The 72,089-nt window shown below is 37.9% G+C and overlaps 1 long non-coding RNA gene across 1 annotated transcript; it reads left to right on the forward strand.

The window, feature by feature from the left end:
* Window positions 1-19,082: 19,082 nt before the first annotated feature.
* Window positions 19,083-53,136, forward strand: LOC115290190. The gene is made up of 5 exons (XR_003908008.1): window positions 19,083-19,173; window positions 24,667-24,755; window positions 32,807-32,904; window positions 42,111-42,192; window positions 53,019-53,136. It is a non-coding gene; the product is annotated as an uncharacterized LOC115290190 (long non-coding RNA).
* Window positions 53,137-72,089: the final 18,953 nt, after the last annotated feature.

The raw sequence follows: 72,089 nt of genomic DNA on the forward strand, positions 1-72,089 counted from the left end.
TAAGTAGGTGAGAGAGAACAGATTACAAGAATAGTATGTCAGTAGATTATGAGATGGCAACATAGGAGGCCCCTGAGCTTTCTTCTTACACACACACACACACACACACACACACACACACACACCACGAACAGATACACACGGTGCAATTCCCTGTGATAGAGATCTGGAAACTAGCTGAACAGCTCCTACACATCCAACAAATGAGAATATACCCACATCTAAATGAGTAGGAAAGGGGCGCCTGGGTGACTCAGTCGGTTAAGCGTCCGGCTTCAGCTCAGGTCATGATCTCCTGGTTTATGGGTTCGAGCCCCGCGTTGGGCTCTGTGCTGACAACTAGCTCAGAGCCTGGAGCCTGCTTCAGATTCCCTATCTGCCTCTCTCTCTCTGACCCTCCGCTGCTCACGCTGTCTCTCTCTGTCTCTCAAAAATAAATAAAAAACATAAAAAAAATTAAAAAAAAAATAAATGAGTAGGAAAGGCCAAGACACATTCTTTCTATAAACCCCACCCCAACAGAGTGCCATATAATTGGGAGATGGAACCCCACATCTAGCACCCCACCTTTTGATATTCCCACTAGAAAAACAGACTCGTAAAACCCCTATGTCTGAAAGCAACAAAACTTGTGTCCACAAGACTCCAAAACTATAGCAAATAAAGAAGCATTTTTTTAATATTCTATAATTTATTTTCTTGTAATTTGCATCCAAGTTAGTTAGCACATGGTGCAACAATGATTTCAGGAAAAGATTCCTTAAACTTCTTACCTATTTAGCTCATCCTCCCCTCGCCCCAACCCTCCAGGAACCCTGTGTTCTCTATATTTACACCTCTTATGTTTTGTTCCCCTCCCTGTTCTTATATTATTTTTGCTTCACTTCCCCTATGTTCATCTGTTTTGTATGTTAACCCATAATATGAGTGAAGTCATATGATATTTGTCTTTCTCTGACTAATTTCTCTTAGTGTAATACCCTCTAGTTCCATCTACGTAGTTGCAATGGCAAGATTTTATTCTTTTTGATTGCTGTGTAATACTCCACATCTTTAAAATTTTTTTTTTTTGGTTTATTTTTGGGACAGAGAGCCAGAGCATGAGTGGGTGAGGGGCAGAAGAGAGGGAGACATGGAATCCAAAACAGGCTTCAGGCTCTGGGCTGTCAGCACAGAACCTGATGTGGGGCTCGAACCCATGAACCACGAGATCATGACCTGAGCCAAAGTTGGACACTTAACTGACTGAGCCATCCAGGCACCCCTATACCACATCTTCTTTATCCATTCATCCATTCATGGACATTTGGGCTCTTTCCATACTTTGGCTATCGTCGATAGTGTTGCTATGAACATTGGGGTGCATGTGCCCCTTTGAAACAGCACATCTGTTTTATTATCATCATCCCTTGGATAAATACCTAGTAGTGCAATTGCTGGGTCATAGGGTAGTTGTTTTTTAATTTTTTTTGAGGAACTCCATACTGTTTTCCAGAGTGGTTGCACCAGTTTGCATTCCCACCAGCAGTGCAAAAGAGATCCTCTTTCTCTGCATCTTCGCCAACATCTGTTGTTTCTTGAGTTGTTAATGTTAGCCATGTGACAGGTATGAGGTGGTATCCCAGTGTGATTTTGATCTGTATTTCCTAGATGATGAGTGACATTGAGCATTTTTTCATGTGTTGGTTGCCCATCTGGATGTCTTCTGTTCATGTTTTTTGCCCCTTTCTTCACTGGATTATTTGTTTTTTGGGGGTTGAGTTTGATAAATTCTTTTTAGCTTTTGGATAGTAACCCTTTATCTGATATGTCATTTGCAAATATCTTCTCCCATTCTGTCAGTTGTCTTTTAGTTTTGCAGATTGTTTACTTCACTTTGCAGAAGCTTTCTATTTTGATGAGGTTCATTTTTACTTTGTTTTCCCTTGCCTCCAGAGACGTGTTAAGTAAGATGTTGCTGTGGCCGAGGTCAAAAAGGTTTTCACCTGCTTTCTTCTCTAGGATTTTGATGGCTTCCTGTCTTATATTTAAGTCTTTCATCCATGTTGAGTTTATTTTTGTGTATGGTGTAAGAAAGTGGTCCTGGTTCATTTTTTTCCTGCATGTTGCTGTCCAGTTTTCCCAGCAACATTTGCTGAAGAGATCATCTTTATTCCATTGGATATTCTTTCCTGTTTTGTCAAAGATTAGTTGGCCATACGTTTCTGGGTTTATTTTTGGGTTCTCTATTCTGTTCTCTTGATCTGAGTGTCTGTTTTTATGCCATACCATACTATCTTGATGACTACAGCTTTGTAATACATCCTGAAGTCCAGCATTGTGATGCCTCCAGCTTTGATTTTCTCTTCCAAGATTGCTTTGGCTATTCAGGGTCTTTTCTGGTCCCATACAAATTTTAGGATTGTTTGTTCTAGCTCTGTGAAGAATGTTGGTGTTATTTTGATAGGTATTGCCCTGAATATGTAGATTGATTTGGGTAATATTGACATTTTAACAATATTTGTTCTTCCAATCCAGGCGCATGGAATATTTGTCCATTTTTGTGTGTGTGTCTTCTTCAATTTCTTTCATAAGCTTTCTATAGTTTTCAATGTATAGATTTTTCACCTCTTTGGTTTGATTTATTCCTAGATATTTTATGGTATTTGGTGCAATTGCAAATGGGGTCTATTCCTTGATTTCTCTTTCTGTTGCTTCATTATTGGTGTATAGGAATGCAACTGATTTCTGTGCATTGGTTTTATATCCTGTGACTTTGCTGAATTCATGGATCACTTCTAGCAGTTTTTTGGTGGCATCTTTTGGGTTTTCCATATAGAAAATTATGTCACCTGCAAAGAGTGAAAGTTTGATTGGATGCCTTTTATTACTTTGTGTTGTTTGATTGTTGAGGCTAACACTTCCAGTACTACGATGAATAACAGTGGCAAGAGTGGACATCCCTATCTTGTTCCTGACCGTAGGGGGAAATGTCTTCATTTTTCCCCATTGAGGATGATATTAGCAGTGGGTCTTTCATATATGGCTTTTATGATTTTGAGGTATGATCCTGCTATCCGGGCTTTGTTGAGGGTTTTTATTAAGAAAGGATGCTGTATTTTGTCAAATGCTTTCTCTGCATCTATTGAGAGGATCATACGGTTCTTGTCCTTTCTTTTATTGATGTGATATATCACATCAGTTGTTTTGTGGATATTGAACCAACTCTGCATCTAAGGTATAAATCCCACTTGGTTGTGGTGAATAATTTTTAAAAAATGTATTGTTGGATCTGGTTGGCTGGTATCTTGTTGAGGAAGATTTTTCAGATTATGAGACTGATGCGCTGCCCACTCTGCTCTGATGCGCCAAGAGGGCCACTGAGGAAGATTTTTGCGTTTATGTTCATCATAGAAATTGGTCTATAGTTCTCCTTTTTAGTGGGGTCTTTGGTTTTGGAATCAAGGTAATGCTGGCTTCATAAAAAGAGTTTGGAAGTTTTACTTCTATTTTTATTTTTTGGAACAGCTTCAAAAGAATAGGTGTTAACTTTTTCTTAAATGTTTGGTAGAATTCCCCTGGGAAGCCATCCGGCCCTGGACTCTTGTTTTTTTTTTGAAGACTTTTGATGACTAATTCGATGTCTTTACTGATTTTGGGTCTGTTCATTTCTTCCTGTTTCAGTTTTGGTAGTTTATATGTTTCTAGGAATTTGTCCATTTCTTCCAGATTGTCCAATTTGTTGACATATAATCCTCATAATATTCTATTATTATTGTTTGTATTCCTGTTGTGTTGGCTGTGATCTCTTCTCTTTCATTCATGATTTTATTTATTTGGGTCCTTTCCTTTTTCTTTCTCATCAAACTGGCTAGGGGTTTATCAATTTTTTTTAATTCTTTCAAAGAACCAGCTCTTAGTTTCATTGATCTGTTCTTTTGTTTTTTGGTTTCGATAGCATTGATTTCTGCTCCAATATTTATTATGTCTCTTTTTCAGCTGGTTTTGGGTTTTATTTACTGTTCTTTCTCCAGCTCTTTAAGGTGTAAGGTTAGGTTGTGTATCTGTGACTTTCTTCCTTCTTTAGGAAGGCCTGGATTGCTATATACTTTCTTCTTATGACCATCTTTGCTGCGTCCCAGAGGTTTTGGGCTGTGGTGTTATCGTTTTCATTGGCTTTCATGTACTTTTTAATTTCCTCTCTAACTTCTTGGTTAGTCCATTCATTCTTTAGTAGGATGCTCTTTAGTCTCCAAGTATTTATTATTTTTTCACATTTTTTTCTTGTGGTTGATTTTGAGTTTCATAGCGGTGTGGTGTGAATATATGCACGGTATGATCTTGGTCATTTTGTACTTGTTGAGGGCTGACTTGTGTCCCAGTATGTGGGTCCCTTTTGTGGCTGAGCCACTTTTGCCTCCAGTCCAGCCATCTGCAATGGTTCTCTTTGCTGTTGTGGGCAGGGTTTGGTTCCTATGTTGTTAATGGGCCATTCTGGGATAGCTGGGGCTTGAGTTGAGTCAGACAAGGCATTTCCTAGAGATGTGGTAGCACTGAATACTGGGAGCTTTCCCTGTGTTGTCCCTTGAGAAGATTTCATTGGATGGGGCCTGCAGTCAGACCAGATGTCTGTCTCCAGTGCACTGCTGGAGCTGCAGTCTGACTGGTGTGTGTGGTTATCTTTCCCTCTCCCAGGGGTATGAGTCACTTTGGGGTGATGCTACTTCCACCCTGCCAGGCTTGTGACATCTCTTTGAATGTACTCTGGCCAAGGCATTTTGGAGGGTGCAGGTTCATAGGAGAATATGGGGACAGAGTGTGCGGTGTTAACAATGTTTGCAGGTCACCCGTGGTGAGGAACCTGGAGCTGAGGCATGGCTTGAGGAGGTGTGTGCGCATGAGAATCTGGGGGCGGATCATGCTGTTAGCAAGTTAGGTAGTTAGTGTTGAGGTTGAGCTGATTCCCTCAGGTGTCTGTGTCTAGGCTGGGGGTTCTGGGAGGGAAATAGTACCAGCCAGTTCTTTAATTCCTGGAGAAGCCCCCCATTGATTTCTATTCCTCTAGTATAGGCTCTGAGATTAGTAAGCAAATCCCCCTGTGTTTTTCAACAAGCTGCTTCTATGCTGTGTCTCATGTGGGGCTTTTTGTTGTTTTGTCTCTTTAGGGTAGGAATTTAGTTTCCTCTGGCCCTTTACTCTCCCAGAGCCAAGCTACTGATTTTCAAAAGTCGCAGGTATTAAGCCCTGCTGACTGTAAAAATCTTGCAAAATTATGCCCCTCTGGTTTTCATTCATGTTTCCCTGTGCCTGAGGTGCGTGGTGTGGGAGTCTGGCCCTCTCCTTTTTCCATGCCTAGTGTCCCTCCTTCTCTCAGACAGTTCCACAAATCCTTTTAGTTCCAGAGTGTGTCTCTGCCCTTCCTAGTCTCTTTAGTGTGGGCTCTTTCCTACATTGACCTGTGGAGAGTCTGTTCTGTCAGTCTTTGGGTTTTCTGTGTTATTATGAGCTTAGTGTTCTTTTACGCCACCATCTTCCCCTGCTTATAATCTTATTGAGAATCCCTTTGTATTGTGACAAGTTTCTTCTCTCTTCCTGCTGTTAAGAATCTCTTTGTCTTTGCTCTTTGAAAACTTGATTATAATATGTCTCAGAATAGGTCTTTTCAAGTTTATCTTAATTGGAGTTTGTTGAGCATCTTAGATGTAGATATTCATGTCTTTCATCAAATGTGCCATATTTTTCAGCCTGTATTTTTTCAAATATTCTCTCTGTCTCTTTTTTCTTTTTCTCTGTAACTCCCAGGATGCATATGTTATTCTGCATGTCCCCCAGGTCCTTTAGGCTTTTAAAATTTTTCCTTAAATTCTTCTTTCTCTTCGACAGACTCAAAAATTTCCATTGTCCTATCTTCAAGTTCATGGATTATTTTTTTCTGGTCTGCTCAAATCTGTCTTTTAATTCCTCTAGTAAATCGTTGGATTCATTTGTATTCTATAGTTTCAGAACTGTCTTGGGTTCTTTTTAGGTTTTCTATCTCTTTGTTTGTTGGTGTTTCCATTTTGTTCATAAATTGCTTTCTTGACTTCTTCCACATTTTCATTTAGTTTTTTTTTTTTTCATTGAAGAAGAGAGTTCCACTGCAGAACTCTACACATTTCAGAAGAAATCCAAAATGCTAACTTTCAAGGTACAGGCAAAAGGCAAAATTACCCTTTAAAATTTTTTTAAGTAGTATTATGCCAGCCTATCATTTTAATTATGGCCTCATCTCAAGTAATACAAATACAAAAGTCACAATATCCAAATATAAATACAAGTTAATTTTTAGGGAATTTTTCTCCAATGAGTTTTATATGAATATATCATTACTTACCATTTTCTTCCTTGTGAACCAAGGTTACTAACATTGCTTCCTTTTACAAATAAAAAACCCAAGATGAGAGGAAGAGGACAGAGATGGAAAGTAATATTTACAGAGCATTCAAAATGTGGCTGATACATTTCTGATTTCTTTGCATTATGTTAATCTTTATAATACCCCTGAGAAATACATATTCTTGTTTAGATTAGGAAAGTTCAGAAACCAATTGATTGAAGAGATCTAGGTGATTGAAGAACTTCTTTAACCAGGACTTCTAATTATGAGTAAATCTGTGTGTTAACTAAGTTTCTCTCCTTTTCTCTGTCTCTCTTACACACACACACACACACACACACACACACACACACACACACACACACACACTGAAAGACCAAAGCACAGTCAGTTAAAATGAGGACTGCAACAAAACATTGAGTGTTAAAAGAGCAACACAAAATGTTTTCTGGAATGCAGAAGTATAAGTATACATCATGGAAATATTGCATCATTTCATGGAAATCCATCTCAGAAACTGCCAAATGAGACATCTTGAAGGTTATCTTAAAATTTTTTTTAAATGTTTTTATTTATTTTGAGACAGAGAGAGACAGAGCATGAGCAGGGGAGGGGCAGAGAGAGAGAGGGAGACCCAGAATCGGAAGCAGGCTCCAGGCTCTGAGCTGTCAGCACAGAGCCCAAAGCGGGGCTCGAACCCACGAATGTGAGATCATGACCTGAGCCGAAGTTGGAGCCACCCTGGCGCTCCGAAGGTTATCTTTAGATAGATCAATGAAAATGTACCATTTGTAGATGCTAAGTGAGATGGGACCCTACAGGTAGGTTTTTGTTTGTTTAATGCACAGATTCATTTTTTTCTTCAAAATGTCTACTGTAGATTTTACAATGTTTAATTATGTAACAGACTATCCTAGAAGGTTTTAAAAAAATGTTTATCTATTTTTGAGAGAGAGAGGGAGAGAGAGAGAGAGAGAGAGAGAGAGAGAGAGGGAATGACTGTGTGTCTGTGTGTGTGTGTGAGTGTAGGAGGATCAGAGAGAGAGAGAGTGAGACATAGTCTCCAGGCTCTGAGCTGTCAGCACAGAGCCTGATATGGGGCTCAAACTCACAAACAGTGAGAGCAGACCTGAGCCAAAGTCAGACACTTAATCGACGGAGCTGCTCAGGTGCTCCAACTCTCCTAGAAGTTTTAAACATATATTTCACAACCAACCCTCCTCCCTAAAAACAAACAAACAAACAAAAAAACCCCCCACTTGCATATTGATGCAAAGTTGTGCATTTGTGTATTTTTGTGAGGTGATATTTTATAACTTTCTCCAGATTTTAAAAATGATATACAACTGTCTTTGAGCATCTTTAAGGCATTTGTTTGGAGTGTTTTTCTACTAGATCTGTCATCAGGCCTTCTTCAGGAATGGTTGCTATTGATTGATTTTCTTTGAATGGGACCCATTTTTCTATTTCTTTATATACTTTGTGATTTTGTTGTCAAAACTAGACATTTGAATCTAATAATGCGGCAACTTTGGAAATCAGATTCTTCCCCTTCCCTAGAGTTTGCTAATTTTTTGGTATTGTTTTAGAGCTTTTAAATTGTAGGTTGTCCTTATGTGAAAGATCAGCCTGAGATGTAAACTTACAGTCTTCTCAGATCTTTTATGAGTCTGCGCCTTTCTTTGGTCATACATAGTGACTTTCTAATTTTCACTGTATATGCAGTTGTTTATGAATGCCCTAGACTTTAATGTCTTTCTCTGAAAAGGGTAAAGAGAGAAAAATGAAAGGAGGGGGAGAAAAGAGCACAGGCCCTTTATATCTCCTGGAAATTACTTTAGCCAGAAGATGAAGGCCTTGCAACAATGGAGGGAGGTGCAACAAAAATGGCTACCTGTCTCTTTCTACATCTGTGATCAGCAGAAATCAGAGCGTACATCTGACATTTGGAGGACAGGTTTCTTTTCTCTGGCCTGGCTATCGACAAGCTGTGTGTATGCTTCTCCAGGAAGACATGCATGTTTGCCTGCCATATGGCTGGAGATGGATGATGGGTAGCTAATACTGTATAAAATATCTGAAACTGACCAAAATTAACCACAGCTTACCACCTAAGCCTTCCCTTTGAAGTTGCATGCCTTCAACAATTCCAGAGTTTTAAAATAGTTACAGCAGATAAATTCTTCCAGTGAATCTCTTGTGTAATGGGGAAAGATAGATTCCTGCTGCTTCCCACTTTGCTTCCAATACCACACTTTCTTAATTATTATATCTTTTTACTAATCCTTGAAATCAGGTTGTGCTAGCCTCCCAACTTTGTTCTATTTTTCTTAAAATTGCTTTGGCTATTCTTTGTCCTTTGTATTTCTACTTGAATTTTGGTATCAATTTGTCAATTTCTACAAAATTTCCTCTTGGGGATTTGGGAAGATTTTACCTCTTAATAATATTCAGTTGTCAAACCCAGAAACTGTATGTCTCCATTTGTTTGGGTCTTCTTTAGTTTCTCTCAGCTATGTTCTTCCTTTTTTTAGTGTACATGTCTTTCATATATTTGGTCAGATTTACCCCTAGTTCTTCATATTTTTTGATGATATTATTATTATTATTGAATGTTTATTTTGGAGAGAGAGAGAGAGAGAGAGAGAGAGAGAGAGAGAAGGGGAGGGGCGGGAGGGGGGAGATAGTGAATCCCAAGGAGGTTTCGTGCTGTCAGCACAGAACCTGACACAGAGCTTCAGCCTACAAACTGTGAGATTCCCTTTTAGGATGTTCTTTAATCTCCAAATATTCATGGTCTTACCAATATTTTTCTTGTGGTTGATTGTGAGTTTCATAGCGTTGTGGTTTGAAAATACACACAGTATGATCTCCATCTTTTTGTACTTGTTGAGGGCTGATTTGTGACCAAGTATGTGATCTTTTCTGGAGAACATCCCACTAAGAAGTAAATGGGTGAGCCAAGAAACTAAAGAGGAAATTAAAAAGTACATGGAAGCCAATGAAGATAAAAACCACAACAGTCCAAAACCTCTGGGACGCAGCAAATGCAGTCCTATGAGGGAAGTATATAGCAATCCAAGCATTTCTAAACAAGGAAGAAGACCTCAGACACACAACCTAACCTTGCACCTAAAGGAGCTGGAAAAAGAAGCAAATAATGCCCCAAACCAGCAGAAAAAAGACATAATAAAGATTAGAGCAGAAATCAATGATATAAAAAAAAATAAGAAAACAGTAGAACAGATCAATGAAACCAGGAGTTGGTTCTTTGAAAGAATTAACAAAATTGACAAACCCCTAGCCTGATTTATCAAAAGGAAAAAGGAAAGGACCTAAATAAATAAAATCAAGAATGAAAGCAAAGAGCTCACAACCAACACAGCAGAAAATAAAAAAGATAATAAGAGAATATTATGAGGATTATATGCCAACAAATTGGGCAACCTATAAGAAATGGACAAATTCCTAGAGACATATAAACTACCAAAAACTGACACAGGAAAAAATAGAATATTTGAACAGACCTAACACCAATGAAGAAATTGGATCAGTAATCAAAAGACTCCCCCAAAACAAGAGTCCAGGGCTGGATGGCTTTTCATGGGAATTCTAACAAAAATTTAAAGAAGAGTTAATACCTAGTCTTAAAGCTATTCCAAGAAATAGAAGTGGAAGGAAAACTTCCAAACTCATTTTATGAGGCCAACGCTATCTTGATTCCAAAACCAAATAAGTACCCCACTAAAAAGGAGAACTACAGACCACTTTCCCTGAAGAACATGGATGCAAAAATTCTCAACAAGATACTAGCCAACTGGATCCAACATACATTAAAAGAATTGTTCACCTAGATCAAGTGGAATTTTTCCTGGGATGCAGGGCTGGTTCAATATCCACAAATCAATCAGTGTGATACATCACATTAATAAAAGAATAAGAACCACATGATCCTCTCAATAAATGCAGAGAAAGTATTTGAAAAGATACAACATCCTTTCTTGATGAAACGTCAAGAAAGTAGGGATAGAAAGAGAATTCCTGAAGATCATAAAAGCCGTATATGAAAGACCTGCTGTGAATATCATCTTCAGTGGGGACAAACTGAGAGCTTTCCCCCTAAGGTCAGGAACATGACGGGAATGGCCACTCTCACCACATTTATTCAACATAATGTGGAATTCCTAGCCTTAATAATCAGACAACACAAAGAAATAAAAGGCATCTAAATTGGCAAGGAGGAGGTCAAACATTCAGTCTTCACAGATGACATGATACTTTGTGGAAAACCCAAAAGAATCCATCAAAAAACGGCTAGAACTAATACATGAAAAGGAGCAAGCAGATAAAGCTAAGTATATATATATATATATAAATTAGTCAAGAAATTCACAAAACAAAATGATATAAAGTGTTACACCATACACCTAAGACATGGTGGAGAGGGGAGTAAAAATATAGTGCTTTTTGAATAAGTTCAAATGTAAGTGACCTTCAATGTAATATGGACTACTATATGCAATGATAATATATATAAACCTAATGGTAGCCACAAATCAAAAACAAGTAGTAGATATACAAAAAAATAGAGAAACTAATCCAAATACATCATTAAAGAGAGCCATCAAAATCAAGAGAAGAGAGCAAGAGAAGAAAGGAAAAGAAGAATGACAGAAACAACCATAAGACAAAAATAGCAATAAGTACTTACCTATGAATAATTACGTTTAATCTAAATAGACTGAAGTCTTCAATCAAAAGAATACAACATGATGGAATGAGTATAAAAGCAAGACCCATCTGTATGCTGCCTACAAGAGACACATGCAGATGGAAAGTGAAGAGACTGAAAAGCATTTATCATGCAAATGAAAGTGAAAAATAAAAGCTGGGGTAGCAACACTTCTATTGGGCAAAATAGACACTAAGCAAAAACTGTAACAAGACCAAGGACACTACATAATTTTATAGGGAATAATCCAAAAAGAACATGTAACAATTGTAAGTATTTTTGCATCATCATGGGAGCATCCAAATACATAAAGCAAATAATAACAAACATAAAAGAAGTAATCAATAGTAATACAATAATAGTAGGAGACTTAAACACCCCACTTACATCAATGAATACATCATCCAAACAGATAATCAATAAGGAAACAGTGGGTTTGAATAACATATTGGACCAGATGGATATAACATATATTCAGAATATTCCATCATAAAATAGGAGAATACACATTCTTTTTAACTGCTCATGGAACATTCTCCAGAATAACTCTCATGTTAGGCCATGAAACAACAAATTCAAAAGGATTGAATTTATACCATGCATATGACCACAACACTATGAATCTGGAAATCAACCACAAAAAAAATCTGGGAAGAACACAAATACATGGAGGCTAAATAACATGCTACTAAACAATGAATCAGTAAACCAGGAACTCAAAGAGGAAATAAAAAAAATACATGGAGACAAGTGAAAATTAAAACGTAATGGTCCACAATCTTTGGGATGCAGCAAAAGCTTTCCTAAGAGAAGTTTATAGCAATTCAGGACTGCCTCATGAAGCAAGAAACATTTAAAATAAAAACTTAATCTTACACCTAAAGCAGCTAGAAAAAGAAGAACAAACAAAACCCCAAACCAAGAGAAGGGAGGAAATAATAAATATTAGAGAAGAAATAAAGTAGAAACTAAAAACAAAACAAAACAAAAAGAACAGATCGATGTAACCAGGAAGTGACTCTTAGAAAAGATCAACAAAATGGATAAAGCTTTAGTCAGACTTATCAAAAACAGAGAGGAGGCAAGTAAACAGAATCAGAAACGAAAGAGGAGATTACTTTCCAACACCTGAGAATTACAAAGGATATGAGAAAATATTATGAAAAGCTATATGCCAAAAATTGGACAACCTAGAAAAAAACAGATAAATTTTTAGAGACATATAGGCCCCAAATTTGTATCAGGAAGAAAGAAAATTTCAACAGAAATTTTAACAGCGGTGAAGTCAAATCAATAATCAGAAAACTCCTAACAAACAGAAGTCCAGGAGCAGATGGCTTCATAGGGGAATTCTACCAAAAATTTAAAAGCATTAATAAAACTTCTTCTCACACTATTTTAAGAGATAGAAGAGAAAGCAAAGCTTCCAAATTAATTCTATAAGACCAGCTTTACTCTAATACCAAAACCAGATAAAGACACACACAAAAAAAGAGAATAGCTCTGATAAACATAAATGCAAACAACTTCAATTAAACATTGGCAATCAGAATCCAACAGTACATTAAAAAATCACTCATCACAGTCAAGTGGATTTATTCTGGGATGCAAGAGTGGCACAGTATTCTCAAATCAATCAATATGATACATCACATCAATAAGAGAAAGGATGGGGGTGCCTGGATGGCTCAATTGGTTAAGTGTCCAACTTCAGCTCAGGTCATAATCTTGTGGTTCACAAGCCCCACATCAGGCTCTATGCTGACAGCTCAGGGCCTGGAGCCTGGTTCAGATTCTGTGTCTCCCCCGTTTTCTGCCCTTCCCCTGCTCTCACTCTTTCTCTGTCTCTCTCTCAAAAATAAATAAACATTTAAAAAATAAAGAATGAAAATATCCTTTCAAGACGAACATTTCAATAGATGCAGAGAAAGCATTTGACCTAGTATAATAGCCATTCATGATTAAAAAAAAAAAACCCTTAAGAAAATAGGTTTAGAGGGAACATACTTCAATATAATAAAGGATATGTGTGAAAAATACACAGCCATCATACTCAATGGCCAAACACCAGGAGCTTTTCCTCTAAGATCAAGAGCAAGACAAGGATGTCCAATCTCACCACTTTTATTCAGCATAGTACTGGAAGTGTTAGCCACAGCAGTGAGACAACAAAAAGAAATAAAAGCATCCAAACTGGTAAGGAAGAAATTAAACTTTCACTATTTGCAAATGACATGATACCATATATCAAAAACCCTAAAGAATCCACCAAAAAACTATTATAACTAATAGATGAAATCATTATTGTCACAGGATACAAAATCAATGTGCAGAAATCTGTTGCATTTTGATACACAGATAAAGCAACAGAAAGAGAAATTAAGAAAAAAAATTCCATTCACAATTGCACCAATAATAATAATGTACCTACAAATAAGCTTAGGAGGTGAAAGACCTGTATTCTGAAAACTATAAAACATTTATGAAAGTAATTGAAGATAAAACAAATGGAAAAGATAGTCCTTACTCATGGATTGGAAGAACAAATATTACGAGATGTCCATATTACCCAAAGCTATGTACATATTTAATGCAATCTCTATCAAATATCAACAGTAGTTTTCACAGAACTAGAACAAATAATCCTAAAACTTATATGGAACCACTAAAGACCCTGAATAGCCAGAGCAATCTTGAAAAAGAACAAAACTGGTTATTACAATCCCAGATTTCAAGATACTCTACCTAAAAAAAAAAAAGATACACTACCTAACTGTAGTAATCAAAACTGTATGGTTCTGGTACAAAAACAGACATATAGATCAATGGAACAGAACAGAGAGCCCTGAAATAAATCTATATCTATAAAGTCAATTAATGTTTGACAGAGAAGGCAAGAATATGCAATGGAGGAAAAGATAGTCTCTTCAACAAATGGTGTTGGGAAAACTGGATAGCTATATGTAAAAGAATGAAACTGAACCACTTTCTCACACTATACATAAAAATAAACTCAAAATAGATGAAAGACCTAAAAATGAGACCCAAAACCATAAAAACTCTAGAAGCAAACACAGGCAATAATTTCTCTGACATCACACATAACATTTTTCTAGATATGCCTCTCCTGAGGCAAGGGAAAGGAAAACAAAAATAAACTATTGGGACAACATCAAAATGAAAAACTTCTGCACAGCAAAGGAAACAATAAAACTCAAAGCCAACTTACTGAATGGGAGAAGATATTTGCAAATGACATAACTGAGAAAGAGTTAGTATCCAAAAAATAAAGAATGTGTACAACTTAACACCAAAAAATCAAATAATCCTGGACAGAAGACATGAACAGACATTTCTTCAAAGCAGGCATACAGATGGCCAACAGACATATGAAAAAAAAATGCTCAATATCACTCATCATCAGAGAAACAAATCAAAACCACAGTAAGATAATACTTTATACTTGTTAGAATGTTTGAGATCAACAATATAAGAAAAAACAAAGGAACTCTATAAACTGCTGGTGGGAATGCAAACTGGTGCAACCAGTATGGAAAACAGTATGAAGGTTCCTCAAAAAATTAAAAATAGATTTACCACATGATCCAGTAATTTCACTACTGAGCATTTACCCTAAGAATACAAAAACACTAATTTGGAAAGATACATGCACCACTGTATTTCTTGCAGCATTATTTTCAGTAGCCAAAATACAGAAGCAACCTAAATGTCCGATCAATAGATAAATGGATAGAGAAGACATGGTGTGTATATGCAATGGAACATTACTTAGCCATAAAAAGGAATGGAATCTTGCTATTGGTAACAATATAGATGGATTCAAAGGGTATAGTGCTCTTATAATGTTTAGGTAGGTTCCTTCTATTCCGACTTTCTCAAGGGTTTTTATTAGGAAAGGGTGCTCTATTTTGTCAAATGCTTTTTCTGCATCTATCGACGGAATCATATGGTTTTTATCCTTTCTCTTGTTAATGTGATGTATCACATTGATGGGCTTGTGAATATTGAACCAGCCCTGTAACCCAGGGATGAATCCCACTTGATCAGGACGAATAATTCTTTTTATATGCTGTTGAATTCGATTGGCCAGTATCTTCTTGAGTATTTTTGCATCTGTATTCATTAAGGATATTGGTCTGTAGTTCTCTTTTTTTGGCTGGGTCTCTGTCTGGTTTGGGTATCAAGGCGATGCTGGCTTCGTAGAATGAGTTTGGAAGTTTTCCTTCTATTTCTATCTTTTGGAGTAGTTTAAGAAGAATGGGTATTAGCTTTAAATGTCTGGTAGAATTCCCCTGGGAAGCCATCTGGCTCTGGGCTCTTATTCGTTGGGAGATTTTTGATAACAGAACTGATCACTGTGGCTAGGAAAATGGAATTCTCTGACTGTTTATGAGTTGGGTCTGTGCCCCCACATGGACTGAGTATGGGGGAGGAGTGGTTTCCCAACAAAAAAATGGAGCATTGTTATTGACAATAAAGAAGGAAGATGGGTGCTGGGCAGACAAACACAACTGTCCACTCCGTCAGGATTTGGCTGGGTAAGAGAATAGAATGGCTAATAACTGGGAACTTAATTTGTTTACTATTATAGGCCATCTAAAAATGGAGAATCTGATAAGAGATATAGATCTAGAACATGACCAAACTTGGCAAAAGCACTAATATGGAAAGAAAAGATGTCAGTGTCTTCTGGTCTGTGGGTCTAGGATGATGATGGGATTTATAATAAACATGTAGAATACAAAGGAAGAGCAGATGTAGGGGGAAAAGATGATGAATACAGTCTAAACACTTTAAAGTGTGTTGGGACATTGGCAGATTTCCACCCTTAGTCAAAGAAGCTAACAAAGCAGAAAAAGGTGAAATAAAAAAGAAATTGTTGGAGGAAGAGGTCAGCAGAGATGGAATTAAATGAAAAATTGGTGTTGCCAGTACATTGATATGATATTTCTCCAGAAGCAAAAGGGAAAGGTCTGGGGCACCTGGGTGGCTCAGTAGGTTAAGCATCCCACTTCGGCTCAGGTCATGGTCTTGCATTTGGTGGGTTTGAGCCCTGTGTTGGGCTCTGTACTGACAGCTCGGAGCCTGGAGCTTGCTTTGGATTCTGTGTCTCCCTCTCTCTTTGCCCCTTCCCCACTTGTGCTCTGTCTCTGTCTGTCTTTCTCTCTTTCAAAAAAAAAAAAAGAAAAAGCAAAAAGGAAAGGTCAGAGGATAGCTCTGGAAACACTGGAACATATGGAAACATTCTGAAATAGGAGAGGAATTGAAGAAGTTCACATAGGATGACTCCAAATTTCTTAGAGGAGGAGGAAGAGACAGAAGTGGATTTACCATGAACTTAATGACACTTAAAGCTCTCGTGCCCTTATTTTCACAGGCCTCTCCCTTTTCTAGCAATGTGTTCACATGCTTTTAATAAAATTCACAAAACGATGATATTTAAAGTGCTGTTCGTTAAGATTGCTGTCTCTTTCAGCTTCTTTGTCATGCCTTGCCTTCATGTGGATTAGCAATGGAGTAGCGAGTCATTTTTGGGATCTGGCTAATGGGAAGTTTGAATTGATATATTTAATTCAGGTTTAGTGGGATAGGAATGGCTTCTGGAATACTATATTGACCACTGAACTGACTTAATCTGGCATCATAATGTATAGGTAAAGGACCATGCAGGTTTATAGCCCAACATGAACATTTTCTAAATGCTTGCTATCAGAATTATGTGGATAGTGGGACAGAAATAAATTTTGAAAAATATGGAGTCAGAAGCTGATCTGTGGAATCATATCTTATGGGTTACATATGAAAGAAAATTAATAGAGGTTTTCTCTAAGTTTGTCAATGATTCTAATACTTTATGTGACATCACCAATGACAATTTAGGAAACTGAAAGAAACTTTTTAAAATATCACTGAAAACCTTCCCCAAATTTTGATCAACCATGCTAAGGGAAAGGCTGAATTATCTTTCTGCTCTTTCTCTGTAGAAAATGATATTATAAAGACATTATCACATGAAGAGTTGATCAAAGAGCATGCAAGCAAAAGATATTATAGAGGTATGTCAGGTTGTTAGCTACTAAAACATTGTATAATTTTTCTGTATGTTATGACATTATGGTATTTTCCACCCTTAAAACATTTGTGCTCTGTGTTATTTCTTATGAACACAAAATATTGTATTTATAGTTTTGCTTTGTTTTCCTTAAAGATTTCCTCTCCCTAGGTTGTGTAATCTTTACATCATGTGTGCATTTGGAGTTATACATGTGGGAGAATGAGGTGCAAGTTCCTATTTGAGGGCTTAAAGAGAGGGGAGTCTGGAGTGAAGACTGTACAGCTGGGCTGGAGAGTCAACTGAGGAAGAGCGTGAAGGCAGGAGGGCTGTTCTGGGGGCTAGCTGTGGCGGGACAGGATATCTTTATGTGTGATATGAAGAACACTGGGTGGGAATCCCTTGGAAAACAGCTTGGTGCCCTTATAGGTTTAGAGTGGGCAGTGAAGATTAATATCAGACTTAAGATTTTTAAAAATGGATCTGGCAGCTGATGGAAGGACTGTAGCTAGTTCCTCTGGCAGAATCTCATGAACATGTATCCTGAGATGACCTCACTTTTCACTGGGCTCTTGCCTTGGCCGTTACTGCTTTATCTCTTGTTAACACACCTGCACTTATGATGTTGGGATTCACAGTTTGTGAGTTACATGCTGTTGTTTCCTCTGATGGACATCTCTGTGTAGCCTTCTCTGAGGGGATGGGTGTTTTTTTTTTTTTTTTTTTTTTTTTCTCTTGGGATGATCTGAAGGCAGACATGATGTATGATCTCCATTAGTGTTCCTGAAGCAGGCTTGATAGTTGGGGCAGCTTATTTCTCTGCTTGGGCAGTATCAGCAACTGTTTGGGATCAGACCTGAAGCCTGATACTGGTGAGTAGAGAGGAATCAGCATGTAATGTAACCTTTGCTTCTAGGCAATTCTTCCCAAAGTGTAGGAAACTGACCCAGTGGGTGGCCCAGTGGTAAATCTTTGAAATGCAAAGGGAAGCAATTTCTTCAACAATACACAAAATGGAGACTGATGACTGAACTCACAGTCCATCCCTATTACTAATATATCTCTTGATGAGGTAAGTTAGGATTGCTGCGTTGCAGGATAATTTCTACAAATGTTGCATAATTTGATTAGGTTCTCATTCTAATTCTGTTTATAATATCTAATTATTTTCTTTATCAGAGAGTTCAGAACATAAGCTTCTCTCTATAATAAACAAAGGCCCATGAAAATTAGAAAGAAAAGAGTGGAGAAAGTGGATTAGATAGATACGGGATGAAGTAATAAAAATATGGTTAAAATTTATTCACTGGGCAATGTGTGCCAGACATTGTGAAGACTTGCATACCCAATATCTATCGATCGATCTATCTACCTATCATCTATCTATCACCTATCATCTGCTTATCGTCATCTCTTATCCATCTGTCTATATGTATCTATATTTATCTCTATCATGGCCACCTAATTTTCGCAGTAGCTCATGAGACAGATACTCTTTTCTCTTACATATGAGATATTTGTGTCATAGAGAAAATTAGTAACCTGACAAGGCCACACAGTTAGCAAGAGTTGGAATCAGGATGCAAACCCAAGTATGTCTGACTCCAGATCCCATGTTCTTAACCCCATTAGATGCTGAGAGGTTGGTAGATGAAGATGAACATGGGTGGTTGTAGATAGAACACAACAGTAGGTGCAAAAGAGAATATGATGGGGCAACATTTTGGGTATCACTTCTGGTGACAGTTTGAAACAATATTGAAAGTAATTTATGTTACTAATAATTTGTTATCACTAATGATGCAATGTTTGTGAATGACTTACCTTAACATAAATTAGAGCAGATTTTAATATCACTCTTAATATTACTGTTAACCTGGATTCTGCTCTGCTTCCCATAAGTTAGAGAGAAAGGACTGGAGTTATGGAAGGGTGTTCCTTTGAAGGATGGGAGTTCCAGGTGAAGTGATCCCAGGCGTACAATGACTATCATGGAATTGAAATGGAAATCAGGTAAGAACCACAGAACTGAAGATACTGCAGAAGGACATTGAAACTCAAATCTCTCAAATCTGTAGCATATGCTCTCAAATCTCCACTCTGTTGGCTCCCAGGCTCCTTAGTAGAGGTAAGAGATGTTTATATCCAGGAGCAAACCTCTACGCAGAAGGTAGTTTGGCACATGCACAGGGCAGGAACCAAAGTAGATGCAGAGGTCAGAAGCAACCAGGTTGAAGCTGCTATCCACTAAGCTGTATGGCTCTGAGCAGGTCACCAGATTTAGTTCCCCTGTCTGTAAAGTAGGAGTATTGGGTGGTAAACCTGCTTCACAGGCTTGTTGTGGGAACCAAAGGACATTGTGACTCTAGCTACGATTGCTCTTTTAAAAATCTAGTAGCAAGCAAGACCTTTAGTTTCAGTGGGCCAAAGGCCCTGGAAAATGGCATCCTGAGAGCATGGTGGAATGCCCTCAACTCAGAAGTTTTTTTCCTCCATGTCTCATGTACATTGCCATACACACACTCTCAGAGGCCCTCCATCTTTACACTGCCCAAGCTTCTGCTTCCCAAGTGCTTGAACACTCCATTTTCCAGATAAAAACTATTGGGAAAATTTTAGAAGAGTTGAAGCCTCTGACAGGGCTGGGCCCCAGTTTTGGTAACCTGCTGGTAGAATGTTTGAGGATTAGTTCTGAAAGTCATTACTTTCCCCCTAAATGGATTTTTTCCTGGAAGGCCATAAAAATGGAAGGGATTAAACTTTTTACTAGGTTGATCAGGTTACACACATCCTCTGGCCTGATACATCACAAACAAGAAAATAGTAAAAGGCATTTAAATAGAGGCTTTTTGCCAGGGGTCTTCCCAACACATCATAAAACATTAGGATATGGCAAGTCAGAGATTACAATCAGCCAGGCCTGTAAGCTAGCACTCATTCACAGCCTGTGCATTCAGGGTAGGAGAAAACTGAAGGGCACAGAGGTTGCACAATCGGGCCTGCTGAGCCAGCAAGAGTATGTTCTGGGCTTGGCTTCCACCCTGAGCCCATTCGGCTGTTCCACTGCCTTCTACCAAGTAAAACTGGAGCCTAGTTTGCTAGTGGCTGCTCCGACCAGCAGCTTCAGGCTTCATCTGTTCCTAATACTGAGGAATCCAAAATGCTAGGCATGACGTTTTACCCAGTGCCTAAAGACCTTTAAATTTAGTCTGTGAGAAGACAAGGCTGGAAGAATGATGTTATCAATAAAAATGGAGATTTCCTTTGGAGGAAGTTGAAAAGTTCAGACTATGATAATATTTCATACATCATTCAGTTTACATTTGTTGACTCATATTCACAATCCATCCCACGTGACTGGATAGGAGTTAGGATCGAAAGGAATGCTGTCTCTCACCCCCCCCTCAACATGACTTTGCCCATATTTTATCATAGCATTTACCATTGATTTACCTTTCCACCTAGACTATAAATCTATTGAATGCCTGATATATTAGGCTTCAATAAATGTTTGTCTTTATATTCTCAACCTGACTAGGCTAATTAATTCCTTTCAGTTTAAAAATAGTATTTTCAAGGCGCTTGGGTGGCTCAGTCGGTTATGTGTCCGACCTTGGCTCAGGTCAAGATCTCATGGTCTGTGGGTTCAAGCTCTGCGTAGGGCTGTGTGCTGACAGCTCGGAGCCTGGAGCCTGCTTCAGATTCTGTGTCTCCTTCTTTCTCTGACCCTCCTCTGCTCGCTCTCTGTCTCTCTCAAAATAAAAATTAAGACATTAAAAAAAAAAAAAGAAAATTAAGGTACCTGAGATTTGCTTAAAACTAACAGAGGAAGGTGAGACGTGGATAGAGGTGTGGATACAAAAAAAGAAAAAAGAATATTTTGTGGAGAATGGGCGAATAGGTTGGTGAGAATGAGAATACAGACAAGGAGATCCTTTAGGAGCCTCTTTATCCAAACCAGAGAGGTGGCTCAGACTAAAATAATGAAGCAAAGTTTTCTCAGTTTCTAGTTTGAATAACTGAGTAGATGTGGTGTCACTTACTGAGATAGAGAAAACTTGAGGGTGGGTTTCACGTTGGTGGGAATATACTTCTACTGATTTTTTTTTTACATTTTGACTTTGAAATTTCTATGAGAAATTCATGTAACAAGTAGATAACTGCCAAGGAGACGTCATTTAATTTGGGATGAAGTTTCATCAGTGAAAAGATTATTTTTATTTAAAAAGTTTCTTTAATCTTTGTTTTTGAAAGAGAGAGAGAGAAACAGAGTTTGAGTGGGGGGAGGAACGGAGAGAGTGAGCCATCAGTACAGGGCCTGACGTGGAGCTTGAACCTACCACGGACTGTGAGATCATGACCTGAGCTGAAGTTAGATGCTTAACTGACTGAGCCACCAGGCACCGCATCAGATACCTTAATTTTCATCCGTAACCATTATAGATATATGTACATCTATCTATATATATGTGCATATGTACACACATTCCTTTTTGGTAAACATAGCCACAATAGTATTATTTACTTAAAAATATCGTCAACTTTTGAACCACTATTCAAATTCTCAAGTATATCATTAATTTCATTGTCTTAACAGTTTTTAAAACATCAAGATCCAAATAAGACCTATGCATTGTGATTCTTTGATATGTCTCATAAATCTTTTTTAATCTCTAGGTTCCCTTTCCTCTTGTCCCCCCCTTCCCATAATTTATTTGTTAAAGAAATCATGTTGTTTCTCATGCATGTCTCGCAGTCTGGATTTATTGTATCTTAATAATATATTAAAACCTGTCCTTTTGTCTTTAGTATTTCTTATAGATTGGTAGATAGATCTAGAGACTTTTTTTTAATTAAAAATTTTAATGTTTTTTATTTACTTTTGAGAGAGAGAGAGAGAGAGACACTGTGAGCAGGGGAGGGTCAGAGAGAGGGAGACACAGAATCCGAAGACAGGCTCCAGGCTCTGAGCTGTCAGCACAGAACCCATGAGCCCCGAGATCATGACCTGAGTCGAAGCTGGATGCTCAACCAACTGAGTCACCCAGGCACCCCAGATCTAGAGACTTGAATAGATTCAGGTTTGATTTTTTAGAGATGATTACTTTATAGTAGCATTGTTTTTTTTTTTTTTTTTCCATTAGGGGGCTTGTGATGTCTAGTTGTCCCTCTTTTTGTCATATTAGCAGATATTAATTCAATACTCAGATTCATTACTTCATTAGGAGTTCTAAAACAATGATATTCATTAAATTTTTTTTTGAAATGTTTGATTATTTTTGAGACAGAGAGAGACAGAGTGTGAGCAAGTGAGGGGCAGAGAGAGAGGGAGACAAAGAATCCAAAACAGGCTCCAGGGTCCAGGCTCTGAGCTGTCAGCACAGAACCTGATGTGAGGCTTGAACCCACTAACCATGAGATCATACCTGAGCAGAAGTCGGCCACTTAACTGACTGAGCCATCCAGGAACCCCTAAAACAATGATATTCAAACTTGTCCTTCCTTTTTCATTAATTAGATGGGCTACATTTATAACGAGAAGTATCCTCTAATCTACTTTTTGGTGGCATATGGATGGCTCAGTTGGTTAAGTGTCTGACTTTGGCTCAGGTAGTGATCTCACCATTTGTGAGTTTGAGCCCTGCTTTGGGCTCTGTGCTAACAGCTCAGAGCCTGGATCCTGCTTCAGAGTCTGCGTTTCCCTCTCTCTCTGCCTTTACCCTTTTCATACTTTCTCTTTTTTAAAAATAAATAAACATTAAAGAAATTAAAAAATATAGAAAAGGATATTTGCTCTTCTCACTTCTATTTATCATGGTACTGGAGGTTCTAGTAAGGGCAAATAGGATAAATAAGTAAATAAATAAATAATAAGTAAATAAATAAAGGAAGAAGTGAAACTATCTGTTTTCATAGATGATGTGATCTCGTGTATAGAAAATCCTAAGGAATCCACTAAAAAATATTAAGATTAAACAAATTCAGCAAGGTTGCAGGATACAAGATCAATACATAGAAATAAATTGCATTTCATACACTAACGATGATAATTCTGAAAACAAAATTGAGAAAACAATTTATTTTACAAAAGCATCGAAGTAAATACTAAGTAAAATTCTTAGATACAAAGTTAAAAAAACAAGAGCAAAATTCGTACACTGAAAACTACACAACACTGATTAAAGAAATGAAAGAAAATTTAAATGAGTGGAAAACTTCCATTTTCATGGACTGGAATACTTAATTGTTAAGATGGCAATATTCCTTAAATTTATCTACAAATTCAACACAATATCTATCAAAATCCCAGATAACAGTTTTCTAGAAATGGATGAGTTGGTCTTAAAATTTATAATGGGGATGATTAAGAGTATACTTATCTTGATGAGCACTAAGTAATATATGGAGTTGTTGAGCTATTATATTGTACAGTTGAAACAAACGTAACACTGTATATTAACTACACTGGAATTTAAAAAAAACTGTGAACAAACAATTCATATGGGAATCCAATGGTCTCAGAATATGCAAAACAATCTTGAAAAAGAACAAAGTTGTAGAACTCATACTTTCTGATTTCAAAAATTACTGCAAAGCTTGAGTAATGAGTATAGACATACAGATCAACAGAATAGAATTGCAAATACAGAAATAATACCTTACATTCTGGTAAGTTGATTTTTGACAAGCGTGTCAATACAATGGTAATGTCTTTAAAAACATGTTGCTCAGACAATTGAATCTCCACATGCGAAAGAATGAATTTATACTCTCACCTCACGTCATACACAAAAATTAACTCAAAATGAATCATAAAATTAAATGTTAGAGTGAAAACTACAAAACTCATAGAAATAATAGAAGCAAATCTTCATGGTCTTGGATTAGGCAATAATTTCTAAAACATGACACAAAATGCACAAGGAACATAAAAAATAGACCTCACCAAAATTAAAAACTCTTGTGCTAAAAACATTCCCATCACAAAAGTGAAAAAACAAGCCACAGAATGGGAGAACATATTTGCACTTTGTATATCTGATAAGAGATTGGCATCAACAAAATATAAAGAACTCTTACAGTCCAATAATAAAAAAGATGAATAATCCACCTTAAGAGCAGCCATTTCTCTAAAGAAGAAATACAAATTACCAATAAACACATGAAAACATGCTCATCATCATTAGTCATTAGAGAACGCAATTAAAAACACAGTGAGATTCCACTTTACACCCACTGGGATGGTCACAATAAAAAAAAGCACATTAAATGTTGACAAGGATGTGAAGAAATTAAAACCCTCATAAACTGCAGATGGAAATGTACAAGTATTTCCAACAGACCCACAGCTGAAGAAAAATTGAAAGGATGTTGTTCAGTAAGAAGGAGAATGATGCCATTTGGAAGCTCTGGGGTGTAGCAGGTAAGGAAAACAAAGAAAATGGTAAATATGTAAGTGAATCCAAATGACCACTAACTATATAAAGCAATAATAATATCTTGTAGGATTTTGGAACTACATGCAATCAAAATACTTGACTGAGCTACGTATAACTTGGGGAAGAGGAGACAGTTAAAGGTGTCTAAGATCCAAGGTACTCCAAGGTCCTTGCATTTTTCAAGGTGGGTTAAAGGAAAGATTAGCATTAGACCTTGATATGTCAGGCCTGCAGTAGGGTAAGCATTAAGAGAGTGAAAAAAGTGTGTATAACTTTCACGCTAATAGGTGGTAAATATAGAATGATTAAAAAAATAATTCAGAGTAAGACATGAAAGGGGAACACAAGGGACACAGAACAGGTGGCTTAAATGGAAGGAGGTAATAAGATGAGAGGTTTAAATCCAACTACATCAAGACTAGAGCTAGGGCGTAGATAGATCAAGTGTTCCAGTTAAAAAACAAAGACTTTTTAGATAGAATTTCAGAAATATACACTATAGGTTGTTTATAAGAAAAAGAGTAAAAAGATAAAGTTTTTAAAAGGTTGAAAGTAAAGGGTGCCTGGGTCCAACTCTTGATTTCAGCTCAAGTCATAATCTCACGGTTTGTGGGTTCCAGTCCACATCGGGCTTTACACTGACAGCACAGAGCCTGCTTGGGATTCTGTCTCTTCCCCAGCCCTTCCCTCTATGCCCCTTCCCTGCTCATGGGTGCACACACTCACTCAAAAATAAATAAAACACTATCAAAAAGGTTGGAAGTAAAAGAACAAAGATACCATTAGGAAAACTAAAAGAAAACTGATGTAGTTATTATGAGACAAGTAGACTTTAAGACAGAGAGCATTATTAGATGAGTCACTTCATAATGATGGAAGGTTCAAATCACTAGAAAGATTGAATAATTTTAAGCCTTTAGTTCTTGTAAACTTTATAAATTTGTAGTTTGTATGATTTATTTTCTCATTCTAAACAAACTTAGTTTGTACTTAATTCTGCATTAAACATACATATATTTTTTTCCTTAAAGAGTTCTCCTTACCACCTGGTTTCCTGCTTGTGTCCGTCTTCCCCTCACTCACTGTGCTTCAGTCTCTCTGGCTTCCTTTCAATAGCTTGAATGCATAAAGCCTCCGGGCCTTTGCATATGGCTGGAATAAGGTCTCCTCCTCATCCTGCAGGTCTCAGTGGAGGTGACACCTACCGAGAGCACCTTCTCTGGTTACCTTAATTCTCCACAAAGGTTATAAGTCCCCGTTATTTTTCATCTCAGCCCTATGTTGAAGGGATAAATTGCCTTCAATTATAGAATATAAGCCCTATGAGAGCAGAACCATGTCTTGCTTTCCATTGTATTTACAGGATTTATAAAAATGTTGAAGGAAGGAAGGAAAAGGAGTGGAGAAAAAAGAAAGAGGGGTTGTGGAGCTAGCGTGTATCTTCTCAGGGTGGTCTAAATAGGGGCGATGAATTTGGGGCCAGAGGAAAAGGCCTAGACATAGGTAAGAGGTGACTCCAGACAGGGTAACCAGGAAGACATGGAGATCCAGCTGAGGAAGATGATCGCATGCCCAAGGCAGATCCTGGGCGGCACAGAGTTAGAAGAAGAAGCGGTATGAGCCCCACCCAGGGCCAGATTCTGCCTCAGGCTGGTGCTGTTCTTCATCTGTGGGTGTTTCCATTCCCGGCGTTTAACATGATGAGAGAGACATGTTCTAAGAACGCTGACTAAAAGCGAAGTCCTCCTGTTTTCTCCAGCACCACCATATCCCTGGAGTCCTCATTTGTGAAACTCACTACTTGGACAAGATCGTCTGTAAAGAATTCTCCAGATTTAACAGTTTATTTTCTATGCCTTCCCCTTTTCCCCTCAGATCTTCACCCTTCCAGTCATGTAAGCTTGAAACCTTAAAGCATTCTTAGTGTTTCCCTTTCTCACCTCATCCTTCCCAAGTTTTAATGGTGAATCAGTCTTCTGTTTCCTCTTTTTAGCCTGTATATAAAAATTGAGCAGTTATCCTATAGAACTTGTCACTGATATCCTTACAGAATCTGATTAGTACTCACAGTTTTCAAGAGGCCACTAAGAAACTCTGACTTTTTAGTTATTTTAGGAATATACACTAATGCAATATTTTGGTTTATATTAATGATTATCCATAGACATCAGACAAATAGCCATAAGATTTCTTAAGTTGCAAGCATTTTGTTTCATTTCTGTTTATAGTACCTGTTTTTACTGGGATGTACAATCCAGTTATTTGCATTTCTACTAAGATACAGTAATTCTCAGATTCCTAGGGGGCAAAAATCTTACAAGATATTCTATGTTTAAATGTGCATCCTTCTTATTAGAAGCTTAGAATAGGTTTGTCATCATTTTTGTTGTTACAGTTCTTTTTTTTTTAAATATTTGGTGCCTTTTGCAGTCTCCCTGGTCCATACTTCATTTTCTACTTCCTAATGAGTCAATATGATTCCAGTGCAGGGAACCTCACTTTCTTGACCCATCTTTCAAAATTATCATCTTGCTCAAGGCATCCCAACGTTAAAACCCTTTGAAGAGAATCCTAGTGTCTCAGGATAAAGTCTGAATCTTCTGATCTTTAAGGGGCCCCAGATTTTGACTCCATCCTACCCTTCTAACCTCATTTCCCACTATTTCCCTTAAAGAACCCTCTGGCCCCTCAGCACTTTACATATTTTTTTCCAGATTGCCACACTTGCTGATTCCCTCCTTACTCCTTGGAATACCCTGTTCATGCTCTTCCATAAGAGATCTGGTTATGTTCTACCTCCTCAAGTAATGCGTGGCCTCCTCCATGCTGACACAACACCAATTATTTATGTAGTCCTCAACATAGGTTTGTTCTTGCATTTCCACATATCTAACCCGAGACCCTTTTCTATGAAATAAAGAAAAAGTCATCAGAAGAGATGGCTCTTAAATTTCCGTCTAGCAATAATAGTCTGTCATTTGCCGAGTTCCTTGTGTCTGTGTCTTTTTCTTTGTATTGATCATGATGCCTTCGAGTTTACCAAATATTCTTGAGACTCTGCCAGGCATCCAGATTTGTGTTAGGCCCTTTGAGGAGTGCAAAGGTGAATAACAGCCTTGGATTCTTAGGGATCCATAATCATGTGTGGGTGTGTATGTGGGAGTGATAGAGGATGGGCAGAGGAGAACGTAGACAGATGGACTCATAAGAAACTATGTTATAAGGCCAAGTAAGAAAGGTGCTATTGAAGAATTATAAAGTGGAATTGGAGAGGGAGGAGAGATTAATTTTTTAAATATGTTATTTAATTAAATTGAGAGACAGAGAGAGTGTGAGTTAGGGAGGGGCAGGGAGAGAGAAAATCCCAAGCAGGCTCTGTGATGTGAGCATAGCACTTGAGCCAGGGAGCTCAATCCCATGAACAGTGAGATCATGACCTGGGCTGATATCAACAGTTGGACACAACCTACTGAACCACCTAGGTGCCCTGAGGAGAGATTAATTTTGACTGGGATCATCTAGAGAGGCCCTAGAGCAGAGATGCCATGGATCTGGACTTTGGCTGACAAATAAGACTTTAAGAGTAGACATGGAGTTTTGAGGAGGGAGGGTGAAGAAACAGCAATTATAAGGGCATGAATGCAGAGGTAGGAGAAATGGGGAGAATCCCAGAAATTGTATGGCCTTCCATGTGGCCAAAACATGGGGGATATGGAGCATTCTTCTCTCAGATAAGGTTGTAGAGGTCCTGAATCACTACTGAGTGAGATAGGCTGACTTGTTTCCTCCCACAGCCCACTTTGTGTTCTCTTTCCTGGCTTCACATTTCTTGCTGCTTTTCACATTCACTGGCCAAAATCCTGCTTTGTTTCTGTTGACAATTTGCCTCAGTGCCCTCCCAGGCCCCTTGCTGGCTCTTTCTTCCACCCTGATTCATCCCATCATTCCCAACTGCACTCAGGCTTCAGCTCCGCCAGGAATCCAAGCTGGGTTTGACAGCTTATGTCTGGGGCCCTAGAGCATCTCTCTTGTACTTTAACATGATCCTGTTTTTTCCACGAGTCTGAGTGCTTTTTATTTTTAATAAATGGCCACATTGCCAAAGTGTCTTGAAGACCCGGTATGCTGTAGTAGAAGAAAGCACTGATCAAGGAGTCAAACATTTTGAGTTCTAATTTCGAGTACTAGTTATGTGTCTTTGAGCAGCATTCCGGATGACTTCCGGGGTTGTTGTGTTGACTATGAGAGATAATACAAGTTAGTAAACAGATAGACCACCACTAGTAACTTCCTAAGTCTCACATTTAATAGCTTTTCCTTATTTCTCATCATATAATATACCTTTCTGCGTTTGGCAGGCTTATACTCACTATGGCCTCTTTTATCTTTTATATGTTCCTGTCTCTTGAATGATTTTTCTCGGTTCTCTGGTTCTTATTTTTCAACCCACTTTTCCATCCTAAGTGTTCTGCTATTAGCATTACTTACTCATTTTTCCAAATTTTTCTGGTGGCCTCTATTTCCAGTTGCTGATGAATCCTAGATCTTTATCATCCAGGCTGACCTCTCTCCTAAGCTTCACATACTTCTTTCCAATTGTATGCTCACTCTCTCCACCTATGAGTTGTCTTTTCTGCACCTTGAAACTAAAATGTCTCAAATATAACTCCTCAGATCTGCATAAATCTGGAGTTTCTCTTCCATGTTTCCATGAATGGCACTGTCCACTCTATGAGTCAAGGTAGCTAGCAATTTAGACACATCTTAAGCTCATTGTCTTCCTCAACACTGTGACAATGTGTTGGAATAGAAGGGGGCAGAAAGAGAGATGAGAGTTTGGGAGGCAAATCCTTTAGTGGGGCAAAGAATGCAAAGGGAAACAGGGAGGGGCAGGGTTGTGAGGGAAGGTGGGCGGGCGTTGGTTCTCAAAGGGCCACATAAGTCATGGTAAGGAATTTGGACTTGATCCTGGAGGCAGGAGGGATCCATCCACTGGAGGGCTTTAAGGAGGGGGCATACATGCTGTGTTTTTGGTTGTAGAACAGCCAAATTTTCTGTTTTATGACATACCTACCATAAGTGTATCTAAACAAACATAGAGAAATAGGTCTCAGAATCATTACGTGAGATGTAAGGAAAGAACACAAACCTTTCCTAATTTGATTGCAGTGTGAAGAACAGATTGTGGGGCTCCAATTTGGGTCAGAAAGAATGTTAGGACCTTAACACAGAAAGGGAAATGATGAGATGACAAGAAGATGAGGTACCAAACAGAAGTAAGGTATGGGGCAGCAGGATAAAGTTGGGTTTTCAGGTGAAGAAGAATTCTTGGCAGGATGACCACTTGGAGTGCTACTCCTCCATCTAGGGAGACGGTGAAGGGGCAGAAAAGGAGAAAGCTGTGTGGGTGTGAGAACCAGCCCACAAGAGGGAGGGCAGGTCTGGGCTCTGCCTCACCCTTCCCTACATCATGGTTGTTTATCTTGCCTGCTGAGCATATGGGAAATAAGGACACGATGAATAAAAATAATTTTGGAATGAATCACAAAGAACAGAACTTAATATTAAAAACTGGTGCCCAGCGACTGAAAGAAAGGGAGGCTTTTTTTTTTTTTTTTTTTTACAAACCATAGTTGTTAATTATTTACAAGTCCTTAATGTCTTTTTTGAGAAAGCAGTTTCGATTTCCAGCTGTTGTTCATGGCTGCAGTTACACTGGTGAGTGGTTATGAGCGAAAGTAAACAGCAGGTTATTTGATATTGCTCAAAAAGCTGTCTATGAACCATTCACTGAAGATAACAGATTCTTCCAGAGGAGTAATGTTTGTAAACTCACAGTGCTTCTCTGCTTATAAAAAAAAGTGAGAGGAGAAATGGAAAAGTCAGGAAGGAAAAGTTGGCTTGATTCTGGCGCCTCTGCTAACAAAGACTTAGAACTGTAGGAGCCAGGCCACCCTTGTGGCTTTTGGGCATAATTGGAATAAGGGAAAAGGGAAAGGTCCATTTCTTTTTCCTTGTAACCTTGGGACTGATAGAGGGAGGTGTGGTGTGGCTGAGGGTGTTAAGGTTCAGGTCAATTTCCATTAGGCTCTTTTATGTTCTGGAAGAAGTTACTGCGGGTGAAACTTAGCAATTGGTGAAATGATTGGAGAATCCACCCCTGACCCATGTAGTAAGGTGGAGGCTTTTCCATCAGTTTGGTTAAGTGACTGAATAAGCCTTTCCTTAAGAAGTCAATCTAAAACTTAGCAACTTTTCCTCATAAAAAAGAGCTCAGTGCAGACTGAACTTCATTTACAAACTCTTCAAGTTGACATATGATCCTTGTTAGCAGCGTGCATCCCGTCAAGTTTGCCTTGTCGTGTAGTTTCTGCACTGGCTTTTGAGTCTTCCAGACACCGACTCACCATTGCTTGCTGTGCTTTGCAGGTGCACTTCGAGAAATGGATCCTTACTTAGGTGGTCTAGTCAGTTCAGCAGCTGAGAATTTGTTGCATTTAAAGGCAGCATTTTCATCTTCATGTATGTGATGCAGTTGTTCAGAACTATCTTCTTAATAAACAACCGAAATTTCTGTTTATTGACATGCCCACCATAAATGTATCTAAAAAGACATAGAGAAACAGATCTCAGAATCATTAATTGACATGCCCTAGAGTAAGGAAAGAATACAAACATTTCCTGAGAGGCAGAAGACCAAGGTCATGGCTAAGTTTTAAGAGAGGATGGAATATCATTAAAAATGGGATCTCTCTGGGATTCATTTTAGAGTGTTAATATTACAGATGTGGACAAAGTGTTCCAAAGATCTAGTCATCAAAAATGGCATAGACCTAAATCCTAATGACTTTGTCTCTGAAATTCAGTTTAAAAAAAAAAATCAATGATTGTGATTAACTTTGGGAGAGCAAGCCCTCAAATATGACTTTCCTGTAGCATCTACATTTTATTGCTCAGCCATCTAAATTTGATGGATGCTTCATCTCGACCTCAGAATTGCCGTTTGTACATTTTTGTTGCTTCCCTGCCCAGGACAATAAAGTTAATGAAGAAGGAAAAACAAAAGAAAGACACCAAGGCAACAAGCCTGCTAGTTCTTGCTACTCGGTTAAGCAAGAGATCAGCAGCTGGTGCTGTTGCCTTTATGGGAAGATGGGGGGACTCAGGTGAAAATGCCCACACCAAATACACTTTTCTGAAATGAAAAGTGTGATAATTTCTTTGGTCTTGTCTTTTAAAAAATTGTTTAGCAAACAGGATGAACAAGTGTGTCACCTAGGATGACATGTAGATTAGCAAGGGGGCTTGTTTATGTTCTCTAAGCTTCTGTTGTGCAGTAAAATACAGGCCTGTCGCCCTGAGCCCTACTCTGGAAAGAACTTAACAGTGTCTTCAAATGCAGCGGGTGCTCGTGCTCATTTCAGAATACAGAACACCTCGCCTGTTGAAATCAGAGTCAGGTTGAATGTTATGTTTTGCTCTTCCAAAGACTAATCCTCACCCTCACCGGGGAACAGAAGTTTTAAGGCCTGAGGGGGACTCTGGGGCCCACAGTCACTGCTGCTGGAGTGAGTACCCCTCCAGCATGTGTCCAAGAGCCCCTTGTTCTCTCATCTTAAAACAAGCACATTGATGCAGATAATTGCTAATTTAATCCAAACAAATTTCCAAAGTCCTACTAGCTGGTGGAGGTTGTGTTTACTGCTCTAGATGGTACATAATGTCAAGATCAGGTTTTAGTCTAGTGATTTTAACCTGGCACTGAGCTCCCCAAACCAGAAAAACAAACAAAAAACCCAAACAAACTACCCATACCATTTCAAAAACAAGCTTTTATTGCTGTTTCTCCCACTTTCCCCATTGAATAATATTTTTTATTCATTTAGCCAATGAATAAAAATCAAATATACAATGTGCATTCTGCATTGTGCTAAGTGTGTAGAAAACACAGATATGTAAAGTGTGTTCTCTGCCTTTCAGGAAGTTTCCAATCAAATTGGGAAGGTGAATCATGTATTCAAATATTCACACGTACTAAAGAGTTGAGGGAGTGGTAGGGAGGAGCACGGTGGGGGGGATAGTCCTCAAGGGTCTCAGAGATTCTCCAAATGGGAGGCAGGAGCAAATGCCCTAACAGAGGTAGCAGATACCAAGGTACCGAGGGGCACAGAAGATATATTCCCTATGTCTCCAATCTCTCATTCCAGGCTCTATTTATCAGAGTGCTCACTGGATGCTACACATTGAGCTAAACAAGGTGTATCTATCTACCAACCCCCCCCCCCGCCCCGGGTCGACCTAAAAGGTAAGTGCTATTTGCTCTATCTACTCAGAGAGTTTAAATAATATACCGCAAATCATGTAGCTAATAAATATCAGTACTGGAACCTGACCGGGTTGGAGGGCCTTTCTAAAAGAGAATGACTTAGCTGTGTTCATATTCCAGGAAAAGATTTTGAAGTCAAGGCATGCTCAGAGGAGCATGGAGTAGGGCAGTAGCAAGTGCATCTTTCTTTTTGGCTAATTACATTTCATAGCGCCACACAACAAGGAACCAGAAGCGGGTGAGATTAATGGTGATACCATCTTTTGAAGATCTCATTTAGTGTTAATATGTTCCAAGAAAATAGTTTTTTAAAATTATTCCATTGAATCTCCATTAAGAATAGTATACCTTTCCTAATATGTCCCCATTCTCTAGAATGCTATAATTCCTTTGATTTCATAAAACTATATCCAGATAATGATATTAAAATTGTGGTAATTTTTAATTGAATAAATTATGTATGGTTTGAGTAAAGTAAATACTGATAGCTGGTCAATATTAGCAATCTTGCCAGTGCTATGAAAAAGCCAGAGACATGATGTGAATTTAAGATAACCAAATTTTAATTTGTGGCTTATTCCTGTAAGAATGGAAATTACTGCAGGGCGCCGGGGTGGCTCAGTTGGCTAAGTGTCTGACTTCAGCTCTTGTCATGATCTCACAGCTCATGGGTTCAAGCCCTGCATCAGGCTCTCTAATGTCAGCAGAGCCCACTTTGGATCATCTGTCTCTCTTTCTTTCTGCCCCTCCCCTGCTCATGCGCTCTCTCTCTCCTTCCTGCTCTCAAAAATCAATAAACATTTTTTAAAAATAAAAAAAGGAAATTACTGCTGTGTGTCTGAAATAAAGGAAAAAAAAATGCTCTTCCTACCCTTGGAAGATGTGGTGGCTCCCACCAGTGGTAGGTAGTGTAGACTGTCTGGTAGGTGTCAAGTGTGGCACTGGTTTGTTCTAGATGCTTGGAGTATTGTTCAGACTGTCAGGAGGTCAGACACATGGAATCCCTTGATCATTGTATTATTTTTATATTGCCATTATCATAAATTATCACAAACTTCATGGCTTAAAACAACATACATTTATTAACACAAATTTTCCTATGTTTCTGTCTTCCAGAAGAACTCTGAAATCTGTTTCACCAGCCCCAAACTAAGGTGTTGGCAGGAGTGCTCTCTGCAGAGGCTCATGGAATCAGTTTCCTTGACTTTCCAGCTTCTTGAGTGGCATTACTTGCATTCTTTGGCTCATGGTCCTTACTTCTATCTTCGAAGCCTATCATGTATCATCCTCAGATCTCTCTGTCTTTCTGTTTCTCTCTTTCTCCTTCCCACTCTGCTGACAACACATATTGCCTTCTCTCTTCTGTAGGATACAGGGGGTTACATTTAGGGCCCACCTGGATAATTCAGGATAATCTTATCTCAAGATTCATCATCACATTTGCAAAGTCTCTTTTACCATTTAAGGTAACATTCATAAATTCAAGGGATCAAGACCTGGATATCTTTGGGGCCAATATTCAACCTACTACACTTTTGAATCTTCCTTATTCCTTTTTTTTCCTTTAACACCTATAATGTGCTTATAATGTGTGCAATGCTGTGATAATTTTTAAAGACATGTAGATCAATGAGAATTTGCCCTCAAGAAACTCAGCTTAGATGGAGAAACATATATGCACATAAAATGATATGTAAAATGACTGTTATGCATGGGAATCATCAGAGAGGTTTACAAATAAGGTTTTCACAATATCACCAATTCTCAGTGAGAAACCAGGAAAGCCCTGGAAGTCTGTCTTAATGAGAATATTTTAAGTGGAACATTAGCACTGCAATAGAAAGGAGGGTGATGAGGATGGAAAGGAGTCTGAAAACTTTTACCCAAGAAACAGTTAAATATCCTACAGAGAAGAACTTGTTAGAGGATATTGATGGAAGAAGAAATGTCCTTAGGTTATATTGCATGGAAGAGAAGAACTAAGGGTAAGGGGTAGATGTAAGGTGAGGAACAGGAAAACGATCTCCACTCTCACCACTTTTATTCAACATAGTCCTGAAAGTCCTCCCCACAGCAATCAGACAACAAAAAGAAATAAAAGACATCCAAAATTTTAAGAAAGAAGTAAAACTTTGATTATTCACAGATGACATGTACTCTATAGAGAAGACTCTAAAGTTTTATAGTTCTATGAGAACTAATAAATGAATTCAGTAAAGTCACGGGACACAAAATCAATGTGCAGAAATCTGTTGCATTTTGATACACAGATTTAAAACAGCAGAAAGAGAAATTAAGAAAATAACCCCATTTACAATTGCACTGATAAGAATAATATATCTAGGAATCAACCTAGAAGGTGGAAGACCTGTATTCTGAAATCTGTAAAATATTGATGGAGGAAATTGAAGACATTGCAAAAAAATCAAAAGACATCCATGCTCATGGATTGGAAGAAATATTGTTAAAATGTCTGTACTACCAAAAGCAATCCACAGATTTAATGCAATCCCTATCAAAACACCACCAGCATTTTTCACAGAACCAGAACAAATAATCCCAAAATTTGTATGGAAACACAAAAGACCCTGAATAGCCAAAGCATTCTTGAAAAGAAAAACAAAACTAGAAGCAACACAATTCCAGATTTAAAGTTATATTACAAAGCTGTAGTAATCAAAACAGGATGCTACTGGCACAAAATAGACACATTGATCAATGTATCAGAATAGAAAACCCAGAAATGACCCCACAACTACACAGTCAATTAATCTTCAACAAAGCAGGAAAGAATATGCAATGGTAAAAAGACAGTCACTTAAACAAATGATGTTGGAAAAACTGGGTCAGATACATGCAAAAGAATGAAACTGGACCACTTTCTTACACCATACACAAAAACAAACTCAAAATGGATTAACTTAAATGTGAGCTAAAATCCTGGAAAAGAACACAGTGAGTAATTTCTCTGGCATCACCCATAACAATATTTTTCTAGGTATATCTCCTGAGATAAGGGAAACAAAAGCAAAAATAAATGATTGGGACTACTTCAAAATAAGCTTCTGCACAACACAGGAAGCAGCCAACAAAACTAAACGACAGGCCACTGAATGGAGAAGGTATTTGCAAATGACATATCTGATAAAAGGTTCCTATCCAAAGTATATAAACTCATATAACTCAATTCTAAAAAAACACACAAAAATCCCATTAAAAATGGGCAGAAGACATTCTCCAAAGAAGACATACAGATGGCCAACAGATGTATGAAAAGATGCTCAACATCACTCATCATCAGGGAAATGGAAACCAAAACCACAGTGAGATAACACCTCACACTTATCGTAATTTTAAAAATCAACAACACACACAAACAAGGAACCGTCATGCACTGTTGGTGATAATGCAAACTGGTGCAGCCAGTTTCATACTGGACAACAGTATGAAAGTTCCTCAAAAAATTAAAAATAGATTTACCACATGATCCTGTAATTTTACTACTGGGGACTTACTGTAATAATACAAAAACACTAATTTTAAAAGGTATATGCATCCGTATATTTTTTGCAGCATTATTTACAGTTGTCAAAATATAGAAGCAACCTAAATGTCCATTGATAGATAAATGGATAAGGAAGGCATGGTGTGTGTATACAATGGAATATTACTCAGCCATAAAAAGGAATGGAATCTTGCCATTTGTAACAATATGGATGGATCCAAAGAATATAATGCTAAGTGAAATGAGTCAGTCAGAGAAAAACAATTACCAGAGAGGAGGTGAATAGGGGGATGAGTGAAATAGGTGAAGAAGATGAAGAGTACACTTAATCATGATGAGGCCTGAGTAATATATAGAATTGTTGAATCACTATATTGTACACCTGGAACTAATATAACACTGTATGTTAATTATAGTGTAATTTAAAAAATGCATACATACATACATACATAATGAAAAAAGCCACAGAAAGACAGGTCACATACAAAAGAATAATAGATTGTAACCTGACAATAATGGAAGCTAGATGTAATAGAATGATATCTATAAAGTGCTGCAAGCAAGTAACTGTCCACTTTGAAATTTATATCCAGGAAAATAGTCTTTCAAACTTAAAAATGAATAAGAATTTTCAGACACAGAAAATCTGAGAACTTACCAATATATTTTCACTAATGAAATTTCTCAGGGATGTGCTCTGCATTATTTACAATAACAAAATTATGGAAGCATCCCAGGGTCCATCAATAGATGAATGGATAAAGAAGATGTAGATATATATGCACAATGGAATATTATTCAGCCATAATAAAGAATGAAATCTTACCATTTGCCATGACATGAATGGAACTAGAGAGTATAAGGCTAAGTGAAATAAATCAGTCAGAGAAAGACAAATACCATATGATTTCACTCATGTGGAATTTAAGAAGGAAAACAAAGGAAAAAAAGAGAGACAAACAGAAAAACAGACTCTTAACTATAGAGAACAATCAGATGGTTACCAGATGTGGGTGGGGGGATGGGTGAAATAGATGAAGGGGATTAAGAGTACACTGATCTTGAGGATCACTGAGTAATGTATAGAATCACTGTATTGAATCACTGTATTGTACACCTGAAACACATCTAACACTATATGTTAACTATACTAGAATTAGTTCTCTGAAAAAAAAAGTAAGAGGTAGAAATAATAGGCTAGCAGATTGGCTGCATGTAAGTAAACACTTCATCACACTCCCTCCCAAAAAAGTGCATGACCATTACTGAGAATAGATGGGAAGGACAGGATGGTTGTTTGCTAGAATTGGGGTGCAGAGCAGGTCTGTTTTTTATAGGAGTTTGGGGGGTAGACATCCTCCAAAGATTTATGAGTTATACAAACCAAGAAGATTTCAAAATAACTTGGATAACTCACATAGGAATACTAAATCAGTTATGATGTGTCATATAACGCTATGGTAACAAAAACATCACAAACCAGGCTCATTTCTTGCTCATACTACATATCCGTTTCAGGTTGACAAGGGGCTCTGTCTTACGTTGTCGCCGTTCAGGAACCCAAGCGACAGGGGCTCCATCATTTGGAATGTTGCCAGTTGCTGAAGCAAGGAAGGGAGTTCTATGGTGTCTTACACTGACAAGAAATTAAATGTTCCAGCCCCCAAATCAGTGCCTTATATTACATATGCCCCCAAGTTATTGCCCAGAACCAGTCACATGGTCAATCCTGTCATATAATTGAAGGAGGAGAACTAGAAATATAGGTAAAAAAACCAATATCCACTATAGCCTATTTTCTGGATGCTAGATACTTGGTTCACACTCCTCCCCACACAGAATGCCTCCATCGCCTCCACAAGGGAGACGCCCCCCAAACCGAGGAACTCTGAGTGAAGACTAGAGTCTCTACATGTAGTGGCTCTTGATTATGGGATTTATGAACTAAAAAGACAAGCTATCTTCTCCCTTTTCCTTAACATTGATCCTGTGTCCAGTGGTGGAACAGGGATCCAATAACCTGAATAAACGTTTCCATTCTGAAAGGGGAAAAAAATGGAAACAGTAGATACTAATCTGTAGCAATTCTGAAACTCACCTACGTAGTTATTTTTGAGAGCCCTTTATCTAAAGACATGTAGATAAATGAGGTTTGCACTTACCCTCAAGGAACTCAGTTTAGATCGGGGACATACATATAAATGATTGTAAGGCAAGAGAGGTTTAAAAATAGTGTTTTCATGGGCTGCCTGGGTGGCTCAGTCCATTAAGCCTCTGACTCCTGATTTCAGCTCAGGTCATGATCTCATGGTTCGTGGGTTTGAGCCCTGCATTGGGTCTGTGCTGATGGTGCAGAGCTTGCTTGGGATTCTCTCTCTCTCTCTCTCTGTCCCTTCCCCATTTGTGATGTTTCTCCCTCAAAATAACAAAATAAACATTAAAAAAATAGTGTTTTCATAACATCGAGGAGGATGGTTATTCTCAATGAGACACTTGGGAAGATCTTAGAGATTAGTCATGTGAAATTATTTTAAGTGGAATATTCTTAGATTAGGCCCCAGGTAGGCTCTCTAAGAGGGCTGTAGAGTCTAGTTACTGTAGCCCTTGGTCTCTCACTCAGAGAAGATTCTTCCCTTGACATTAGTCCCATTGGCCACACAAGAAATGAGCATTGGGACAGGGTGTGAACAGCCATATTGGACCACTTGCTATCTGTAGATATTTGGAGTCCAAGGGTTGTTTTAAATTTTCAACAAAGACTCTTTTAGTCCTAGCCCATGCTTCCTCAGCTATCTCAAATTTTTAGTAATCTATCAGTTCCATGTCCAAATAGGCACACTCACAGTTCTTTTTCAGAAACTGTTCTCAAATTTCTGTATTTGCTTTGTCATCCTGATCTCTCTCTTGACTTAACTGCAATTTCATGTGTCTTGATTTTATTGGACTTCAGTGGGAAACCACAGTTTTAGCACCTTTTTCCCAAGTTATTATGTCTAATTGAAAGAATTTCCTTGGTGAAACACTTTAATAGGATTTTGTTGTTGTTGTTGGAGATGACTTAATTCACTCACATGGTGTTAACTCTCCATATAATAGCTCTTGATTTGATTTTTTCTTTAAGCCCTATTTTGATTAAGTTTTGGATCTTAAATGTATCTTTACTGTTGGAGGTGGGAAGCAGTAGCCTTCTCCAATCCGCTGCAGTTTGTAAGCAAACAAATGCCAAATCTTTTATGAGCTAATTTCTTTGTAATTTTTGCCAAATGCAGCAATTAACATACACAATTCTTGTCCTGTTTTCCAATTGTGTATACAAGTTCACTGAGTACATGATTGCCTCCCAACTTGCTGTTAGCTACAGTTTTACCAAATGGTTTACCACTAGATAACTTGAATTTCCATCTCTCCAGCCTCCAGTATCCATTTCCTCACTTCCCATTGTGTGATTTTTTTTTAGCCAAGGCTACAGATTTTAGATTATTAGTTACCAATATCCCTGACTGCTTCTGTTATCAATATCTGTACCAATCATAATAGATTATGTTACTGCAATAAACAATCCCTAGTCTCTGTGACTTAAATTGATAAAGATTCATTTCTTGCTCTAGCAAAGTTCATTGTGGTTGGGAACCCCTCCAAAACATTTGTCTTCCATATGATGGTTTAGCATTTTACCTCCATGTCAACATTTGCTTCTTTGATTATTCTCAACAGTGGGACAACAGGGGAGACTGTTGAGCCTCAGCAATGAAAAGCTTCCCTGTGGAATTAAAATGTGTGACTTCTAATTTCTTTGACTAGAGTAAGCCACTCTAACCTCAAGGAACTCAAGGAAAGTCAATTCTCCAAAAGGCCTGAAAGAAAAAGAATTAGACAGCCCTGATATCTGCCACAGATATTAACCTTTTATTTTGTCTGGTAAGAACATTAAACACATGTATTCACACACACACACACACACACACACACACCATCGCTTTTTAACCATTGTGTACAAAATCACCTGTGGAAAACTCAGCATGATTTGTTTTTCCATGCTCAAGGACTGAAATCACATTTTATTCAGCGTCCCTGACAGTGGGATTCTTGGTTATAATCTTCCAAGGACACATTCACATGTGATTTGGAAAGCAAAAGAAAAACAAAAGCGGTTACTACACCTATGCCTGGTGAGCAGAGAGTGGGCTTTGTGAACGGCAGGTACGTTCTTGTGGCCCCCTGAAAATCACTCACTTGATGCGCTAGACACCTGAGATCGCTGACGATTGCTTCCTGGGATTCCTATATGGTCAGTACTATGGACATTTCTACCTTTGTGAATGTAGCCTCTAACTCTGAGATGTATCCCTTCTTGCTTGAAATATCTATAGGGGCTTTTCTGACTGATTAAGTATATGATGGTAAGAAACACACCCTCACATATGGAGATCAGACCTGGTTATGTTTGAAGCAGTAATGACTTCATCCACTGGAGAAACAGAGACATTGGCATATAGTTGCAAAACCGCTACTTAAATTATCAGCTGTAGTTGTCTATAATAAAGTGCCTGTTGAAGACGAGGTTTTGGGGGCCAAGTGCTGCTTCAATAAAGTATTAAAATGGATATGAAGACCACGAGGACTATGGAGTGGGATAACTACTTGTGACTGCATTGAAGAACATTTAAAAAGAAAACCTCAAGACTTCAAATTTCTTGGCTCAAAGTATAGTCAGAAAATCAAAGAGCTTTTATGACTGCCTTAAAAGAACTTTTTATCTCTTGTAGTCATAGCCATCATTAATGTATCAAAAAGATAATACTCAGAATTTGATACCATGGATTGCAGAATTAAAGCAAATTTGGATTCCGGGCTCACCAGATGTTTTTGTAAAAGTTGGGGCATTGATAGGAAAGAATGGAATTCTAATCACTGAAATAGAGACATCCAGGTGGATTTTAGTTTCTGGTGATCTGGTTTCTTGTAATAACCTCCATTGCTTGAAGTTTCTGTAAAGACCTCAGTTATAGTTATTTCACAGGGATGCTTATTCATCTCAAGACTCATCCTAACACCTTTTATTATTCCAGACCCATAATAAGAGTTAGATCATCAAAGATTCCAGGGGATAGGTAAAAATGTCTGACATTACAGGAGAATTATAAGGTTTTACCAATTTATTTCAGCCTGCAGGAGGAATGCAGCCTTATTGAAACTTGATTTCAGATAGCCCTGCAAAAACACATTTTCAGACTTCTGACCTCCAGAAGTGTGATATGACAAATTTGTGTTAAGCCATTAGGTTTGTGGTAATTTGTTACAGCAGTGATAGGAAATGAATACAATGACCTACTAAAATTAAAAAAATTTTTAATATTTATTTATTTTTGAGAGAGACAGAGAGAGGGAGAGACAGAGAGACAGTGACAGAGAGACACAGAGAGAAAGGTAGGGGGAGGGGCAGAGAGAAAGGAAGACACAGAATCTGAAGCAGGCTCTAGGCTCTGAGTTGTCCTCAAAGAGCCCGACTCTGTGAGGCTCAAACTCATGAACTGTGAATCCATGATCTGAGCTGAAATCAAGTAACCGACTGAGCCACCTAGGTGTCCTCTAGTTTCTTTTTAACATGTATCATCAAAACAATTGTAGTTCTGGTGAACAGAGAAATAATGAGTAGTCACAATATATCACTTAATTTAAGATCTAGGCCAACTCTCAGAGGAGCCCCTTGAATGAAATGAAGAACATGTCCTTTTGAGGAAGGATCCTGAACACATCCTCAAGTATGTACTTTAAGTATTTCCCTGAGCTTTTCCTTAAAACTGGAAAATGGAAAATACTTAAGCTTTTCATGGGTTTTTGTACAGTAACTCTGAAGTGTCACTAATCCCTGATGACCAAAAAGGCTACTGTGTTGTTAGAGTAGGATTTACAGATGTCAGGTGATAAAAAATAGTTTTCACCTGAGTCCTTCTCACAGTGGGTATTAGTGTATTAGTTTTCTATGCTGTGTGACAAATAACCACAAACTTAGTGGCTTAAAACGACAACCATTTATTAGCTCACATTTGTATAGATCAACTGTGTATGCTTGACTGGGATCTCAGTTTAGGGTTTTACAAGGTCAAAGGTATCATGTGGGCTAGACTCTTATTTGAAGGCTCTATGGATAAGCCCACTGCAAAATTCATCAGATTTTTAGCAGAATTCAGTTCCTTATTCTTGTAGGACTGAGATTTCAGTCCTTCCTGTATTTTGGCCAGAGAGGTTCTCCTCTGAGAGAAGTTGCCTGGATTCCTTTGCATGTGACCATCCCTTTCCATATTCAAATCCAGAAATGGCACATCGAGTTCTTCTCACACATTAAGTCTCTCTGACTTTTCCTTATGCCGCCAGCTGGACAAAGTGCTCTCTGGCTTTAAGGACTCATGTGATTGGTTTAGGCTCAGCCAGATAATATTCTTATCTTAAAGCCAACTCTACCATATAACTAAGATAACCATGAATGAGAACCCGTCAAATCCACAGGTTCTGGTGATTAGAGTGGGACATCTTTGGGGGACCATTTTCAAAATTCTGCCTATAATACTGGGCCAAGTGGATCTATGAACCCACTCAGCAATTATTTTCTGTTTCATAGTTGGAATAAATATTCTTGGCTACTGGAAGAATCCCAACAATGGGTGTCTGACTTAAGCAAGGATTCTATTATTGCAGGAAAGGCCAATTAGAAGTTTTTAGGGATATGGTAGAAAATAGTGCCAATTTCAGTCTTTTGTGCCAGGTATAGGGCTTTTATTTTTATTTTTATTTTTAAATTTTACCATATTTATTTTTTACTATTTATTTAAATTCAACTTATTTATCATACAGTGTACTATTGTTTTCAGGATTAGAACCCAGCAATTCATCACTTAACATATAACACAAAGTGCTCATCCCAACAAGTGCCCTCCTTATTCCCATCACCCATTTAGCCCATCCCCACCTTTCTTCCCTCCAGGAACCCTCAGTTTGTTCTCTGTATTTAAGAGTCACCTATGGTTTTCCTCCCTCTCTGTTTTTATCTTATTTTTCCTTTCCTCCCACTATGTTCATCTTTTTGTTTCTTAAATTCCACATATAAGTGAAATCATATGTCAGTCTTTCTTTGACAGACTTAGTTTGCTTAGCATAATACACTCTAGTGCCATCCATTGTTGCAAATGGCTAGATTCCATTCTTTTTGATCACCTGGTAATATTCCATTGTATACATATGCACAACATCTTCTGCTTCCATTCATCAGTCGATGGACATTTGGGCTCTTTCCATAATTTGGCTATTGTTGATAGTGCTGCTATAAACATTGGGGTGCATGTTCCCCTTCGAATCAGGATTTTTGTATCCTTTGGATAAATAGTGCAACTGCTGGGTCATAGGGTAGTTCTATTTTTAATATTTTAAAGAACCTCAAAAATGTTTTTCCAGAGTGGGTGCACTGGTTTGCATTTTCTCCATGTCCTCACCAACATCTGTTGTTTCTTGAGTTGTTAATTTTAGCCATCCTGACAAGTGTGAGGTGGTATTTCATTGTTGTTTTGATTTGTATTTCCCTGATGAGGAGTGATGTTGAGTATCTTTTCATGTGTCTGTTAGCCACCTGCATATCTTCTTTGGAAAAGTTTCTATTAGTGTCTTCTGCCCATTTTCTCACTGGATTATTTGTTTTTGGGTGTTGAGTTTAGTAACTTCTTTATAGATTTTGGATACTAACCCTTTATCTACCATGTTATTTGTAAATATCTTCTCCCATTCTGTTGGCTGCCTTTTAGTTTTGTTGACTGTTTCCCTCACTGTGCAGAAGCTTTCTATCTTGATGAGGTCCCAGTAGTTCATTTTTGCTTTGTTTCCCTTGCCTCCAGAGACATGTCTAGCAAGAAGTTGCGGTGGCTGAGGTCAGTGAGGTTTTTGCCTCTTTTCTCCTCTAGGATTTTGATGACTTCCTGTCTTACATTTAGATCTTTCATTCATGTTGAGTTTATTTTTGTGTATGGTTTAAGAAAGTGGTCCAGGTTCATACTTCTGTTACCGTCTAGTTTTCCTAACACCTTTTGCTGAAGAGATTGTCTTTTTCCCATTGGATATTCTTTCCTGCTTTGTCAAAGATTAGTTGGCCATACATTTGTAGGTCCATTTCTGGGTTTTATATTCTGTTCCACTGGATTTTGTGTCTGGTGGTTTTTTTTTTTTTTTTTTTTTTTGCCACTGCCACACTGCTTTGATGATTAAGGCTTTGTACTATAGCTTGGAGTCTGGAATTATGATGCCTCCAGCTTTGGTTTTCATTTTCAACATTACTTTGGGTATTCAGGGTCTTTTCTGGTTCCATGCAAATTTTAGAATTGCTTATTGTAGCTTTGTGAAGAATGCTGATGTTATTTTTAAAAGGATTGCATTGAATGTGTAGATTGCTTTGGGTAGTATCGACATTTTAACAATATTGTTCTTCCAGTGCATGAGCATGGAATGTTCTTCCATATCTTTGTGTCCTCTTCAATTTCAGTTTCTTTCATAAACTTTCTATAGTTTCCAGTGTATAGATCTTTTAACTCTTTGGTTAGGTTTATTCCTAGGTATCTTATTGGTTTTGGTGCAATTATAAATGGGATCAATTCCTTGATTTCTCTTTTTGCTGCTTCATTATTGGTGTATAGAAATGCAACAGGGGCGCCTGGGTGGCTCAGTTGGTTAAGCTTCTGACTTCAGCTTACGTCATGATCTCACACCTTATGGGTTCAAGTCCTGCATCAGACTTTACACTGACAGCTCAGAGCCTGGAGTCTGCTTTGGATTCTGTGTGTGTGTGTCTCTCTCTCTGCCCCTCCCTGTTTCTCTCTCTCTCTCAAAATAAATAAGACATTAAAAAAAAAAGAAATGCAACAGATTTCTGTACGTTGATTTTATATCCTGTGGTTTTGCTGAATTCATGTATCAGTTTTTGGTATACAACTTTTAATCTGGGATACACTTTATTCTCTAAATCAACAGAAAAGAATACAAAAAATAGATAATTATTTTGTCTTTTTTATGTTTTGGGACAATAGTATAACTGTATTGTTTTTTTTTAAATTTTTATTTGAGAGAGAGATAAAGAGAGTAAGGGAGAGGGGCAGAGAATGGGAGAGAGAGAGAGAGAGAGAGAGAGAGAGAGAGAGAGAGAGAGAGAGAGAGAATCCCAAGCAGGCTCTATGCTCAGCATAGATGTGGGGCTCAATCCTGAGCTGAGCCAAAATCAAGAGTTGGATGCTCAACTGACTGAGCCACCTAGGTGCTTCTACCTTTATTGTTTTGCTCATGTGCCATGTCAACTGTCAAAATTGAGTCTACAGAGACCGTGGACATTTCAATTTTCTATAGAATATCATGCTCTCCACTATGCTGATAACATGGTGTGGATGGGCTACCATCAACTAGCAAATATCCTAGGTGCTTTGGCTATGCCAGAGGATGGGAGATACTTACTGCCCGGGTGAAGTTTCTAGGAATTCTGTGATCTGGGGTTTATAGAGATCATGTCCTAAAAGTGAGAAACACATTGCTGCATCTTGAATCCTATTACTAAGAATGAGGCATGGCACTCAATGGGATATTTGAATTCTGGGGGCAACATATTTCTAATCTGAGTTTGCTGCTCTAAGTTATTTATTAAGTAATCCATAAGAATAAGCTACTTTGCTACTTGGGTCTTATGATCCAGATGGTCCAATAATGCCCAAAGTATCTGGTTAGGGACTTTGGCATGTACACACATGTGCACACACACACACACACACACACGGGCATTATACTATATTATATAGTGATAAATATTATGCTGCATTATAATATATAATGCTATGTTATACATTACAGCATATATAAAATCAGGCTTTGTTTCATTTTATTTTATTACATATATATAACATATATATTAAAATCAGGTTTGAACAAGCACTAAAGGTAGAAATAAATTGTGCAAACAGGTAGCTCAGACTCCTGGGGAGTTCCTTTTGACCACGTAAGGAAGGAGCAAAAACTGGCTTAAACAATATACCACTTGATATGCTGGTAGCAGTTACATCATTATAGTCCCACTCATGGGTACACTGGAAAGACTGGAAGGAAAGAATGATCTATTGTTTATTCATTTTTGCACCTTCTCGAAGACCACACCTGGTGGGATGGGGTGCTGTCCTATAAGATATTGTATATGCTCTAACCAGTAAGTTATATAAGGTGCTATTTCTTCCATTTTCTCCCATTACCCCATAGTCCATCAAAGGGACTATACATTTGCTTCCCATTTCTGCAACTTCGGGCTCTGTTGATTTAGAAGTCTTTAAAGTTTAGTTTCTAATGGAGTTTTATTTCCACAACTGGGCACAAAATCGTTCAATTAAGCTAGAAGTTGAAAATGCCAGTTGGTCACTTTGTATTCATCATGTCACTGAAACAGGAAAAGAAGGAGTTGTTGATCCTGATTTTTAAGGGGGAATAGGATTGTTGGTATACAATGTGAGTAAGAAGGATTTTGTCAGGAATCTTTGATTCTCTAGGGCATCTCTATGCCCAATTGTTGAAGTTAATAAACTGGAGCATCCCAGAATTCCCAAAGCTCAGAGTCTTTGGGAATGAAACTTTAAATTATCCTATTAGATCAAAAAACATTCCTAGCTGAGGGTCTGGCTGAGGGCACTGGGGACAATAGAATGGATAATGGAAGAAGTTATAGATATCTATGATTGACCAGTTGTAGAAACAAGGATTGTAGTAGTAATGCATACTTTCTTCTGCTCAATTTCCAAAGTTGCTTCCATATCAGTTTAATTTTACAGATAGGGAAACCAAGGTAAACTTGCAAGTTAAGTAACTTGCCTAAATCTACACAGATGTCAAGTGGCAAGGCCAAGCTCAAACTAGATCTGTCAGACTTCAAAACCCATCTTTCTTCAATTATACTCCAAAGAAGGCAAGACAGGGATGCAATTTCAAGCTAAACGCTTGATATAAAGAAATTGTGGTATAAGGAAAATGGTTCATGTAGCATTTCATTTACCTGGAAAAACAAAATAAAACTAAGTACGATAAATTTGCCATAATTTCAAACCCCGTGGCAAGGAGCACAGAAAGAACACATGCAGAGTGACTCTAGCTGAGGAGGCTTCTAGCATGAAGGGCTAGTACACTCCTTCTACCTCCTCTCCCCAGTAAACCATTTTTTTTGTGGATTTGGTTCTCAGGGAGGTAATTCCAGGGTTGAGCCCACAAAGAAACAAAGCCATGTGAACTTGCTGCACTTTAAATTTTCAAGTGCTGTGTCATGCTAAGTGAGTGGGAGGCTAAGTGCTTACTTAGGACATTGTGGGATGGCTTCAAGAAAATCTGTTAGGCACAATTCTGAATTTTCTTCAGTCTGGGATGGGACTCAGAAGGATCCAAGAACACAAAGAGCATTTTTGGGTCTCAGCCTACTATTGGTTGGAATCCAGGGCTGTTCCTGGTGTTCTGGAGGAGCTGGAGGGTACATCTGGAGGGTTGTCTTGCTGCTCAAGAAAGCTCTGCCATTTCATCTTCATAATGTGCTGCATAAAAATTTCCCAGGCCTGTGAATGGAGGGTCAGTTCCAAACTGGGACAGCATAAATCTTTGAGCCCTTTTTCAAAGCAGAGCATTCAGAGTGGAGGAACGGAAAAGTTGTAAAATCAGGGGAAGGCCTCACCAAAAACCTCTTTCATAATGGGATATGCTGGGTATTAATGGTACTGAGGTGCCCTTGCCAAACTTCTGTTGCTCTGTGCAAGGCCACGTTCTGCTAGGTGCTCAGAGAACTGGACTAACACAAGTGTAAAGAGAATGCTCTGGGCTGGAAGAGCAGCACCACAGCTCTCTCCAGGTCCTTCCCTTCAGGGTTGCCCTTATGAATTGCCTGCAGGTTTTCAGTTGGGCCAGGGAGTTGCCACCACTACATATAGCTTTGAGGGTAGAGTTCCTAACAGGGTACTCTTAGACCAGCTGCATCTGTATCACTCAGAGTGGCACTAAAAATTCAGGTTTCCTTATATCTAATCTGGACTCCCTTGACATCTGTATTTAGAGAAGGCTCTTACACATTAAAGTTGAGACCCACCTCTGCAGGGGCTTTTCCTTTTTATCTGATAGTAAGAGTTAACATCTCATGAATGCTTATTATATACCAGGCATCATTCTAAGAGCTTTATCTGTCTTATTTAATGTTAACTCTTTTTCTCAAGGTGTTTATCATCTCCAGAATTTTTGCAGAAGCTAAACCTGAGGCACAAGGAAAATAAATCATTTGTTCCAGGTCACTTAGCCATTGATGGAGTCAGGATTTGAATCCAGGTAGTCTAATACAGAAAGCATGTTTTAGTCACTGTGCTATACCCTAGGAATTTATCCTTCTTTTTCTTACTTTGGCCAAGACAAAGTGGATTTTTTAAAGATAAACTTTCCTAAGAAATGAAGGGAAATTGTGTTTCAGAGATGAGTTTATTACTACATCACAAGACTGGGTATATGTTGGTTTGGTTGGTACAGCCTTCCCAACACAAAGTCCTGACCTTCTTAACTCATAAGGAGCCGTGTTGCCCCCCACTGTGCCTCAGTCTACTCTCTAACTTTACTTCCTACTCCCCTGCAGGAACCCCAGCTGCAGGTGGGCAGGTCTGTATACCTCCTCATGCCTGCATCTTGGTTAAGTGTGCTTCTTTGGTCTTCTCACCTATTGAAGGACAAATGTATCCTCATACAACCTCTAAAGACCGGCCAGATCACATCTTCCTTACTCAGAGAAGGTACCAGGAAACCCACAAAAGTCCTTCCTCCAGCAAGCTTTCAGCATACTTTTCAGCCCTGGACCAGCTTTCTGGGTTCTTCTTTTCTCTTCCAAAGGAGGAGGCAGTGCTTAGCTACTTCTCTTCTCAGAGTTCCTCTAACTAGAGGGTTCTGTTCTCTTTATGAGAAGTGGAGCAGGGGACCCAGTTTCCTCATTGTTCTGAAGACAGCCACACAGCCCTGTGAATGGTTTCAGTGCCATTTGTAATGTAAGCATGGTAAATTGTGCAATTTAGATAACCTTATTTTATTTGTGTTGTTGTGTCTGGTGCACAGCTCTTAATTCTTTTCCTGAGATCGGCTTTCTGCTCCCTGTGTTTCCTCTAAGGCTGAAGCTTCTCTCTTCTTCTTGTCAACTTCAAGAAGTGGACAAAATACAGACCCCTTACCAGTACAGTGCTCTCTTTCCCAACTGGGGCATTTGTATTCCCACTGCTTTAACTCTTGTCACCAGGAAGAGCTGCTTTGGGGCACTTCCTCTTTCCTGCCCATTTCTTCCTGAGGTGAGCTCCTCAACTCTTAGGTCATGTATGGGAGTGTGAATGCTTTACTCTCATATTGTGACACATAATCATTAAAATTATGTAAAATTAAATAATAGTAAAATTTAATTAAAACTAATTAATTAAATTAATTAAATTCTGTAAAATTAAAATCCTGACCATTCCCCTGAAAGGTAGCCAAGGGCAGTAGACAAGAGAGAGGGTTGATGAGACCACATCAAGACTCATGTTCTAGCCATCATCTCCTTTGACCACAAGACTTAATACCATTTGTTGAAGAGACTTTTTCCCATTGAATATTCTTTCCTGCCTTGTGAAAGATTAATTGACCATATAGTTGTGGGTTCATTTTTTGGGCTTTTTATTCTGATCTAATGATCTCAGTGTCTATTTTCATGCCAATACTATACTGTTTTATCATTAGAGTTTTGTAATATAACCTGATATCCACAATTCTGATGCCTCCAGCATTGCTTTTCTTTTTCAGGAATGCTTTGGCTATTTGGGGTCTTTTGTGGTTCCATACAAATTTTAGGATTGTTTGTTTTACCTCTGTGAAAAATGCTGGTGGTATTCTGATAGGAATTGCATTGAATGTGTAGACTGTTTTGGATAGCATAGACATTTTAACAATGTTCTTCCAATCCATGAGCATGGAATGTCTTTCCATTTCTTTGATTCACCCTCAGTTTCTTTCATCAGTGTTTTATAGTTTTCAGAGTACAGGTTTTTCATCTCTTTGGTTAGGTTTATTCCTAGGTATCTTATTGTTTTTGGTACAATTGTAAATGGAATTGATTCCTTAATTTCTCTTTCTGTTGCTTCATTATTAGTGTGTAGAAATGCAACAGATTTCTGTATATTGATTTTATTCCTGGGATTACTGAATTTATTTTTCAGTCCATCAACTAATGAATGGATAAAGAAGATGTGTGTATATACATATATACCACATACATATATATATGTATATTCACATATCAGTCCATTGACTGATTAATGGTAAAGATATGTTTGTATATATATTATAGTAATATGGGATATTATATACTATTAATATATTATATATATTAAGGTAATATATAATATGTATAACATATATTAATATAACACAATGGAACATTATTCAACCATAAAAAAGAATGAAATCTTGCCATGTGACATGGATGGAACTAGAGACTATTATGCTAAGGAAAATAGGTCAGATAAAGGCAAATACCATATGATTTCACTCATATGTAGAATTTAAGAAACAAAGCAAAGAAGCCAAGGGGAAAAAAAGAGAGGGAGGCAATCCATAAAACAGACTCTTAACTCTAGAGAAAAAACTGATGGTTGCCAGAGGAGAGATGGCAAAAAAAAAAAAAAAAAAAAAGAACAAGAGAGGAACTTAATAGATATTTCTCAAGTCAAGATAAGGGGGGAAATGTGCTACTGTTATGACTTTGGAGGTTAGTCAGTGATGTGAGGCAGAGATCCCAGGGAAGGAAGAGTGGTCCTTGGGAGCACTAGCATGTGGGAGCTAAAGAGTGGACTCTGGAGTCAAACAGGTTAGTTTTGAATCTGGCTGTCTGATGTACTGGGTGTGGAAACTTAATATGGGCTAGTTAATGAATTGCTGTGTCTTAATGTGCTTGTCTCCTTTGAAAGATAATAATTATACCTGCTTTGTAGGGCTGTTGTTAAGACAAATGAGTAAGTGAAAGGCAAAGAGCAGTGCTTGGCAATCAAAAAGGTGTTATAGGTATTAGCTACCTGAAAGCCATCTGATGAGACAGAGAGGGACAGGCACAGGGAGAGAAGTGTGGACGTCTCTGGGGAAGAAGACAGGACTGTAAATGTGGAAGGACTTTCAGGAAGATCAGAGGAAGCATCTGCTCAGCTGCTAGTGCAGAAAGTTAGGAAAGGGTGCTTGGAACAGGGAGGAAATGTCTATGTGGAAGAAACAGGGCTCAGGGACTCCCACGAAAGGAACAAAGAGACAGAGAAGCCAATTGGTACACCTGTCTAACCTGGAGGTGTACGCGGAGACTCAGCAAAGAGAGAAAGGAGGTGTTGAGGATCTCTCCAGACCTCGCAGCGGAGCCCAGCTAAAGCCCCTTCAGCTGGGGTATCCAGACACTTGGCCTAGGATGCACCTGGGACATGGGTGATGGAGGCCCTGAAGGCCAGGATGTGGTGCCAGCCGTACCAAATTTCAACCAGGGTTCTGTTACTTTAGGATAGAGTCACTATGCCCAGTAACTTCTTTAGCATTTGGGGAGATATTTAAAACTTCCTTTTTCCTTAGCAAGTAAAAAGATTACAGTCTGGTCTCAGCCAAACTTAAAATGATAAGAAGCTATTTGGGCAGTATTTCTTTTTTTAATGAAAAAGTTTAAGTTTTTATTTAAATTCCAGTTAGTTAACATACAGCATAATATTAATTGCAGGCGTAGTGTTTCTTAAATTTTGACATGCATCGGAATCACCCTATGGTCTGGGGTGGAACCTGGCAGCTGCATGTTCAAGAAGCCCCCGCATGATTTTGGTATTTACCAAAATGGGAATCACGTCTCCCTCAGTGCTTACTCTTCAATACGTACATCACCTGGGGATCTTGTTAGAGTGCAGATTCTGAAGGTCCAATGTGGAGCCGGCAATTCTGCCTTTCTAACAAGCTTCCAGGTGAGGCTGCTGCTGCTGCTGTGAGGAGCACGTTTTGAATACAAGACTGAGAGCAGGTACCAAAGTCCAAGGGAGAATGCAGGGAAATCCTGGAATGGTTGTAAGAGGAAATGAGGAGTGGGTGAGTTGGAAAGAGCTATACCTGCTGTTTTCCTCTGTCATATCTACAGGCAATGTAGAGTCACCTGCAGAACCACCCGAGACAAACAGGCAGTTACTTACAGCCTAGGGTCCCACCCCAGACCTACTGAATCAGAATCTCCAGGGGAGGGTTTTGGAATTCTGCTTTTTCTTATAAGCACCCGAAAACAATCTGTATTAATGGGACAAGTTTTGGAAACACTGGTAAGAACATCAAGGAGAAAGACCGGTAAAAACTACTAAACTATATTAAAATTTTTTGTCTTATAATGGAAAACTGAAGTTATAGGTGATATCAGAGAGGTTTCCCCAGTCATCTGTAATTGTTTCTTGACTCGTTGCTTGAAAAACATTTTCTATTTTACTGAGTGTTTGTTTAATGGTTTACAAGCAAAATTCATAATATTTTATTTTATGGCTTCCAGTTCAGAAGACAACAGGAAAACTCTGGACATGAGAAAACATGGCAACAAAAAATTGGAACAAGATACCTGAAAAAAATGTGAATTCCCAAAACAGTGCTATTAGCAAATGAAACATTAAATGCCTATCCACATGTTGTATTAAAAAATTATTGAAACCTGGGTAAACTTTGATTTTAGTTGTAGACTTTAAAAATCAGCATTAGACCTCAAACACTGGTGTTAAACACCAGAAAAGTCTCCAGGAATGCTTTGCAAAGTTGAAAATCTTGATTAATGGGGGGGGGGGGGGAGGAGGCAATTTCATTATGGTAGGAGCCACAGAATGTTTTTATATATTTTGTTTATGTATCTATTTATTTTTAGTTTCAAGTTTATTTAAATTCCAGTTAGTCAACATATAGTGTAATATCAGTTTCAGGTGTAGAATTTAGTGATTCATCACTTACATGCAACACCTGGTGCTCATCACAAGTCCCCTCCTTAATACTCATCACCCACTTAGCCCATCCCTCTGCCCACCTCCCCTCTAGCAACCCTCAGTTTGTTCTCTATAGTTAAGAGTTTGTTTTATGGCTTGCCTCTCTTTTTTCTCCCCCCTATGTTAATTTGTTTTTTTCTTAAATCTCACACATGAGTGAAATATGGTATTTGTCTTTCTTTGAATATTTTGCTGGGATAATAGCCCCTAGCTCCATCCATGTCATTGCACATGGAAAGATTTCATTCTTTTTATGGCTGAGTAATATTCCAGTGTGTGCGTGTATGTGTGTGTGTGTGTGTGTGTGTTTACATATACACATCTTCTTTATGTATATACATATATACATCTTCCTTTATGTTTATACACATATACATATCTTCTTTATCCACTCATCAGTCAATGGACATTGGGCCCTTTCCATAATTTGGCTATTGTTGGTAATACTGCTATAAATATCAGGGTGCATGTATCCCTTTGAATCAGTATTTTAGTATCCTTTGGGCAAACACCTAGTAGTGCAATTGCTGGATGAGAGGGTAGTTCTATTTTTAACGTTTTGAGGAAACTCCAAAGTGGCTACACCAGTTGGAATTCCCACCAACAATATCAGAGAGTTCTTTCTCCACATACTTGCCAACATTTGTTGTTTCCTGTGTTGTTAATTTTAGCTCTTCTGACAGGTAATATCTCATTGAGTTGAATTTACCTGATGATGAGTGATGTTGAGCATCTTTCATGTGTCTGTTAGCCATCTGGATGGCTTCTTTGGAAAAATGTCTGTTCATGTCTTCTGCCCATTTTTAACTGTGCTATTTGTATTTTGGGTGTTGAGTTTGATAACTTCTTTACATATTTTGGATACTAAGCCTTTAATAGATATGTGATTTGCAAATATCTTTCTCCATTCTGAAGGTTGCCATTTAGTTTTGCTGATTGTTTCTTCTGCTGTGCAGAACTTTTTTATTTCAATGAAGTCCCAATAGTTTATTTTTGCTTTTGTTTCCCTTGCCTCAGGAGACATATCTAGTAAGAAGTTGCTGTGGACAGTGTCAAAGAGGTTGCTGCCTATGTTCTCTAGAATTTTGATGGTTTTCTTTCTCACATGTAGGTCTTTCATCCATTTTGAGTTTATTTGTATTTTGTGTGTATGGTATAAGAAAGTGGTCCAGTTTCATTCTTTTGCGTGTTGCTGTTTACAACATTTGTTGAAGAGACTGTCTTTTTTTCCATTGGATATTCTTTACTGCTTTGTCAAAGATTAGTTGACCATATAGTTGGTAGGTTCATTTCTGGGTTTTATATTCTGAAACATTGATCTATGTGTCTGTTTTTATACCATACTGTCTTGATCACTATATAACTTGAAGCAAAGAATTGTGATGACACCAGCTTTGTTTTTCTTTTTCAAGAATGCTTTGGCTATTTGGGGTCTTTTGTGGTTCTATACAAATTTTAGGACTCTTTATTCTAGCTCTGTGAAAAATGCCAGTGATATTTTGATAGGGATTGCATTAAGTGTGTAGATTGCTGTGGATAGTATGGACATCTTAATAATACTTTTTCTTCCCATCCATGAGCATGGAATGTTTTTCCATTTCTTTGTGTCCTCTTCCATTTCTTTAACAAATGTTCTAAAATTTTGGAGTAAGATCTTTTACCTCTTTTTAAGTTTATTTCTAGGTATGTTATGATTTTTGGTGCACTTGTTAGTAGGATCAATTCCTTGATTTCTTTTTCTGCTGGTTCATTATTAGTGTATAGAAATGGAACAGATTTCTGTTCATTGATTTTGTATCCTATGACTTCACTGAATTCAAGTATCAGTTCAAGCAATTTTTTGGTGGAGTCTTTAGGTTTTCTACATAGACCATCATATCATCTGCAAATAGTGAAAGTCTAAGTTCTTCCTTACTGATTTGAATGCCTTTATTTCTTTTTGTTGTCTGATTGCTGAGGCTAGGATTTCCAGTACTATGTTAAATAACAGTAATGAGAGTGGTCATCCCTGTCTGTTCCTGACCATAGAAGAAAGGCTCTCAGCTTTTCCCCATTGCAGAAGATATTAGCTGTGCGTCTTTTGTATATAGCCTTCATGATGTTGAGGTATGTACCCTCTATCTCTATTGTGCTGAGGGTTTTTTTTTTTTTTATCAAGGATGGATGCGGGGCGCCTGGTGGCTCAGTCGCTTGGGCGTCTGACATCAGCTCAGGTCATGATCTCACAATCTGTGGGTTTGAACCCCGTGTTGGGCTCTGTGCTGACAGCTAGCTCAGAGTCTGGAGACTGTCTTCAGATTCTGTGTGTCTCTCTCTCTGACCCTCCCCTGATCACACTGTCTCTCTGTCTCTCTCCAAAATAAATAAAACATTAAAAAAAAAAAAAGAACGGATGCTGTACTTGGTCCTATGCTTTTTCTGCATCTTTTAAGAGGATCATGTGGTTCTAATTCTTTCTTTTGTTAATGTGATGTGTCATGCTGATTGATTTGTGAATATTGAATCACTCTTGCAGCAGGGAATAAACTCCACTTAATTGTAGTGAATGATTCTTTTAATGTTGAATTCAGTTTGCTACTATTTTGTTGAGAATTTTTGCATCCATGTTCACTAAGGATTTTGGCCTGTGGTTCTCTTTTTTAGTGGGGTCTTTGGTTTTGGAATCAAGGTAATGCTGGCCTTCTAGAATGAATTTGGAAGTTTCTTTTCATTTATATTTTTTGGGATAGTTTGAGAAGAATAGGTATTAACTCTTCTTTATTTTTTAATTTAATTTATTTTAAAATTTACATCCAAGTTAGTTAGCATATAGTGCAACAATGATTTCAGGAGTAGATTCCTTAATGCCCCTTACCCATTTAGCCCATCCCCCCTCCCACAACCCCTCTAGTAACCCTCTGTTCTCTATATTTAAGAGTTTCTTAGGTTTTATCCCTCTCCCTGTTTTTATATTATTTTTGCTCTCCTTCTCTTATTTTCACCTGTTTTGTATCTTAAAGTCCTCATATGAGTGAAATCATATGATATTTGTCTTTCTCTGACTGACTAATTTTGCTTACCATAATACCCTCTAATTCCATCCACCTAGTTGCAAATGGCAAGAATTTATTCTTTTTGATTGCTGAGTAATACTGCATTGTGTGTATATACCACATCTTCTTTACCCAGTTAAAATAAACTTCTTAGTGGCAGTTTATTTTGTTCAGATTATCTATGTCCATCTCTAGAAGAGTGTTGCAGTGGTGCTTCTAGATTTTAATTTCAATCTTTCTCTCTAAAAGATCCCATATGTGTGTTTTTCTAAAGAAGTAACATTTTTCTTAAGAGTGGTTTTTTGTTTGTTTGTTTAGTTTAGGAGGGAGAGAGAGAGAGAGAAAGAGGGAGAGGCTTTTCCCCTAGAGAACCATCTGGCCCTGGACTCTTGTTTTTTGGGAGAGTTTTGATTACTAATTTGATTTCCTTTTTTTAAATAAATGGATGATTTTATTTTTATTTATTTATTTATTTATTTATTTTTGTCCTTCCACCCTATTTTATTTTATGTTTTAATAATAGTTTATTGCCAAATTGGTTTCCATATAACACCCAGTGCTTCTCCCCACAAGTGCCCTCCCCATGACCATCACTCCCTTCCCCCCTCCCCCTTTCCCTTCAGCCCTCAGTTCATTTTCAGTATTCAGTAGTCTCTCATGATTTGTGTCCTTCTCTCTCCACTACTCTCTTTCTCCCATCCCCTCCCTATGGCCCTCTGTTAGGTTTCTCCTGTTAGACCTATGAGTATAAACATATGGTATCTGTCCTTCTCTGCCTGACTTATTTCACTTAGCATGACACCCTCGAGGTCCATCCACTTTGCTACGAATGGCCAGATTTCATTCTTCCTCATTGCCATATAGTACTCCATTGTGTATAAATACCACATCTTTTTGATCCATTCATCAGATGATGGACATTTAGACTCTTTCCATGATTTGGCTAGTGTAGAAAGTACCGCTATGAACATTGGGGTGCATGTGCTCCTATGCATCAGCATTTCTGTATCCTTCAGGTAAATCCCTAGCAGTGCTTTTGCTGGGTCATAGGGGAGTTCTATTGATAGTTTTTTGAGGAACCTCCATACTGTTTTCCAGAGTGGCTGCACCAGTTTACATTCCCACCAACAGTGTAGGAGGTTGCCTGTTTCTCCACATCCTCGCCAGCATCTATATTCTCTTGATTTGCTCATTTTAGCCACTCTGACTGGAGTGAGGTGGTATCTCAGTGTGGTTTTGATTTGTATTTCCCTGATGATGAGTGACGCTGAGCATTGTTTCATGTGCCTGTTGGCCATCTGGATGTCCTCCTTGGAGAAGTGTCTGTTCAGGTCTTCTGCTCATTTCTTCACTGGATTATTCATTTTTCAGGTATGGAGTTTAGTGAGTTCCTTGTAGATTTTGGATACTAGCCCTTTATCTGATATGTCATTTGCCACTATCTTTTCCCATCCTGCAGTTGCCTGTTAGTTTTTTTGATTGTTTCCTTTGCAGAGCACAAGCTTTTTATCTTGATGAAGTCCCAATTTTCATTTTTGTTCTTGATTCCCTTGCCTTTGGGGATGTGTTGAGGAGGAAATTGCTGCAATTGAGGTCAAGGAGGCTGTTTCCTGCTTTCTCCTCTAGGGTTTTGATGGCTTCCTGTCTCACATTCAGGTCCTTTATCCATTTTTAGTTTATTTTTGTGAGTGGTGTAAGAAAGTGGTCTAATTTCATTCTTCTACTTGTTGCTGTCCAGCTTTTCCAACACCACCTGTTAAAGAGGCTGTTTTTTTTCTATTGGATACTCTTTCCTGCTTTGTCACAGATTAATTAGCCATACACTTGTGGGTCCAGTTCTGGGCTCTGTATTCTATTACTTTGGTCCATGTGTCTGTTTTTGTGCCAATACCATACTGTCTTGATGATGACAGCTTTGTAGTAGAGACTAAAGTCTGGGATTGTGATGCTTCTGGTTTTGGTTTTCTTCTTCAATATTCCTTTGGCTACTTGGGGTTTTTTGTGGTTCCATACGAATTTTAAGATAGTTTGCTCTAGCTTTGAGAAGAATGCTGGTGCAAGTTTGATGGGGATTGCATTGAATATGTAAATTGCTTTGGATATAAAGACATTTTCACAATGTTTATTCTCCCGATCCGTGAGCATGGAATGTTTTTCCATTTCTTTGTGTCTTCTTCAATTTCCTTCATAAGTCTTCTATAGTTTTCAGCATACAGGTCTTTTACATCTTTGGTTAGATTTATTCCTAGGTAGTTTGTGGTTTTTTGTGCAATTGTGAATGGGATCAGTTTTTTTTAATTTCTCTTTCTGTTGCTTCATTTTTGGTGTATAAGAATGCAACTGATTTCTCTACATTGATTTTGTACCCTGCAACATTACTGAATTCATTGGTCAGTTCTAGAAGGCTTCTGGTGGAGTCTGCCAGGTTTTCCATGTAGAATATCATGTCATCTGCAAAAAGTGAAAGTTTGGCTGCTTCTTTGCTGATTCTAATGCCTTTTATTTCCTTTTGTTGTTTGATTGCTGATGCTAGGACTTCCAGCACTATGTTAAACAACAATGGTGAGAGTGGACACCCTTGTCGTGTCCCTGATTTCAGGGGGAAAGCTCTCAGTTTTTCCGCATTGAGGATAACATTAGCTGTGGGTTTTTCATAAATGGCTTTTATGATGTTTAAGTAAGTTCCTTCTATCCCGACTTTCTCGAGGGTTTTTAAAAAAATAGTTTATTTTCAAATTGGTTTCCATATAACACCCAGTGCTCTTCCCCACAAGTGCCCTCCTTCATTACCACCACCTCATCCCCGCCCCCTTCAACCCTCAGTTCGTTTTCAGTATTCAATAGCTTCTCAGGTTTTGCGTCCTTCTCTCTCCCCATCTCTCTTCCCCTCTTCCCCTCTCCCTGGTCTTCCATTAGGTTTCTCCTGTTCTGTTAGACCTATGAGTGCAAACATATGGTATCTGTCCTTCTCCTCCTGACTTATTTTGTTTAGCATAACACCCTTGAGGTCCATCCACTTTGCTACAAATGGCCATATTTCATTCTTTCTCATTGCCATGTAATACTCCATTGTATATATATATGCCACATCTTCTTGATCCAAGAGTTTTTATTGAAAAGGGATGTTGTATTTTGTCAAATGCTTTTTCTGCATCTATTGACAGAATCATATGGTTTTTTTCTTTTCTTTTGTTAGTGTGATGTATCACATTGATGGATTTGTGAATATTGAACCAGCCTTGTAACCCAGGAATGAATCCCACTTGATCATAATGGATTTGACCGATTATGGCTCTGTTCAAATTTTCTATTTCTTCATGTTTCACTTTTGGTAGTTTATAGGTTTCTACGAATTTGTCCATTTCTTCCAGATCACCCATTTTGTTGGCATATGATAGCTCATAATATTCTCCTATTATTGTTTTTATTTCTGCTGTGTTGGTTGTGATCTCTTCTCTTTCATGCTTGATTTTATTTATTTAAGTCCTTTCTTTTTTCTTTTTGATCAAACTGGCTAGGGTTTTATCAATTTTGTTAACTGTTTCAATGAACCAGATCCTGGTTTCATTGATCTACTGGTTTTTTTTTTTGTTTGTTTATTTGTTTTTGGTTTTGATAGCATTGGTTTCTGCTCTAATATTTATTATTTCCTGTCTTCTGCTGGTTTTGTGTTTTATTTGCGTTCTTTTTCCAGCTCCTTAAGGTGTAAGGTTAGGCTGTTTTTCTAAACTTACAACCTCCTAGATTGCGTAGAAAGACCTGGATTGCTACATACTTCCCTTTTATGACCTCATTTGCTGTGTCCCAGAAATTTTAGGCTGTGGTGTTATCATTTTCATTGGATTCCATGCAGTTTTTAATTTCCTCTTTAACATCTTGGTTAGCTCATTCATTCTTTAGTAGGGTGTTTGTTAGTCTCAAAGTATCTGTTACCTTTCCAAATTTTTTCTCATGGTTGGTTTCGAGTTTCATAGTGTGTGAAAATGTAAATGGTATGATCTGGATCGTTTTCACTTGTTGAGAGCTGATTTGTGTCCCAGTATGTGATCACTTTTGGAGAACATTCCATGTGCAGTGGAGAAAAATGTATATTCCATTGCTTGAGCATGAAATGTTCTGAATATATCTGTTGAATCCATCCGGTCCAGTGTGTCATTCAAAGCCATGGTTTCCTTGTTGATTTTCTGTTTAGTTGATCTGTCCATTGCTGTAAGTGGGGTTTTGAAATCCCCTACTATTATGGTATTATTAATTAGTTTCTTTATGTTTATGATTAATTGATTTATATATTTGGGTGCTACTGCATTTGGAGGGTCAATGTTTACAATTGTTAGGTCTTCTTGATGGATGGACCCCTTGATTATGATATAATGCCCTCCTTCATCTCTTATTACAGTCTTTATTTTAAAGTCTAGATTGTCTGATATAAATATGGCTACTCTGGCTTTCTTTTGGTGACCATTAGCATGATAGATGGTTCTCCATCTCATTACTTTCAATCTACAGGTGTCTTTAAGTCTGAAGTGGGTCTCTTGTAAAAGCACATAAATGGATCTTGTTTTCTTATCCATTCTGTTACCCTATGTCTTTTGATTAGGGCATTTAGTCCATTGACATTTATAGTGAGTACTGAAAAATATTAATATATTGCCATTATGTTTCTTGTAGAGTTGGAGTTTCTGGTGGTGCTCTTTGTCCTTTTTAGTCTTTGTTGCTTTCAACCTTCTTTCTTTTCTTTTCTTTTTTCTTTTTCTTTGCTTTTTTTTCCTTCTTCTTTCTTCCCCTCAAAGAGTCACCCTTTAAGGTTTCTTGCAGGGCTGGTTTAGTGGTCACAAACTCCTTTAATTTTTGTTTGTCTGGGAAACTTTTTATCTCTCCTATTTTGAATGACAGCCTTTCTGGATAAAGAATTTTTGGCTGCATATTTTTCCAGTTCAGCACATTGAATATATCCTGCCACTCCTTTCTGGACTGCCAAGGTTCTGTGGATAGGTTTGCTGCAAACCTGATCTGTCTTCCCTTGTAAGTTAAGGACTTGTTTTCCATTGCTGCTTTCATGATTCTTTCCTTGTCTGAGTATTTTGTACATTTGAGTATGTTATGCCTTGTTGATAGTTGTTTTTTGTTGAATCTAATGGGAATCCTCCGTGCTTCCAGGTGGGAGCTCCCTCCTGAGTTTTATGTCAGATACGCCTGTGTTTCCCAAGCCCTCACTTCTAAGGAACTGCAGCTTTGGCCCATTCTGACCTTTCGTGGGAAGGTCTCAACGAGCAATGGTTGGGTGCCAACTGCATGCAGTAATATTCACGAGACTGTTCTGCTGCTGATTCCCAGAGACTGTGGCTGGGAGCCAGACCTCCCCAGAATAAGTTCACGCCGTTGTGTAGCAGCCGTGTTTCAGAGATTATGGAAAGTCATAACACTCATCTGTCCCCAGGTTTCACCCTTAATGACCTTGTTCCAGCAGCAGCAACTATGGTTGTTCTCTGGGGTCTGCTGAGACCTTTGGCTATGGGGTAGCCACACAACCTCTACCAAATGTCCTCCCAGCAGGGGAACTGCCTCTCTCATGTAGCCCAAGGACCCCCGGACTTCACTCTGCTCCTGCGATCACCCTTCCCACCAGAGCACCACTAGGTATTGAGCTGTAGAGTTTCAGACTCTGCAATCCCCCTGTTTATAGAGTCTTAATAGAATTTAAACCCTCTCCTTTCTCCCTTTTTAGTTCAGTCCCTCCAGCTGTTTTCACTTTTTCTCCAGCTGCTTTTGTGTGCGTGTGTGTTCTTTTTCTGTAGTCTCCCCCATCTCTGTCCTCCCCACAGGCAAAGACAGCTCCCTGCCCTCTGTGTCTTCTCTCTCTCCCAGTTCACCTATCCATGCCACATACCTGCTGAATTCTGTGGTTCAGGTTGTACAGATTGTGATGTTAATGCTCAAATCAGTTTCCTAGGTGTACAGGATGGTTTAGTGTTCATTTAGCTGTATTTCAGGAAATGAGATGCAAAAAAACCCTTCCATGCTGTTCCACCATCTTGGCTCCTCCTAACTGTTCTTTAAATGGATGGTGGAATTACCCTGTGAAGCCATCCTACCCTGAACTTTTGTTCTTTGGAAGATTTTTGATTACTGATTCAGTTTGTTTACTGGTTATAAATCTGTTCAAATTTTCTATTTCTTCCTGTTTCAGTTTTGGTAGTTTGTATATTTCTAGGAATTTGTCCATTTTTTTCCAGATTGTCCAATTTTTATATAATTTTTCATAATATTCTTTCAAAATTATTTGTATTTCCATAGTGTTGGTTTTGATCTCTCCTCTCTCATTTGTGATTTTATTTATTTGGATTCTTTCTCTTTTCTTTTTGTTAAGTCTGGCTAGGGGTTTATCAATTTTATTAACCAGCTCCTGGTTTCATTAATCTGTTCTACCAGGTTTTTGTTTGTCTACATATCATTTATTTCTGTTCCAATATTTATTATTTTTATTCTTCTGTTGGTTTTAGGCTTATTTTGTTCTTTTTCTATCTCCTTTAGGTGTAAAGTTAAGTTGCATATTTGAGATTTTTCTTCCTTCCTGAGGTAGGCTAATATTGCTTACATACTTCCTTCTTATGACCACTTTTCTGCATCCCAAAAGTTTTGGACCATCATGGTTTCATTTAAATTTGTTTCCATGTATTTTTATATTTATTCTTTAATTTCCTAGTTGACTCATTCATTCTTTGTAAGATGTTCTTTAACCTTCATGTGTTTGTGGTCTATCCAAGTTTTTTCTTATGGTTGACTTCAGGTTTCATAGTGTTGTGTTCTGAAAATATGCATGGTATGAACTCAATCTTTTTTACTTATTGAGGCCTGATTTTGACTGAGTATGTCATTTATTCTAGAGAATGTGCCATGTACATTTGAAAAGAATGAGTATTCTGTTGCATTACAATGAAATGTTCTGAATGTAGCTGTTAAATCCATCTCGTCCAGTGTATCATTCAAGGCCATTGTTTCCCTATTGATTTTCTGCTTAGATGGTCTGTCCCCTAGTGTAAGTGAAATATTAGAATTCCCTACTATTATTGTATTATTGTCAATGAGGTCTGTTATGTTTTTTATTAATTGTTTTATGTATTTGTGTGCTCCCAATATTTACATACATATTTACAATTGTTATGTCTTCTTGTTGAAGAGACCCATTTCTAATGATATAGCACCCAATTCATCCCTTGTTACAGCCTTTGGTCTAAAATTTAGTTTATCTGATATAAGCATATCTATTCCAGCTTTCTTTTGACATCCATTTGCATGATAAATATTTTCCATCACCTTACTTTCAGTCTATAGGTATCTTTTGGTCTAAAATGAGTCTTTTGTAAGCAGCATATAGATGGGTCTTGTTTTTTCATCACTTCTGATAACCTATGTCTTTTGATTGGACCATTTAGGGCATTTACATTTAGAGTAATTATTGATATTTAGTGCCATTTTATTACTTGTATTGTCATTGTTTCTGGAGATTTTTTCTGTTCCTTTCTAATCTTTGATGCTTTTATTCCTTCTTTCCCACTTAAAGAGTCGCCTTTAATATTTCTTGCAGGGCTGGTTTTCTAGTCACAAATTCCTTAAGTTTTTGTTTGTCTGGGAAACCCTTTATCTCTTCTTTGGTTCTGAATGATAGCCTTGCTGGATTGAATATTCTTGGTTGCATATTTTTTCCGTGCAGCACATTAAATATATCATGCTACTCTCTTCTGGTCTGCCAAGTTTCTGTGGAGTGATCTGCTGCTAACCAGTTTCTGTGGAGAGATCTGCTGTCTTCCCTTGTAAATTAGGGACTTCTTTGGTCTTGCACTTTTAGGATTTTCTCTTTATCTCTATATTTTGCAGATTTAACTATAATATGTCTTGGTGTTAGCCTGCTTTTGTTGACTTTTATGGGAGTCTCTGTGCCTCCTAGATTTGGATGGCTGTTTCCTTCCCCAGATTAGGGAAGTTTTCAGCTATAATTTCCTTGAATGAGCCTTCTGCTCCTTTTCCTTCTCTTTTTATCTGGGACTTCTATGATATGAATGTTAGTATGCTTTATGGAGTCACTGAATTCCCCAACTCTACATTTGTGATCTAATATTTTCTTTCCTTATTCTTTTCAGTTTTATTATTTTCCATAATTTTATCTTCTGTATCTCTTTTCATTCCTCTGCTTCTTCATCCTTGTGGTCCTTAATCCAGTTGGTTTTGAATCTTGGCTCTTGCACTTTCATTTTAGCCTGACTAGTTTTTATGTCTTTTATCTCTGCAATAAGGGACTCGCTGGTGCCTTCTATGCTTTTTCAAGTCCATCTAGTATCCTTATGATTGTTTTAAATTCTGGATCAGGCATATTACTTATATCTGTTTTGATTAGATTCATGGCATGACTTTTTCATGTTCGTTCTTTTGGGATGAATTTTTCTATCTTGGTATTTTTTCAAGGTCTCTGTCTTCTTCTGTGTGTTAGGGGAGCCTGTTATGTTTCCTGCTCCTGAGAGTAATGGCTTAATGAAGAAGTCATATACTGTCCAGAGTCTGATGCTTAAGGAAGTGTCTCTGGTGAATGCTGTGTGTACTCTACTACTGTGTTTTAGCTGCTCTTTCATCAGGTCAGTCTTCCTGAGTTTCTCCTTGTCTGCAGTGGAGAGTGTTTTAACCTTGGCCAGAGTGTGTCATGTTAACTAGGTGTGCTCTGGTCTGCTTGTTAAAAGAGGCCTGATGACAATTCCACTAGAGTTGAAGTTTTGCAGAAGTCTTTGGTTAGTAGATATAGTGCATATGGGGGTTTGCTGGTCTTCTGGGGAAGAGGCCTACTTTGCTGCTTCTCAGACACACTTGCCCAAGAAAAGCAGCATCTGCAGAGCACAGGGGGTGGGGCTTGGTGTGAGCCATTTAGCTGCCACTCTTAGTTCAGTGCTGCTTATTGAAGTTAGTTTATGCTGAGGGGCAGAGGAGGGAAATGGCATCAACCAGCTCCATCATCTCCAGAGAGGGAAGTTTACACCTGCAGTTGTCTGGGAAGTCCTCCTAGAAGTGCAAACAATCTCCCCTCATGTGTTCCAGGCATCCCTTAGATCCCTGCCTTCACTCCTTCTTGTGTCTGGACCATCTGTCCACCTGGAAGTGCAGTGCACTTGTGTTCTATCCCAGGCAAGCTGGCTGAGTTTTTAAACTCCAAAGTTTAAGAACCTGGTGTCATAAGGACCCTCACTGGTCCCCTGGAGAAGAGTCTCACTGCACTGGGACTGATGCACATTTGTTCCAGGAGGGCAGTCATACCGAAGTGCAGGGGTGTGGAGTGTGGAGTAAAGTGAAGGAAAGAGCCAGTGTCCAAGTTAGCCACTCTCAGGAGGCATCTCTGTACCTCTGCTAAGCGGTGAGGGAGCATAATGGCACCTGCTGGCTTTTTTGTCCCCAGGGAGCCAATGCCACCTCTCCTAGGTAAGCTCCAAGAAAGGGGACTTGTCTTTCCCAGTGCATCCCAGGTTATCCTCAGATTAAAAATTTTTTTTGATGTTTATTTTTGAGAGAGACAGACTGCAAGTAGGGGAGGGACAGAGAGAGATGGAAACAGAATCTGAAACAGGCTCTAGCCTCTGGGCTGTCAGCACAGAGCCCATGTGGGGCTAGAACTTACAAGCCACAAGATCATGACCTGAGCTGAAGTCAGCTGCTTAACCAACTGAGCCACCCAGGCACCCCACCAGCAGATCCTCAGATTGCAGACCCCAGTCTTTGACCCTCACTCATTGTAAAAACTCACAAAAATCAGCCCCTCTTGTTTTCCCAGTCTGAATTTATGGAAGTGTTTTCCTTGTCCATTTGCCCTGTGTGCTCTTCTCCCTCTCTCTCTGTCTTTCCTATCTTCTCTCCTCTTTTCAGCACCAGGGGCTCCTCCCCTCCACAGCACCCATGATCCATTTCTCCCCCAAACCACATCGTTGCACCTCCTACCTTCTACCTATGTGATCTCTTCTCTCCCTCTAGTTGTGTAGTTTGTTCTGTTAGTCCTCACATCAATGTCTTGGGTATTCAGAATTATTTCCTATTTATTTAGCTGTGTTTGAGGGAGGAGGCAAGCCTAGGGTCCTCCCACTACTCTGCCATGTTAGCTCCTCTTCCCACAGAGATGTTTTTAAGTAGTTCTTGAGAACAAAAGTAAGGTGAAGTGAGGTTCTACCTCACAGAAGTTCCTCTCCAAGCTCAAAATGGAGAGTTGGTTTCACAAGGGAACTTGACTTTGGATCTTCAGAGGATACTTGGGTCAGCTCAGTAAAGACTATCTAGTGGTGTAGACTGGAATCAAGGTTTCCAAAGATAATTTCCTTTGTTTTTTGGTGGTAAAATATGCATAACAGAATTACCATCTGAGCCAATTTTAGATGTGTAGTTCAGTGTTATTGAGTACATTCACATTGTTGTCCGATCATCACCACCTTCCATCTCCAGAACTCATTATCTTGCAAAACTGAACCGAAAACTGAAACTTTGGACCCATTAAAAAATATGACTCATCATTCTGCCTCTTCCCAGCCTCTGATAGCCAACATTCTCCTTTCTGTCTCTCTGATTTTGACTGCTCTAAGTACCTCATGTAAATGGAATAATACAAAATTTTCTGTGTGTCATCTTTTACTCTTAAAGCAGAGAAAATTTATTTTACCCTAGTTTTTCTCTCTTGTGATCCTCCCTACTTTCTTTCTTTTTTTCTCCCCCCCAATCTATAGATAGACAGATAGGTAGGTATAATAGCTTATATGATGTGTATAATAAATAGCTTATATGCTATATATCATATGTCATATACTTAGCCTAGGCATGGCTATTTCTTTGGCGGTTTTATCTCTAATATAGATATATTTCTCTTTCCCCACATATGAAACTTTTCAGAATCTTTATGCAAAAGACAGATTAAACACATTTTTATTCTCACTAAACTGTTTAAGAGTTACAAATTTTAATGCATATCTTCTTAATGAGGTGTTAATATTTTAACAGAAGCCAATTCTTAGCATAGAAGTAAATCTCAGAGTAGATGCAGGACATTTATATTGAGTGGGGAGGTGTGGGTAGAGATAAAAATTCAAAAGCCCAGGCCAGAGCCCAGACCAATTAAATGAGAATCTTGGATGGTGGGCTCCAGACATCAGTGTTTTTTTTTTTTTTTCCCAACTCTTTCAGTGACTTAAATGTGCACCCAAAGTTGAGAGTCGCTGTCCAAAGTAAGGACTAAGGCTGTGGCTCACAGTCATGCTTCCATATTAGAGTGAACGGGGAAGCTTTAAAAAAATGTGCAGTGCTTTAGCTCTGTCTCAGATCAATTAAATCAGAGCTTTTGAGGAATAGAGTCTGGGCAATATTGTCTTCTAAAAAAAGTCCAGGTGATTCTAATATATAGCCCAGGGTTGAGAACCACTGAACTAAAAGGTGAACATTCTGAGAAATTAGTAATTTATTATTGTATTCTAAACCAGGACCCGTAATTGAGTTTAGGGATGATTTTTTTTCAAACTTTAACAAAAAAATAAATCTCATGCTTCTTTATAGTATCTGCTTATGGAAAAAAACTAGGATGCTACTATAAAGCAAAATGGGGAAATAGACGAGACTAGAGAACTCAGAAGTAGACCATAGTTTATATTTGAATTTTTGAAGTTTTTACTGCAAAAGTAATTTGCATTTAAAGCAGATCATTAAAAAAAAATAGAAGCAAACAAACGATAGTAAAAGTGACCAGATATAACCACTCTTAACATTTTAGTGTGTATTATTTATTTTTTCCATTTTTCATTTCCATATTTAAATGCATTGTACACAGTTAAAAAAGAGCTTTATTGTGGAGAATTTTGGGCATATGCAAAGCAGCCTGAACAGTATAATGACCCCCATGTCCCATTGGCTTTACTTCTATTATTATCAATCTGTAGTCCTCCTCTAAGTCCTCCTCCACTTTTTTCTTTCCTAAATCATTGTTGAAGCATATCCAAGATACATCATTTTATCCATAGTTATTTTTTTCAGTTAATGTATAGTGAATATTTTTTCATGTCATGAACTATTTTTCTATTAATTTTTAATGGCTATATAGTATTTCATTATATGAATGCATCATTATTGGACAAGCTCTATTGTTGGACATTAGAGTTATTTCTACTATTTCATTATTAAACACAGACTTTTAGTGAATATCCTTGTAAAATTACATTCTTGATTTTTTCCTAATCAAAATCAGTTATTAGAAGGGGAGCTGGTGCTCAAAATTTTGTATGTTTGGACAGTTTTTGCCAGATTTTATCAATTGCCCCCTCTTAAGCTTGTCTCCTACTGACCATCTATGAAAAATGTCCTCTCTTTCACATCTTTGTCAACATTGAGTATTATTTCAAGAAGCCTTTGCCAATTTGATAAGTAAAAAATACTATTTTATTCATTTATTTTTTAAAATGCTTACTATTTTTTGAGAGAGAGAGAGAGAAAGATGTAAGTAGAGGAGGGGCAGAAAAAGAAGGAGACACAGAATCTAAAGCAGGCTCCAGCCTCTGAGCTGTCAGCACAGAGCCTGATATAGGGCTTGAACTCTTGGACTATGATTTCATGACCTGAGCTGAAGTCAGATGCTTAGCTGACTGAGCCATCCAGCCCCCCCAATAGTATTTCATTATTGCTTTAATTTAATTGCATTCTTATTTCTAGTGAGAATAGACTTTTTACAGGAAAAATTCAAGCCATATGTAATATGTACATGTGGTTACAAATGACAGTTTCCATGTATAAATCTTTCCTAGCCACGGGCCCCAGAATGTGACCAATTCTTTTAGCTCTTTCTTCTGGTGGTTACTTCTATATCACTAAATGATTCAATGTCTATTTATTATTTGTTAATGATAGATATTTCCCATTAGTTTTCTGTTCTAATAATTGAGAATTTACATTTCATTTCCCATCCCAAGTATTTATATCACTCTTTTAAAAAAGTTTCTCTATCACATACATATTAACCTTTTTATGTCTTGTTCCATTAAGTAGAGATTACTCACTTCACCTTTGGTTGACTATAGAATTCAAGGTTAGAAATCATTTTCCTTCTGAGCTTTATATCCACTGCTTTGTTGTCTGTTGGCATTTAGTGTTGCTGATATGATGACCTAATATCATTTAAAATTTTGTTCCCTTTTGATGATCTGTTTTATTTTCCTTTTCCTCTCACTCTGGAAGTGTCTAGGATAACTTCTGTGTCATTAATATTATTTTTTTCTTTTAATGCCTTGAAGCTGATTTATTTCTTTCACATTGCCACGTGCTTAGCAGCCCTGAGTCCTGTGGAGCCCCATTGTCTCTTCAACTTTACCCGAGTTTTCTCACTTTTTCCTGTCTTTGACATCTTTCCCTAATACTGTCTTTACCCTTTACCCTTTACCCTTAGTGTCCCTGAGAATGACACAAGATCAAGCAGTCAATCACTGTTTATGTCTTACTTGCTGTGGGGGATACAAAAAACAACAGGTAGGTTACACAATCTCTCTCTAAAAAACTTACACATTTTAACTATATTATTTGGAGAGAGGTTCTATCGTCAATAAGTGGCCATGATAAAGTAGCAAATGTTTTTTCCTCCGGATCAGGGATTATATATCATGTAAGGTGGCATTTGAGTGGGAGCAGTCGTATAAGGAGATACTATCACTAGTCATACAATAAGTAGTATTTGGGACATGGACTTTTACTTGCTCTAGTGGGTGAATCCTGTGTTAATTCTCTATAAAGGAAAGGCCACAGGTTAATCATAAAAAGACAAGATAAATTTTCAGAGAGATTGAGGAAATACGATTTTTATATTTTTTCGTGATGCTCTGCTTTAGTCTGGGATGGAACTTAATGATGGAGTGGTTAACAGCGACAATGTACTTTTCCAGATGTTTGATGTCTTAAAGGAGTTTTGGATGTGTCTGCTTCTTACTCTATTTGAAATTAGCCAAACTTCCTGGTTGCACACAATAAGCTCAACTCTGTTAAAAGTGATAGACATAACCAGCAGTCCATGAGCATCATAAAAATATAACTTGACAAACTTCTACAGAGAAAGAAGAGATGAGATCTGATGCAAATGAAACCACAGGAGATACACTGAATCTTTTTCAATTTCTTTTTAAACACTTAAGATAATCTAAAATAAAATAATCTATATATGTTTATTTTTATACAAAATTTTTGATACATAGGCAAATCTGGGTAACATGTATGTAATTTATAAAGCATAATAATAAAGTGAACAGCCATGAACCCATCATTCAGTTTAAGACCTAGAACATTACAAATACACTGAAGTTTCCCATATCTTTTTCCCTCATATCCATGTCCCTCCTCTTTCTTCAAAAGTGAATGTGATTCTTGATTTTAACTTATCATATTAGTTTTTAAAAACTCTTTAAAATAGAATATTGGGTCAAGAAATAGAATATTGGAAGAACCTCAGACGCTTTCCTGAGCTGCTTCTTGCTCATAAACTCCTCTGTCCTCTGAGGATAATTATTAACTTTAATAGTAATAACTCCCTTGCTTTTCCTGTTAGTTTTACTCCCAAGGTATGTGTCTTTAAATACCATGCTGTAATTTTGTGTTTATGAAAATTATGAAGAGGAATCTAAAAGTATGTGGGTTTTGGTCTGCCTTCTTTTGCTATAGAGTGTTGACTTTGATTGCTTTATAGTATAAGATTGTATATACAATTGTTGATGGACATCTGGTTTGTCTAATTGTTGGATATTACATAAAACGTGGCTAAGAAGCATATGTCTCACATGTGTAAGTACTTCTGTAGGGTATATAATCAAGAGTAAAACTGCTCTGTCATAGGTTGGCCATATCTTCAATTTCAAAAAATAATGATAAACGTTTTTAAAGATAGTAGAACAAATTTAATCTCTCACCAGCAGTGTATGAAACCCCATTTGCCCACAACCTTACCAACATTTGATATTGTTAAATTTAAATTTTAGCCTTTATGAAATAACAGAAAATATATGTGTTGGTCTATGTTCCCCCCATTCCAGAATTTAGGCACAAAGCTCCTTTGTATATAATTTTCTAAGTGATAGCAACACTAGGAGCATTTTTTGTTTTAATATTTGGTCAATTGGTTATTTACAAGCTTGCTATTATAGATGGTGCCACAATTAAACTTATAAAATATAATGAAAATATTTCTTAAAGGATCAAAATAAATGGAGACATATGCCATATTTATGCATAAGGAGATTCCATGTTGCAAACATGTCAATTTTCCCTGAGTTGATTTTTAGATTCAATTCACTTCTCAAACAAAAACTCAACAAGCTTCTTAATTAATCATGTTATATTTGATTTAAATAATTATTGCATCCCAGTGAGATAATTGATTTACTCAAAGATTCTCAATAGATATAACTTTCACCATTAGGTGAAAGTTGTTTGGGGAAGAGTATTTACACAATGCCACGGTATGCACTTTTACAATGTAAAGATCTGTCAGTCACTATTTTACCAGGGAACAAACTCAGCATCAAT

Source organism: Suricata suricatta, chromosome 4 (assembly GCF_006229205.1).
Source record: "Suricata suricatta isolate VVHF042 chromosome 4, meerkat_22Aug2017_6uvM2_HiC, whole genome shotgun sequence".
Lineage (NCBI taxonomy): Eukaryota > Metazoa > Chordata > Mammalia > Carnivora > Herpestidae > Suricata > Suricata suricatta.